General features: G+C 35.0%; 4 protein-coding genes across 10 annotated transcripts in view; all 4 read left to right on the forward strand.

Annotated features, from left to right (window-relative positions):
* Nucleotides 1-1,762: 1,762 nt before the first annotated feature.
* Nucleotides 1,763-31,215, forward strand: col6a2 (collagen, type VI, alpha 2). 4 transcript variants are annotated; one of them, XM_073825711.1, is made up of 28 exons: nt 1,763-1,941; nt 4,547-4,645; nt 6,620-7,251; nt 8,895-8,915; nt 9,936-10,001; nt 10,098-10,151; nt 10,283-10,327; nt 10,638-10,664; nt 10,760-10,786; nt 10,900-10,944; nt 11,032-11,085; nt 11,164-11,226; nt 11,307-11,369; nt 11,452-11,505; nt 11,595-11,630; nt 11,714-11,776; nt 11,960-12,022; nt 12,105-12,167; nt 20,208-20,270; nt 20,362-20,412; nt 20,513-20,611; nt 20,739-20,801; nt 20,948-20,983; nt 21,074-21,119; nt 21,202-21,354; nt 23,520-23,975; nt 24,065-24,103; nt 29,789-31,215. In XM_073825711.1, the coding sequence occupies exons 2-28, from the start codon at nt 4,555-4,557 to the stop codon at nt 30,388-30,390; spliced, it is 3,075 nt and encodes a 1,024-aa protein (XP_073681812.1). In that variant the 5' UTR covers nt 1,763-1,941; nt 4,547-4,554; the 3' UTR covers nt 30,391-31,215. The 4 variants fall into 4 exon arrangements, with proteins under 4 accessions (XP_073681812.1, XP_073681814.1, XP_073681813.1 ...); XM_073825713.1 differs by having other exon boundaries at nt 6,644-7,251; XM_073825712.1 differs by having other exon boundaries at nt 1,763-1,937.
* A 1,639-nt stretch (nt 31,216-32,854) lies between these two features.
* Nucleotides 32,855-58,331, forward strand: phka2 (phosphorylase kinase, alpha 2 (liver)). 4 transcript variants are annotated; one of them, XM_073825333.1, is made up of 31 exons: nt 32,855-33,480; nt 34,940-35,098; nt 36,371-36,418; nt 36,548-36,716; nt 36,934-37,016; nt 37,099-37,179; nt 37,257-37,355; nt 38,260-38,406; nt 38,525-38,578; nt 38,677-38,799; nt 38,918-39,013; nt 39,248-39,355; nt 39,943-40,021; nt 41,704-41,838; nt 41,952-42,061; nt 42,143-42,287; nt 42,379-42,457; nt 42,552-42,685; nt 43,877-44,047; nt 44,138-44,238; nt 44,336-44,469; nt 44,561-44,717; nt 45,961-46,040; nt 50,956-51,034; nt 51,131-51,260; nt 52,004-52,105; nt 53,131-53,249; nt 53,709-53,732; nt 54,510-54,737; nt 56,723-56,923; nt 57,128-58,331. In XM_073825333.1, exons 1-31 carry the CDS (start codon nt 33,403-33,405, stop codon nt 57,299-57,301), a joined length of 3,627 nt encoding a protein of 1,208 aa, XP_073681434.1. In that variant the 5' UTR covers nt 32,855-33,402; the 3' UTR covers nt 57,302-58,331. The 4 variants fall into 4 exon arrangements, 3 of the variants coding, with proteins under 3 accessions (XP_073681434.1, XP_073681432.1, XP_073681433.1); XM_073825331.1 differs by lacking the exon at nt 53,709-53,732 and adding an exon at nt 54,035-54,088; XM_073825332.1 differs by lacking the exon at nt 53,709-53,732 and adding an exon at nt 54,035-54,088 and having other exon boundaries at nt 43,880-44,047.
* Nucleotides 58,332-59,812: 1,481 nt separating this feature from the next.
* Nucleotides 59,813-63,523, forward strand: LOC141294170 (uncharacterized). Its single transcript, XM_073826260.1, has 5 exons — nt 59,813-59,977; nt 60,529-61,105; nt 61,187-61,265; nt 62,038-62,151; nt 62,629-63,523. The coding sequence occupies exons 2-5, from the start codon at nt 60,574-60,576 to the stop codon at nt 63,311-63,313; spliced, it is 1,410 nt and encodes a 469-aa protein (XP_073682361.1). The 5' UTR covers nt 59,813-59,977; nt 60,529-60,573; the 3' UTR covers nt 63,314-63,523.
* Nucleotides 63,524-66,371: 2,848 nt separating this feature from the next.
* Nucleotides 66,372-72,089, forward strand: part of nxph2b (neurexophilin 2b) — a 6,223-nt gene continuing 505 nt past the window's right edge. The window contains exons 1-3 of the mRNA XM_073826052.1: nt 66,372-66,741; nt 67,216-67,337; nt 71,234-72,089. The exon at nt 71,234-72,089 is cut by the window's right edge and continues 505 nt beyond it. Coding sequence (XP_073682153.1) covers nt 67,287-67,337; nt 71,234-71,980 — 798 coding nt within the window. The 5' untranslated portion in view covers nt 66,372-66,741; nt 67,216-67,286 and the 3' untranslated portion in view covers nt 71,981-72,089. The remainder of the gene's footprint in view (nt 66,742-67,215; nt 67,338-71,233) is intronic.

The raw sequence follows: 72,089 nt of genomic DNA on the forward strand, positions 1-72,089 counted from the left end.
CATTCTGACATTATTTTAATACTAATTAGGTACAATTTCCAACTCCTGTAGTGAAAAACTGTCTCAATTTCAACCTTCAAAAGACACTTAAGTGTTTCTTTTATAGCACTTTATCTATTTGTGTCAATAGATTTCAATTACAATACATATTTTTAAAGGCAGTTTTCTCAAAATGAGTTTGATTCATAAATCTCCACCAGAAATGTATGCAAATCAGTGCATATTTCATTAAATAATACCTCATTTGAATATTTAAACTTAACATTTTAGAAAACTTGTAATACAAAATAATGTTTGCAATTATTGTAATCAATCAACTGTGTAAGCAAGATGGGAACTATTATTTTTTTATTTTTTTACCCTATTCCCTAGCAAACACAGAACGTTCCCCTAACGTTCCCAGAACATTCCCTGTAGGTTCTCTTTTTAATAACCTATAAAGAACGTTCTCAGAACGTTCCATGCAGGTTATTTTTGGTTTAATTTTATAACCTAAAAAGAACCTTCCCAGAACGGGGTTAGCCAGGAAAGTTTTCTTTACGTAAATAAAGAGAACTAAAGAGAACGTTCCTGGAACGTTTCCGGTAGGTTCCCAGAAAGTTTCCCTAACCTAAAGGGAATGTTCTATTTACATACAGAAAACTTTCCTGGCTAACCAATAGGGAACATTGGGAACGTTCTGGGAACCAAAAACGTTCCCAGAATGTTCTGGAAACCAAAAATTGTTAGCTGGGTCACCCGCAGTGTCTCACTCACCCTAATGCCACTGAACTGAATGAAACTTGTATTTTTTGCTGATTATTGCTGCTAAAAATGGTCAATTATTGTCATGTTTCAGGCTGTACTAATATGGGAAAATATTTGGAGTACTACGAAAGGTTATAACAAATCAAGGAGAAGAGTGCAAAAAACTGTCTGAGGAACCAAAGGCGTTTGTGGTTGACCAAACTAAACCAGGATTTCCAGGGCAAGAATCTTGACAACATTCGTGTTTGTTCTTATCACTTCCAGTCAGGTAGGTGAAATATTAGGCTAACATGTTAATTAAACTGCTTGCATGTATTTTTTACCACCTATTAACTTTAATTTGTCACAATATCGCACCATTTCCTGCTTACTAAGTCCTTCTCTATATATATAATTTAGCAGCTTCCACGCATTTGGTTTAGACAACATAAATTAGCAGTGTAAATGTGCAATCCATGCTGTTGTTTACATCCGAGTATCGCCAAAATGGCTTGGCTGCGCATCCATGTAAGGTTAGTTGACCAAATCGTTTTTGTCAGTTTGATGAAGTTCAACTCTAAATGAGTACAGAGTATTTAACGTCTTTATTAACAACATCTGGCAGTGATTTTCTCATGAATTTTCAAGGAAACTAAAAACAGAACTCTAAAAAGATCCAACAGCTCTTGTTTTCTTTGAAAACGGACTGGTCATTTTGCTAACAGATGCTCCTGGGATATGCGTTTCATTAACGTACTTCCACAGACGAAAGGCCATGTGAGAATTCCCGCTATTAATTCAGCACACACGTTTTTTAAAAATAAATATAATTCAATAAAATGTCCTCTTTATTCTGGTCTATGTGAACGTGTGGGTGATCCAAATACCCCCTCCTCTTATCACCAGATATCCATCCAAAATCGGGAGGAGTGGGAGTGTAGTCCATCAGTGTGGATGCACAGCGCCGCCATGCGGGCGTAAGAAACAGTGCACGGATGCGCGGTTGGCTTAGCGCTGTTTAAGGAGGGAGGAGAGACTTCAGTTCAAGCTGGGAGAAGCGCAGAGCAAACTTCTTCTGCAGCTTGGCTTCTCACTTCATCCCTTATTTTGGACTTTATTCCGATTTCTGCTTCACCTAGGTCGGAATGTATGCTCGATAACCCGAAACATAAATCAGCGCTCGAAAACTTCTTCAAATTTTCTGATCTTGGGTGGGTAAGTGATCACTGACTTTTATATAACTTTGCAGTGCGTTTCTGTGTCTGAAAAGCGTAAGTTTGGAAATGCTTAGGCTTAGGCACTTAGTGTTTCGGTTATTCAATAATCTGTAAATTCTCACCTGCTCCTTAAATTTGTTAAAAAACAATTCGCTTTTGCATGCTTTATTATTTGCTTATTCACAACTCAGTGTGTGTTGCATGCACTTAATCATGGTATTCAATGTCGAAGTTAGTCCTTTATGTCACATATGCGTGCTGCTGTTCTTTTAGAGTGTTTGTAAAACGTATTTTGTATTTTGTATGAGTTTAGATTATTACTATATTTTCGTATACTGTATATTTTATATCATGCATATTGTCTAATGGGCCCTAATTACTTGGAGTTATGGTGCAATCAGTATGAGACCTTGAAACCTAATGTAATAAAATGTAATATAAGTTACATTTAACTATTAAGTAATGCATATATAGTATTAGCAATATATGTATTATACTTATTTACAGCACTTCATCATGGCATTGCAAGAATAACAAGATGTTTGTGGGAAAAGGCCATATTTCTGATTTATTTTATGGCATGCATATATCAGCTGATTTGAATAAACATGAAGGCCTAGCTGAGATAATGGTTTTAAATACAACCTTTTGAAGTATTGCTTCAGATGAAGCCTGGTTTGAATCAGCTAGTTTAATTGAAGATGTTTTGAGAGTTGAGTAGTGTTGGTGAGTATGAATTGGCATCAGACAAACTAAAATGAGCTCTAGACAGAATATGACCTCAATTCGTTGAACAGATAATCTGTTCAGAACACTAACCAACAAATAACCGTTTCCTCTGAGACAACATTTTTCTTACTTTAGGGGGAGAATGAGGGCTTAGAAGTCACTTTTGTCTTATTGGACACATTTGATATACTAAGCTAGTTGTTTAAATCTATTCCAGTGATTGATATTTGACATGTTGATGAAAACCAACCCCAGCAATCTATATAAAATGTATATTATTTTTAGGTAATCTTTATACAGTAGTTGCAAACATGCTGTGATTGGTCCATTTTGACCAGTGTTGCATCTGTATAGTGATTCAGCAGCAGTCTGTACAATAATTCAAACATGAATAATGGCATTAATAATTCCATTAAAACTGCAAAATGAAAACTGAATTATTATGGAGACTTGGTGTATCCAAACAATTACAAACAACTTCCGGGCAGCTAAGCCACACCCTTGTTTCAAGCTAATAGAATGCATGCCTGTTTTGTTTTTTTTGTCCAGTTGCTTTGGTCCCGGAAATATGAGTACTTGTTCACAACAAGTAGTACCCATTTACTTTTCTCATAGTGATTTAAAAAAAAAAAAGTTAAGAAAGGACTTTACTTTTTAACCAAAGGGTTATAAGACGTGAGCCAATCTAACCAGCTACGAGGTAAATAACAACATTTCAAACTTTGATTTAAAGAATGGTTGTCTGATTCGTCAAGTATGTAAACAGCAGATTTGTAGTCAGTATTTAGCAAGTAGTAGCAGTAATCAACTTGCATTAAAAAAAAAAAACCTTAAAATTTAAGTTTGAGGTAGAGCTTTGTGCAATTTACGCTGTAGAATAAATCATAAGTGTCTTTTCAGGTAATGTTAAGCATAGCCCTTATTTATTCTCACACTCAAAAGCAATGTAAAAAAAAAAAACATTAGAAATTTCATGAAACAAAATGCTATTTTTTCCGTGTTTTAAAATTACAAAATAAACAGATCGATAATATTTAGGCAACGTTCTTATTCTACGAACAGTTGATGAATCTTTGGCTTCCTTGGTTTTTATACGTATTGTAAGCAAATGTCCAGATTGAAAATTATTATTATGAAAAAATTAAAAGAATGTATTGTAGATAGGCCTAAAATCATGGAATTAGTTTTGTGTGATTTATAAGGTTTGGTGAAATTCATAATTGAATTGAGAATATTTTTTAAAATTTAAATTCCTGAATTTGAATTTAAGAAGTGTAAAATAATGATGAATTCATATAACCTCGATACATGTCATTTTTAACAAAATAGAATTGAATGTTGTTTGACAGCATTGTTAAAAAAAGGAAAATGTTTTATAGGCCTTACATTTAGATTTATTTACCATTTATGAACTTCATTTCCCAGAATTCCATGTTCAATTCAGCTGCTTATGGGTGTGGCTAATTCAATTCAGATTCCAACTACTGTTTCCATTTGACATTAAACTCTCTTTGAACATGGCATTTCTATAATATATCTAAGACATTTCTATCTTTTTTACCAGTTTAGCAGTTTGTATGGCCCATGTTAGATGGCTAATGCAACTGAACTGATGCAAAAGATTTTGCGAAACTTTAAAGAGTATTTCAAACTATTAGTATTTCAAACTCAGAGTACTTTAATTTAAAGTGGTAAATAGTCACATTCCCCAAATTCTGGTGCTTTAGAGACATTGCTTTCTTCCTGTTTGCATCTTTACATCCTTTACATCTTTATGTTTTATAAATCCTGTTAGAATATAACAGATGTCCACAAATGAAAAGCATGTTGTGTTGTGATCATGGTCAACACATCCTGTTTTCTTGTCTGTTTAGGAAGGAGAATGAGGATGATGAGACGGTCGATCCTCCTCCTGTTGTGTGTGGTCGTTCTCATACAGGGCCAGATTCCGGCCAGCCAGACTCCTTGCGCAAGTGAGTAAGCGCTTCAGAAATTGATTAATATGCATTTTTTGTATATATGCATATTTGTTCATTACATTTATTTTATTTTTTATTTCAAAAATATTAAGCAGCACAACACTGATAACAATAAGAGATGTTTCTTAAACACCAAATCAGCATATTAGAATGATTTCTGATGGATCATGTGACACCGAAGACTGGAGTATTGACTGCTGCAATATCAGCTTTGCCATCACAGGAATAAATGAAAACCAGAAAAAAAATCTTTCCACATTTTTTTTACCACATTAAAAATGTCTTTATTGTCACTTGCAACCAATTTAATGCTTCCTTGCTAAATAAAAAAATAATTTAAAGACACAAATAAGCGTTATTGACATTTATAGGATTCTGTGATGAATAGAAAGTAAGATTTATTTAAAAACATTTTTGTACCATTAATGTCTTTATTGTATGGAAGCCTGTTTCCACCACTGAATGAAAAATAGGTATTGCAACTTTTAATCTCACAATTCTGACTTTTTGTGCAATTGGGAGGTTACATTTTTCCTTTTTTTCAGAATTGCATTATATAAACGCACAATTCTGAGAAATTAAGTCAGTATTGCAATATACAAAGAAATAGCTAGTCAGTATTTAGCAAGTAGTAGCAGTAATCAACTTGCAGTTTGAGGTAGTTTGAGGTAGAGCTTTGTGCAATTTACGCTGTAGAATAAATATACAAAGAAATAGCTAAAAAATAATACAAATTACACTACTTAAACTCGTATTTGTGAGTTATAAAGTCAAAGTTGCGAGATATAAACTCAAAATTGCAAGTAATAAAGTCAGAATTGCGAGATTAAATTTACAATTGTGAGAAAAAAAAACAGTTGAGAGAAAAAAGCAATCAATTCTTTAGAAGTAAAGTCAGAATTGCCAGATGCAAACTCGCAATTGCTATAAAAAAGTCAATATTACGTGATTTAAACTCGTATTTGGGAGTTATAAAGTCAATAGCGATATAAATTCGTAATTGCAAGTTATAAAGTCAGAATTGTGAGATAAAAACTCACAATTGCAAGAAAAAAAATTCAGAATTGCAAACATATAAAGCTATAATTCCAGATCATAAAGTCAGAATTGCTGAGATATAAACTCAAAATTGCTAGTTATAAAGTCAGAGCTGCGAGATATAAACTTGCAATTGCTAGTTATAGTCAGAATTGTGAGATATAAACTCAAAATTGCTAGTTATAAAGCCAGAGCTGCGAGATATAAACTTGCAATTACAAGAAAAATTCTGAATTGCGGAATATAAACTCAAAATTGCTAGTTATAGTCAGAATTGCGAGATATAAACTCAAAATTGCTAGTTATAAAGCCAGAGCTGCGAGATATAAACTTGCAATTGCTAGTTATAGTCAGAATTGCGAGATATAAACTCAAAATTGCTAGTTATAAAGCCAGAGCTGCGAGATATAAACTTGCAATTGCTAGTTATAGTCAGAATTGCAAGATATAAACTCACAATTGCGAGAAAAAAACTTGGGAGATTTAAACTTGTAATTGCGAGTTATGAAGTCAGAATTGCGAGATACAAACTAGCAATTCAGATTTGTTTTTCATCAAGTTGTGCGATATAAACTAGCAATTGTGAGATCAATATTTAAAATTAAAGAATAGATATTTTCTCACAACTACTAATTTATATGTTACAATTCAGACCTAATAACTCAAAATTCAGAATTGTGTAAAATTGCAAGAATTGTCGGAATTGCAAGATAAAAAGTTGAATTTTTTTAAATTATTTATTCAGTGGCGGAAATATGTTTCCTTATTATTGTCATAACTTGTGATCATTTTAATGCCTCTTTGCTGAAAAAAAAATGTTTAAAAAAAAAGTCTTGCTAACCCCATTCTTTTGAATCAAGGTGTATCATTTTAATAAATATAAAAATCTTTAATATTATAATTAGGTTGTTTTCATGACTTGTTGTGTAGTGATGTTGTGTTCTACCTCTCCAGAACCAGCCGAATGCCCAATCGACTTGTACTTTGTCATTGACACATCTGAGACCATAGCTCTGCAGGAGAACCCACCTGGCAGCTTGGTAGAAAGCATCAAAGAGTTCACTGCCTCTTTTGCTAGGAAACTAGAAGAAGTTAACTACAAAGGTTTAGTTCAGATCACCTGGTCTGTGGGAGGCCTTCACTTCTCCCAGCGGCAGGAGATCATTAGCGGCATCACCAGTAAAGATGAGTTCATCAGGAAGCTCCAACCAATCAAGTACCTGGGGAAGGGCACATACATTGACTGCGCCATCACCAACATGACCCAGCAACTGGTCCGTTTTCCATCCAAACCCAATGCAAAACGGTTCGCTGTGATCATCACCGATGGTCATGTGACAGGAAACCCATGTGGTGGGATCAAAGTGGCGGCGGAACGAGCACGTGATGAATTCATTAAGATCTTCTCCGTTGCATCATCCAGGAACCTAGAGGAAGCGGGACTCAGGGAGATCGCTAACTCACCCGCTGGAGTTTTTCGTAACAAATACATGGCGGTTGATCTCACGGGAGTGCGGCCACTCATAGTGAAATCAACAATCGATCGCATTTATGACACTATGGTAATGCAATGCCTTTCATAATTTTCTTTTGGGTATACAGTAGGATAATACTCTGAAATTAGGATTAGGGCTGTCACCTATGATTATATTAGTAATTGAGTAATCGGCCGATTAATCTGACGATTAATTGACTAATCAGATTATTATAATTAGTTTTTCTGACCTATGCAAACAATAGCCTTAATATACATATATAATAGCAATGAGGCAATAATAATGAGTTCAAATAAAGTGTCAAAAGCAAGTAATCATATGGTTTTATTAAATCATAGTGTTAAAAGACATATTGTATTAATAACATAATAAATAATGTACATTATGCGGTGGGATAATGCTCTGAAATTAAGACTAGGGCTGTCACCTACAATTATTTTAATAATTGAGTAATCAGTCGATTATTCTGCCAATTAATCGAGTAATCGGATAATTGTAATTTATTTTTTTGGCCTATGCAAACAATAGCCTTTAAAATTACTTAAAATACATATATAATAGCAATGAGGCAATAATAATTACTTCAAATAAAGTAACAAAAGCAATTAATCATATGGTTTTATTAAACCAAACTTTTTAAAAACATATTGTATAATAAACAGTATAAACAAGGTACATTATGCATTATAACAAACGACGACTGTTTTTAGGCTACAGCAAGTGTCATTTCTTATAATTTGTGGACATGAAAAAGTGAGGGTTTGAGCTTTAATTTTGAAATCGCGATGAACAGTTAGCATATTGAGAAAGATATTGATGTGTTTGGATAGGTTTATAGATGATTTACTGTCAAAATGTTGCACATTGATGGAGTTTGAGATGTTCAACACATATAAGTGATGTTTTATTAACAAATTTCGGGAGGAGCTCGCGCAGATAATTAACACGGCCAATTCACCATCAGCAATCACACTCCCTATCCAATCACTCTCCCTATCCAATCACTACTGTCCCTTTAAATAACCAAGCAGTCCTACCTTCACTTATCTCTGATTTCAGCATCCCTCCCACCCCCCCTTTTTATTTTTCTCCTCACCTCCAGCTAGGGGGAGCGATATTGGGTTCGGGCCAAATGCCAGGCTCGGACCCCTCTCCCTGGGCAGGGGGAGTGCCCCGGGCTCGGGAATGACTACCGAGCTCGGAGCCCTCTCCCGGACAGCACGCCAAACACGCTTAACTTTTACGCCGTTTATTATATGTAAGAGCGAACTCGTGAAATGCTAATTGTTTGTGCGGAGCAGCATTTACTGTGAACAGAGCTGCTCTGAGAAACATGCATGCGTGTAAATAACTAAAGTGCACATATTAAACCTGCATCACATATTTATTTAATTGAATCATAGCCTTTGTGAATTAAAAATAGCATTTTTCATTATTATTTTTAATTGGGTTTAATATATCATGCAGCCATGGAAACGGTCTCATAATGCGTTTCTTGGATTCTCTTCTGTGAAATGCACCACTTCCAGTATTTTGCCGGTTAAATCAAGTACACAAATTGAATCAAGGAATCGTGACAGCCCCAATTAAGATATTGGATGATTTTTAGACAGATTTGATGGTGAAGACATGATTTAATACTTCATGTTTGTTGTGAGCTAAGGACTATTATTATAATAATCTTCCTTTGGTCTTGTTCTCTCTTACAGCTTCATCTGGCTTATCAAGAGGTGAGATCCACATTAGTGTACTGACATCTGTTGATTTCAATGATTTTTTTTTCATTTGTTGCCAACTTGTTGCATCACTTTTCCTCAGAGCTGTCATTATATACTCTTAAAAATAAAAATAAAAGAGTTTTCTAAAGGAGGTTTACTAAGTAATGAAACAGAAGAAGCATTTTTAGGTTCCCCAAAGAACCTTTCAGTGAATAGTTCCTCAAAGAACTCTTTTTTTTCTTAGTATAAATAACTTTTTTTTTTCAACCTGAAGAACCCTTTTCCACCTTTTGTAGAATGAAAAGATAGATGTTATGTCCATCGATGTTATTAAGTCCAAGGAGCCATTCATTTCAATAAAAACCTTTCTTTTTTGAATAGGTAAGAGAGTATGATAGGTTCATAAATGTTCTACCAAGAATTTTGTTTAAAGCATTTTTAAAGGACTTTATTGTCCATATATGTGACCCTGGACCACAAAACCTTAAGTCTTAAGTCGCTGGGGTATATTTGTAGCAATAGCCAAAAATACATTGTATGGGTCAAAATTATTGATTTTTCTTTTATGCCAAAAATCATTAGGAAATTAAGGAAAGATCATGTTCCTTGAAGATTTTTTTTTAGAATTCCCACTGTAAACATATCAAAATGTAATTTTTGATTAGTAATATGCATTGTTAAAAACTTAATTTGGATAACTTTAAAGGTGATTTTCTCAGTGTTTTGATGTATTTGCACTCTCAGATTCCAGATTTTCAAATAGATGTATCTCGGCCAAATATTGTCCTATACTAACAAACCATACATCAATAGAAAGCTTATTTATTGAGCTTTCATATGATGTATATATCTCAGTTTTGTCAAATTTAACCTTATGACTGGTTTTGTGGTCCAGGGTCACATATGTGTTTTGATACTCCTCCTCATAGCTTTATCCAATTTTTAACAACACATCTTCTAAAAATGCATTTTTTTTAAAAACATTACAATGTATCGTCTGATTTCTAATTCAATTTCATCTTTATTTTCCAGTGCTACTCTGCGAAATGTCTGGAGACTCCCGGACCTCCAGGTCCACCAGGACACAGGGGACAGAAAGTGAGTATCTAAAAAAACAAAATTGGATTGAAAAAGCACTGACAAAAATCTTCACTCTGTTTTTCTTTTCACTTAACACTTCTTCGATTATTACAGGGCGCTAAAGGAGATAACGGCATCCCCGGCCCTAAAGGTGCAAGAGGACGTCCTGTAAGTAATGGCTCTCATGAATGCATTTCTGCAAAATACTGCATTTCAACCATCTTATTCTACATCTAAGTTGCATTCAGTGAGGCTCTCGTGCCAGTAATGTTTAAATTAACTAATGTCAAAACCTACAGGGAGATCCAGGTATTGAGGGACCCATTGGACATCCTGGACCTAAAGTAAGTTCTTCACGTTCCTCAGGTGCAATTAAATGTCTAGTCATAGACTAATTTGTATCGGTCAGGCCAATTAATCTGCATATATTTGGTTATTTTAAGATTGGCTTTAACTGATAAGTTGGGAAGAGAACATCAGATAGCTTTGACAATATATAATTGTATTTTTCTCTGTTTTTTGTAATTTCTAAATAAATATTGTGTTAAATGCTCAGTTTTCTTAAACAATTTCAGATTTGTGTACATCTAATTAACTTATGAAGTCAGTCCTGCACTTGATTTGTAACCACTGTGCTGTTTTTTTCTTGTTTAGGGAGAGCCTGGTCTCAAAGGCGAAAAGGTATGCTTTTCTCAAATTTATTGGTAAAATCTTATAAGTATGCTTGCATATTGATCATTTACCAAAAATCTGACATGCAAATTATCTGTTTTCAGGGAGAAATTGGAGCACAAGGGAAAAAGGTAAGTTCCTTAGACCATTTATTTTTATTTTAGATTTTGCTCTGTTTGTAGAATCTTCCATGCTGCATGTATTTTGAAATATTTCTAAAACATTTGTATTCTTTGTCTAACAGGGTGTTGCAGGAATGGCTGGCCGAAATGGAACAGATGGGCAGAAGGTTTGTTTTAGTAAATGTGAGATAGTGAAGTGTGGATAGAAAAAATTAAAAAGGTAAATTTAAAATAAAAATGACTATTTTTAACAGGGAAAACTTGGCAGGATTGGCGCTCCTGGCTGCAAAGGTGACCCTGGTGACAAGGTGTGTGAGACTTTTCTGTTTTTGTAACAGATACCTGTGCTATGCAAGTTTATTAACAGGTGAATGTGGTTTTTACAGGGTCCTGATGGCTATCCTGGGGATGTTGGAGAATCTGGTCTTCCAGGGGCTCTGGGAGACAAGGTACCTGATAAATTACAGAAAAATTGACATTAATTAGTCATATTGGTTTGAGGTGTCACAACTCCTCGTTTTCTTCTCAGGGAGATCCAGGTCGTCCAGGAAGACCAGGTCCACCCGGGCCAGGTGGAGATCCTGGACCCAAAGTAAGATTTCATAACCACAGAGAGATTAAATTAATATTAGTAATCAATCATATGGTAATGTGCTCTCTGACACCCCCTACAGGGAGAAAGAGGAAGTGCCGGATCACCTGGAATTCCTGGCCTGAAGGGATCTGCTGTATGTATTTGTTTTAATTATGGTCATTATTGTTATTTTAACATTGTAAATTATAGATAATGTTAAAAACAACTTTGTTTGTTTTACAGGGGACACCTGGAGGACCTGGACCTAAAGGCGATGCTGTGAGGAATTGTTTTTTTGTCATGTCCTCATTGTAAAATTACAGTAGGTTGACTTTTGGTGATATTTATCATTGTGTTTTTAGGGGAGACGAGGAGATTTTGGACCTAAGGGCAACACCGGGCCTAATGGTCCAAAAGGAGAAAAGGTCAGTGTTGAATTCACTGAAAATTATAACTTTACAAAGAATTGGGTCTCAGTTATCAATTATTAAGTGGCTCTTATTGTATTGTAAGCTCAGATTGCATGAGAGCAGACAATGTTGTTTCATTTAACAGTTCTTTTAACAATGTCATGAATGATCAATTGAAATATTTATAATGTTTGACAGGGTGAGCCAGGTCCTGAGGGAACCAGGGGTCTTGCAGGTGAAGTTGGCAACAAAGGATCCAAGGTAAGAGTCATTGGTTTGGCTTTTTAAAAGTGGCTTTTTATTGTTTTTATGGTGGAGATGATTGATTTTTTTTTTCTTCCAGGGTGATAACGGACTTCCAGGACCAAGAGGCCCACCAGGATCTCCTGGAGAAGCAGGCAGAAATGTAAAAAAAAAAGAAAAAAAAAGAAATATTCATTTTGCTAGCTATGAAAGCCCTTTTCTGCCACTGAATAAAAAATAAAAAAGGTAATTGTGATTTTATCTCACAATTCTGACTTTTTTTTTCCTCGCAATTGCGAGTTTACGTCTCGCAATTCTGACTCTTTTTCTCAGAATTGCATCATATAAACTCACAATTCAGATTTTTCCTCTGAACTGTGAGATATAAATGCACAATTAAGAGTTATAAAGTCAGAATTGCGGAATATAAACTCGCAATTGCGAGAAAAAAAGTCAGAATTGCAAGTTTATATCTCGCAGTTCTGACTTTTTCTTGCAATTGTGAGTTTCTATCTCAGAATTCAGACTTTTTGCTCGCAATTGCGAGTTTACATCTCGCAATTTATATCAGAATTGTGTCTTATAAACTCACAATTCTGACTTTTTTTCTCTGAACTGTGAGATATAAATGTACAATTAACAGTTATAAAGTCAGAATTGCTAGATATAAGGTCAAAATTGCAAGAAAAAAAAGTCAGAATTGCAAGTTTATATCTCACAATCCTGACTTTTCTTGCAATTGTGAGTTTCTATATCAAAATTCTGACTTTTTTTCTTGCAATTGTGAGTTTCTATATCAAAATTCTGACTTTTTTTTTCTTGCAATTGCGAGTTTATATCTCGCAATTCTGGCTTTTCTCAGAATTGTGTCATATAAACTCAATTGCTAGATATAAAGTCAGAATTGTGGGATATAAATTCGCAAAAGTCAAAATTTTGAGATAGAAACTTGCAATTGCAAGAAAAAAAGTCAGAATTGTGACTTTTTCTCGCAATTGGGAGTTTATACCCCGCAATTCTGACTTTATATCTACAGATCTGGCCATTTAAAATGCGCGCGGGAAGTAAAGTGGTCTCGCGTGACGCCGGTGTATTCCAAAGGAACACGGAAAATACAATGACATAGGAAAGACATGATCAGTAGGGGGCAGTCATGTAACGCACTGGACTGGAGCAGGCTGAAAACATTGCTGCAAACTAAAAGGTACGGTAACCTGGAGGGGACACCTTCGGTTCACTTATGTTTGTCGTGGCCACACAAATGAATTCGTAGGAACGTCATATTACTTTTTGTCATTGCCACGAGATATTAATTCCTGGGAATGTCATATTATGTCGTGGCCACAAGATTATTTTGTCGAGGTAACGACATCCTTATGTTTAATGCATAAACAAACCTGCGTAACCATAACCCAGGATTATCAGAGATAGGTTTATTAATATTTTTTTATTTTGAGTTAAGAAATGTTTTTATTAATTGTTATAGAAATTAATGCAATATTAAGTTATATATTAACAATAGGCAATGCTGTATATGCGAATGTCTGTGCGCGATGTAGACAGCATTCAAAAGTTTATCAAGAATTTATTACATATAAGTACTTCAAATTAAATAGCCCTGCAAGAAACATTTTATGCATCCTTAAGTCTTATCCATTAATTGATCCTTTTTTTCTGTAATAAATGTATTATTCGTTTATATTCAGTATGTCCCCCTTAATTTCGATCTCTTAACATTCCGAATCTAAATGATAAATGCTGACATGCCATGAAAGCTTTGATTATACTATATGGCATATATTCATTTTTAGTCTAATTATAACCTATATAGTGTTTCATTGTCGAGTGAATCATTCACGTTCCATTTGTAAATCGTATGGTCACACACGGGCATTAATACAATCATAAAGTCAAAACTTTATTGGCATAATTGTAGTTCACAATATTTGCTAAATATATGCCAAATAGCATATATAAAGTTATTTAGGTTAAGCGATTCACAATAAAGAAAAAAGTAGATAGGTCTAAATCACTTATTATTTATTCTTATTATAGGTTATTATTATTTCAATACCTGGTTAGGGCTATTTATTTTTAACGCCTGACAATTATGGCAATTACGTTTTGACTTTTTGATTGTATTTATCCCCGTGTGTGACGATACATGATGTTTTCATTTACAAATGAAACTACGTGAATGATTCATTTCTCAGTAAAACAGTTTAATATTTATATAGTCTAGTCTGTTAATTAGACTAAACAAAATAAAATATGTTCAATTCATATTTTATATGTTCAATTCTTTAGTTAAGAGAAGGAATGTAGGCCTATTTTACTGTGTGACGATAAATTATTTCCAAATGAAACTATGTGAATGATTCACTCTTCAGTTATTTGTCTATTAGTTAGACTAAATAAAATACAATATATGTTAAATTTAACCTTTAAACTGCATTCCAGTAAAAACCCCAGTCATAGCACCTTTACAGTATCATTTACATTCAGAATGTTATGTAACGAGATCAAAATGAAGGAAAAAATAACGAATACAAACGAATAATACAAATATAATGGGAAAAAAAGAAGGTCAGTCAATGGACAAGATTGTGGGATGCATGAAATGTTTCTTGCAGGGCTATTTAATTGCAGGGCCAACATGTAATACATGTAAACACTTGTGAAAGCTGTCTACATTGCGCACAGACAGCATTAGCATATACAGCATCGCCTGTATAATTATTTAATATTTTATTAATTTCTATAACAATTAATATAGGCAAACAATTTCTTAACTCAAAACGAAATATCTCAAATAATTTTGGGTTACTAATGTCACGCAGGTTGGTTTATTCATTAAACTCGTGGCCACGAGAAATGCATGTTGAGCAAAAATACATTTCACGAAAATAATATAAAGATTACAAAACAAAGAAAACAAATGGAATGAGGGATATGCTTTAAAGTTCACGTAAAAGCCAAATATTAAGCGGCATCCTTCATGTTTTCTTTAATCAGCAAATACTTAACATTTTTGAATTATATTCGCCTTCTGTTTTTATGACAATAAATTTAGAATTTTGAATTCTTATTTTTTTTTTTTTTTAGAAAAACGTCCGAACACCGGTCTCAAAAGTAGAAGCGAAAGTCTTGTTTCCACCAGCGCGGAATTTTTTTTATTCACCGTAATTGATGGATGTCTAAAACAAAAATAAGGAGAATCCTAAAACATATATATTTCTTAAAATAATAACATCTGAACTTCATACACAACAATACGGCAACGACTTTACAACAGGACACATTGTTTTATTTTAATTTTATTTTTTAGCTTGTACACCAATGGATTTCTGATGTCGGGATATTTCAGACTGCATCTCCACAGCTTAATCACTTTAGTATTAAACATACGGGTCAGGAGGCGGGTCGGGTACAATATTTATTTTTTTTTATTCTGCGGTCCGAGTTGCGGGTGGGTTATTTGAAAACGGTCGGGTTCGGGTTGTTTATCCACTGACCCGCGTGTCAGGTTGGACACTAATGTTTTGAAAAAAGTGGAGCGTGTGAGGAAAGCTTTCCCCTTCTCCCTGGCATGCATTTGAATGCTGAATTCGAAATGCAACTGAATGCAGTCGGAATCCGCCCCCAGCACCCCCAAGTCTCCAAATGTTGATTACAACAAGGCAACAGACAGCATTCAACACCCCACCCCACCCCCACTCTGCCATTCATAAACATTTCGCTCTTTATACTGCATGCCGCTTAACGCTGATGCCTCATTAACGGCTACTTTTCAGAAAACTGAAAAAAAAAAATACACTTCCCTTTGGTTTCCCAGAACAGACTTAAGCCTAGTTCCAGGCTAAAATGAATCGGAGCTGTTTAAAGATGAAAAAAAAAAAAAAAAAAAAAACTTACTGATCGTTGGTCGGAGATTCAACCCGCAGTTCGTGACTGGAAGCTGTTAAGAGACAGACTTAATGAACTTCTCCGAAATAGAAGAACTACTTTTCCACTTAAAAAAAAAAAGAAAAAGAAAAAAAGGTGGAAAAAAATTGCATAACTCACTGGAGCACTTTTGATACTTAACAATTGTTGTATTCGTTGTCAGTCATATAGGCTAAGCTTTATTGTTTTGAAAAGTGAGCCTTCTGTTTATTTGTCTAAATTATTTTCTATATTAGGATATAATACTAGGCTAGTATTTATGGACATTAGGCCAAATCTACATGGGTTTCTTCCCTTTCACTTCAATTAGTTTTTAAGAAAAAAGAAAAAAAAAACTGCATGGGCAGTGCGTCATACTAATGTACGGCATCAAAATGTAAGAACAAATCTAAAGACAATAATAATAATAATAATAATAATAATAATAATAATAATAATAATAATAATAATAATAATAACAATAATAATAATAAAATTAATTATTAACACTCCTAAAAGTACAGTATAGTGCTCAGATACACTTACGGTAGGTGACCTAACCCTAGTTGATACTTTATTTCAACTTTTCAATTATTTCATTAATTAACTAATAAACAAATGCCTTTCCGATATGATATAAGTGAAAAGGGAGACGATTTCGAAAATGATTTCACCAAAAGGCGGATGCGAACTCGGGTCTCCCGCGTCAAAAACGATATGTTACTCGTATTATCACTTACGCCACTGAAAATGTTGCAGTATAGCCGTCTTTTGTAATATTTGTAAATATGGAGTATTTGCATTGTGTAAAAACATTAAATAAAAGGCACCAGACTACAGAAAATGGCATATACGAAAGTATTTATTTTTCTGGGGGAGGACCCACCCACATTTATTTTGCTTCCGACGCCCATGCTTGATCATGAAGTATAGTCTACAGGATATAACAATAAAGTGCTTTTCCAGTCCCGATTCCACAAGGTTTTATTCCGCATCCACCCGCTCCCGCTATATTAACTATATTATTCGCCCGCTGCCCGCTTAGAATAAATTTCTAAGCACCAAAATCGCAAAAACAAATCAAAATAATAATAGTAATAATACTAATAAATAAATTAATTAATTTTTACCTCTATAAAAACTGTAGTTTATATTTATCCTCTCCATTCCTATTCCTCTCTACTCAAATTAATTGTCAGTGTATCTAAAATTGTGTATCTTAGAAAAAGAAAAAGAGGAACTACCTCTTAAACATGCATATCTTAATTTGATGTTGCTTTAAAACGCTGAAATATATAATATATTTTATTCTGAAGGTGAAAGTGGTCCAGTTATTTAACTGCCTGCGGCGCCGTCAGGATCACGTTTTTTTCCCCTTTTAATTAAGTGGATACAGCTTACAATACTCGTTCAAGAGTAAGGGATTGCTCAAAACTATGCTATTTTACATATTTCTGTTATTTGTGTACAATCACAACGAAAAAACAGATGTGTATGCTATTTGTAAAAAAAAAAAAAATGTAAACAAGATGCTGGTTCAAGGGCGCGTCACAGAAATTGCCTACAATTCTGCATATAGGCTTGCTACTTATTAATTTTATTTTATTTCGTTTTGTTAAATTATTATTCATTAAGAAATTTATATTTCGCATATGGGCATTTTTATTTATTTTACATGCAGCTTTTTTGGGTTTTCTCTGTGCATAAGATCTGCGCGTGATGTTCTGATGTTTATGCTGCTTTTTGCTTGTGTACAATTAACCCCTCAAAACGAATTTAACTGTTATTAATGTGTCACAGCCACGTTTCAATTTAAATGTAATTTAACACAATCTTGTCGTTAATAATAACTAAACGCGTTGGTTGTCGTTTGGAAAAAAAAAACAGAAATTAACATTTCTATTTTCAATGCAGTCTAATAAAAGTTCAACAGGAAACAAATAAAAGAAAATAATAATAAAACTGCTCCTGCTTATGAATAAATTTTTGCTTGATGATGAAGTATCTAAATAGTCTATAGGATATAACAAAGTGCTTTTCCAGTCCCGCTTCCACGAGGTTTTATTCCGCATCCACCCGCTCCGCGCTATATTAACTATATTATTCGCCCGCGGCCCGCTTAGAATACATTTCTAAGCACCAAAATCGCAAAAATACTGTAGTTTATATTTATCCTTCCCATTTCTATCTGTCTCTACTCAAATTAATTGTCAGTGTATCTAAAATTGTGTATCTTAGAAAAAGAAAAAGACGAACTACCTCTTAAACATGCATATCTTAATTTGATGTTGCTTTAAAACGCTGAAATATATAGCCTAATGTATTTTATTCTGAAGGTGAAAGTTGTCAAGTAATTTAACTGCCCGCGGCGCCGTCAGGATCACTCGATTTTTTTCCCCTTAATAAAGTGGATACAGCTTACAATACTCGTTCAAGAGTACGGCATTGCTTAAAACTATGATATTTTACATATTTCTGTTATTTGTGTACAATCACAATAAAAATAAAAAAAAACAAACAAAAAAAAACGTGTAGGCTATTTGTAAAAAAAAAAAAATGGAAACAAGATGCTGGTTTAAGGGCGCATCACAGAAATTGCCTAAAATTCTGCATATAGGCTTGCTACTTATTAATTTGTTAAATTATTATTCATTCAGAAAAGAAAAACATATATTTCTTATGTGGGCCTATTTTATTTATTATTATATATAGGTTTATTGGGTTTTTCTCTGTGCATAAGCTCTGCACGTGAGGTTCTGATGTTTATGCTGCTTCTTGCTTGTGTATAATTAATCCCTGAAAACGAATTTAGCGGTTTACGTCAGTTGTCGGTTGGAGAAATAAAATAACCGAAATTAACATTTCTGTTTCCGATGCAGTCTAATAAATGTTCGTCAGGAAAACAAAGAAAGAAAACAAAATAACAATACAACTGCACCTGCTTATGAATAGGCTATCTTTTTGCTATTGGTTTGAACCATAATTTCAGGAAAGAGGAATCATTGAACTATTGTACTGGTATTTGTGACCAACGCCCACTAGAGCTGGCCATGGTGTTTGGCTACAGAATGTTGTTCCTTGCGCCACCTGGTGGATATTATATGAAGTGCAACAATGTTGTAAAAAAATCTAAAAAAGCCGCTGCGGCAGGACGCGTGCTCACGCGTGCCGAATTGCAGGCTGCCGCGTGAAAATAGACGCATTTTTAATGGCCAGATCTGTAGCAATTGTGACTTTATAACTCTTAATTGTGCATTTATTTCTCACAGTTCAGAGAGAAAAAGTCAGAACTGTGAGTTTATATGATACAATTCTGAGAAAAAAAGTCAGAATTGCGAGATGTAAACTCGCAATTGTGAGAAAAAAGTCTGAATTTTGAGATAGAAATGTGAGTTATAAAGTCCAGTTCTGAGGAGAAAAAACGACTGATATGTTCACAGAATTGCGAGTTTATATCTCACAATTCTGACTTTTTCTTGCAATTGTGACTTTCTATATCAAAATTCTGACTTTTTTTTCTTGCAATTGCGAGTTTATATCTCACAATTCTGGCTTTTTTTCTCAGAATTGTGTCATATAAACTCACAATTGCTAGATACTGTATAAAGTCAGAACTGCGGGATATAAACTCGCAAAAGTCAAAACTTTGAGATAGAACTCGCAATTGCAAGAAAAAAGTCAGAATTGCGACTTTTTCTCGCAATTGCGAGTTTATATCCCGCAATTCTGACTTTATATCTAGCAGTTCTGACTTTATATCTAGCAATTCTGTCTTTATATCTAGCAATTCTGTCTTTATAACTCTTAATTGTGCATTTATATTTCACAGTTCAGATAAAAAAGTCAGAATTGTGAGTTTATATGATACAATACTGAAAAAAAAAGTCAGAATAGCGATAGAAATGTGAGTTATAAAGTCCAGTTCGGAGGAGAAATAAAAACTGATATGTTCACAGAATTGCGAGTTTATATCTCACAATTCTGACTTTATAACTTGCGAATGTGAGTTTATATCTCACAATTCTGAGAATAAGTCAAAATTGTGAGTTTGTATCATGAAATTCTGAGAAAAAAAAAGTCAAGAGTTATGAGATAAGTCGCAGTAACCTTTTATCTTATTTTTTATTCAGTGGCAGAAACGGGCTTCGATAGCTAGCCATTTAACAGTACACATTGAAGTTGTTCAACAGTTGTCTTTTTTTTTTTACAGCTTACATCAGATCATGAACTTATTTTGCTGGATGAACAAGCACTAAAAAACATGTTATCTCCATTATAGGGTACCCAAGGTGACCCAGGTGATGCTGGTCCTAGAGGTGATCCTGGCCCTCCAGGACCAAAGGTACTGTACATCACACACAAAGAATCTGTTGGTTTTAATATCCATGCAACATGTCTGTTGTAATTACAAGATGGTGATTCTTTTGCCGTAGGGTGATTCTGGCAGACCTGGATTCAGCTATCCTGGACCAAGGGGACCAACGGTACTGTAATGAGTTAAATTTGCACTTGTACTGAAAGAAATTTCAATTTACAGAGCTTTAGAGTACATTATCGTATCTTATGTAAGTATTTGTTCTATAGGGTGACAGAGGTGATAAAGGTGCACCTGGACCAAGGGGAAGTAGAGGAGACTGCGGACCGAAGGGCGACCCCGGTCCAAAAGGAACTCCTGGAGAGGCGGTCAGCAAATTGACCCATTTTTGTTGCACGTTTGCTTTTCAGAAAGTTTCTTAAAAACTTAATTAAATACTATTTGCAACCAGTTTTACTTTCATTAATTGATCATAGTTTTTTCATTGTGTTTCAGGGAGAGCCCGGGCCATCAGGAGAGCCTGGACGAAGGGGCCCTAGAGGAGAACCAGGAAGAGATGTAAGTTTAAGCATTATCAGTGTCTGTCGACTCAAAATATACAAAGATGAACACATGTACTTCATCTTCAGAACTCCCCCGAGAGTCAGTTCACCATAGGGGTGCTACGATAAATCAATTCGACTTTCAAATTGTGTCTTTAACAGGGTGACTCTGGACCGGAGGGAGACCCTGGCCTTACTGTAAGCATTGAAATTCAGTTTTTATAAAGAAATTGTTTAAAATGGCTTTATGGAACAATATTGAATATATAATATTATATATTTTCTCAGGAATGCGATGTCATGAACTACATCAGAGAGACCTGTGGATGCTGTGGTATGATTCTTATACTGTAAATATGCAGTAAAAATAAACAAACTGCTATAGTATATTCAGTAAATGTTCTTGTTTCTTTCAGATTGTGAAAAGAGATGCGGTGCCCTGGATATTGTGTTTGTGATTGACAGCTCTGAAAGTGTGGGGCTGACCAACTTCACCCTGGAGAAGAACTTCGTCATCAACACCATCAACAGACTGGGCTCAATAGCAAAAGATCCCACTTCTGAAACAGGTAAAAAGACCTATACTTTTTTTATTTATAGCTAAGATTTGCATAGTCAAGTACCATTAATATCAATGTCAAATTCTAGTCAAAATGTTTGTTTGTTTGTTGTTCTGCATTTTAATATTCTCTAATTGAAAAATACATCAAAAGATTAGTTCACTTCCAGAATACAAATTTCCTGATAATTTACTCAACCCCATGTCATCCAAGATGTTCATGTCTGTCTTTCTTCAGTCTAAAGGAAATTAAGGTATTTTAGGAAAACATTCCAGGATTTTTCGTCATATAGTGGACTTCACTGGTGGCCAATGGGTTGAAGGTCCAAACTGCAGCTTTAATGCAGCTTCAAAAGGCTCCACCAGCTGAGGAATAAGGGTGCTTTCACACCTGCCTTATTTAGTTCGGTTGAATCGCACTAGAGTTCGTTTTCCTCTTGGTGCGGTTCGTTTGGGCAGGTGTGAATGTAGCAATCGCACTCGAGTGCGCACCAAAAGTGGACCAAAAAAGCGTACCGAGACCTCCTTGAAGAGGTGGTCTCGGTACGCTTTCAAACGAACACTGGAGCGGTTTGTTTGTGGTGAGAACATGAACCGAACTAGAACAGACCCAACCGCAAGAAGTACTGCGCCTTTTTGGACTAATCCAGCTGCCGTAATCCGCTGCGCTGTTCATTATGGGATGAGGACAAGTATTTGTTGACAGTTAGCGCTTTAGCAACATAGCCCCATGACAGCTCGCGGACAAAGTTGTGAGGAGGTGCGGAGCCTCATAAATTTGGTCTGATGATCATATAGGTCCCAACTTTCGAAAACTCACAAGAACATCACAATCTTTCTCATTGTTTAAGAGGCCGTTCACATGTCACGTCTAAAAACGCGTGGAAAATGCTAGGCGCCGCTTTCTCTTTCTTTCTAAACTGCTCTGTAGCTTGAGCTCCCGTGGCGTCTGCCGTTGCTAAGCAACCATGACCTGCGCTCTCCATAAATACGCAAAAGTTTCATCAAATGATAAATGGATTTTCAGCATTAAAAATCGCTTGCAGTAGCTCTGCTATTATATTTATTCAAAAATGTTTATCCCTGTACAGCTATGATAAGCTGTTTCTCCAACTTGCCAGTGCTCTCAATGTTATTAAGGGAAAGGATGAAGCTGATTGTTTGGATCATGTCACATGACCTGCGGTGTGCTTGCAGAATTCTGAAAAGTTGAGATGTTTTTATCTCGATGCGGCGCGTTCTCGAATGGAAAAAACGTGCGTGTCGCTTCCATTCTGAGCGTCTACATTTGAAATAACGAGACTGAGCGCGCAAAAGACGCAACATGTGAACAGCCCCTAACAGTTTAGAAAATACGTTCAATACACTGATCTATATAATTCTCTATTATAGATCAGTGGTTCAATGACACCATCTGGCCAACGAGTGATTTGGATGTTGTCACATGACTGCATTTTGGTTTGTTTCAACTGGTTCGGACCAGAGCAATCAGCGTGGTGTGAAAAGGACCCAAAACGGCAGAAAAATGCTACAATGTATCATTTGTTGCCCTTGGTCCGGACCAAATGAACCGAACCACAGATGTGAAAGCACCCTAAGTGTCTTATCTAGTGAAACAATCAGTCAGTTTCGTAAAAAAAAAAACATTTTTGTCTTGCTCTATTTCTGCAATGCTCATCAGCGACTTCATGCAATGCGTAATCATGTTTGAAAAATTTCAGTGCAGTTAGTCCTTCATCTGTGTACTTCAGTTCAAAAAGTTAGGGTAAGGCATAATCTCATTTTCCTACAAAATCATCCGACATCGTTTTAGGTTTTTCTTTTGTAAAAGGCTTTTGACTTTCTTTGCGCGCTCGTTTTGTAAACCGGTACTTCCATCTACTTCACACATGCATGATTACATAATGCGTGAGCTAGCTGCATTGAAACTGCAACCATTGGCCACCACTGAAGTCCAATATATGGAGAAAAATCCTGAAATGTTTTCCTCAAAAATCTTAATTTCTTAAGATATGAACATCTTGAATGACATGGGGGTGAATAAATCATCAGGAGATTTTTATTTTTATTTATTTATTATTCTTTTTATTCCATTAAGTGAATTAATCCTATAAGTAGCAAAGCAGAAGTGGTTAAATATAATCTAACAAAATCTGTGTTTGCTAATTTTCTCAGGAACTCGAGTCGGTGTTGTCCAGTACAGTCACAACGGAACATTCCAGGCTATTCGTCTCAATGACTCCAAGATCGACTCTATGTCCGCCTTCAAAGACGCCGTGAAGAAGCTTGAGTGGATTGCTGGAGGAACATGGACGCCTTCTGCCCTGAAATTCGCCTACGATAACCTAATTCGCGATAGCCGTCGTGCAAAGGCTAACGTGACAGTGGTTGTGATCACTGACGGTCGTTACGACCCCCGTGATGACGACAAACTGCTCAATTACCTCTGTACGGACACCAGCATTGACGTGAATGCCATCGGTATTGGTGACATGTTCGACCAGCCGGAGGAGAATGAAAGTCTGAAGTCCATCGCTTGCAGAAAGGATGGAAGAGTCATGGGAATGAGGCGTTTCGCTGATCTGGTTGCAGAAGATTTCATCGATAGGATTGAGACTGTACTCTGCCCAGGTGAGTCCCGCCCAAGTTTTTTTTCGCTTGCTGTCTTGATATGAAGAAATAGAGTTTTCTTTTCATTGCTTTTCTTTTCTCTGTTTTAGATCCAGTGATTGTTTGCCCTGATCTTCCATGTAAAAGTGGTAAGTGTTGTTGTTCATACCCAAAAAGATGTGTATGATTGACTCTTCAAATGGCTGTAAAAACATTCTGAATGTTTTTCTTTCAGTCAAGTCAATGTATACCATAAACTACACTACCAGTAAAAGGTTTCTTTAAAGAAGTCCCTTCAGCTCACCAAGCCTACACTTGTTTGATTTAAAGCACTGCAAAAACAATTGAAATATTATTACTATTTAAAACAACTGTTTTCTATTTGAATATGTTTTAAAATGTAATTTATTCCTATGATTTCAAAACAGAATTTTTAGCATCATAATCTTTCTGATGGTCTGATTTGATTCTTTAAAAACATTTATTATTATTATAACAATAGAATATTATGTTATTTCAATTAAATAGAAATCTTATATAAATGTCTAAGACAATAAATATCTGTATCATCACTTTTGATCAATTTAAAGCATCCTTGCTTAATAAAAGTATTAATTTCCAAAAAAGATATATGTATACCAACTCATATGAGTGCTTATAGATGAAGATGAAGCTTTTTTATTTCAGATTTAATGCTGATGTTTGGAAATAATAATAATAAAAAATGTTTTTTGAACAGCAAATCAGAATATTACAATTAGATTTCTAAATGATCATGTGACAATGAATGACATGAGTAATGATGCTGCAAATATAGCTTTGTTCACAGGAATACATTATATTTTAAAATACATTTAAATAGAATACAGTTATTTTAAATAGTAAAAAATATTTCAAAATTGTACTCTTTTTGCTGTACTTTGGATCAAATAAATGCAGGCTTGGTGAGCAGAAGAGACTTACATTAAAAATCTTGACTGGTAGTGAAGAGTTTATCATTTTCATTTATTATTTTCTGTACAAAACTAGTCTTTTTATTATTTTATTTTATAATTGTTAAACTGTCCTATTTAAACCCATTCAAGCTCTGTAAAATAGGCAAAGTACTAATATTTTGAATTAAGTTTTGAGCTTTAATTTTTTTTGTGATAATGTTTTTCTTTTGTCATTTATGTTTTTGTTTTATTTTTTATGTTATTATTTCTATTTTGCTTTAAATTATTTTATGTAAGTATTTGTTTTAGTAATTTTAATACTTCAACAAACATTTATTTTTGTAAGTTGCCAAGTTTTTCCATCTTTTTTTTATATTTAATTTAATTTTAGCTTTATTTCAATTACCAGAAATTATTTTAAATTTTTAGTTACCAATAACAACAATGCATACAATATTATTCATGGGCACTTATTAAGTGATCTAAAAATTTCTGTGTCAGCCATAATAGCTATCATGCTGATAAAAAAAAAAAACAAATCAGGTTGTATTTGGCCTATTAAAGTCATAATAATAATGTTGTCTATGTAAAATATAAAATCCACAGAACTGTCTGAATTTGTAAAGTAAACTAACAAAACTCTGTCAAGTCCGAAATTATTCATACCCCTGGCAAATTCTTTTGAAGTTACTTTTATTCAACCAGCAAGTTTTTTTTTTACAAGAAATGACACAGGCTTCTCCCATAAGATAATAAGACGATGTACAAGAGGCATCATTGTGGAAAAAAATATTTCAGCTTTTATTGACATTTGAACAAAAAGCGGCATGTCCAAAATTATTCATACCCTTTGCAAACTATCACAGTCTATGGGAAAATCCAAAGTTCTATACCATTCCAAATAGTCCAAGCTGTTCTAAAGGATCCTAAAAAGCATCCTGCACACCGCTGGGTTCCACGGACGCAGACCAAGGAGGACGCCGCTTCTCCAGATAAGGCACACAAAAGCCCACTTGGCCTCCTCTGGACAAAGACGACTTCTGGTCTTCTGTTTTATGGTCAGATGAAACAAAAATTGAATTGTTTGGCCACAATGATGAAAAAACTTGCTGGCTGAATAAAAATAACTTTAGGCCCGAATTTGCCAGGGGTATGAATAATTTCGGCCTTGACTGTATGTATAAAAAGTAATTTTTTATACATTAATGGTTCAGTACACGTAGCAAATGTTATACATTTGTTTGGTTGAACACCTCAAATGTAAATGTTAGGACTTTTAATCATACACTTGTTATGTATGATAACCAGCCCAGTCTCAAGGCCAAGGAAATGTCACAAGGTGCGTAAACAGTTGTTTAGTGACATTTCCTTGTGAGTTTTTAGGCTAAACGCACAATGTTCAACACAAAAGGTAACAAATCACAATCTAAAATCAATCAAAACAGCAACTAGGCAGAGCCAGTTGCTAGGAGGCCCCCTAAAACTATTGTTTTAACACTCACTTGCAGATGACGCCCTTGCAGAGGAGTGGAAGGACAGTCCCATCCCAACCACTGTACTAAGCGTCCCAAACTTAATCAACAATCTACAAGAGGCCAAACACCCTGATACCTACACCAAGGCTGTAGCTACATTGGCTTACGCAGCCCAGATGGCTAAACTGTCCTCTGAACCTGACAAACAGAGATGGACCAATCTGTTCATTGACTCGTTTAGAGTGATCTATTCTGATATGACGGGAGACCCAAACAAAGTTCTTGGCTTGTGTTAGGATTGGCCATTTCCAAAAATTCAAACCTATAGCTTGAGTGAAATAATACACATGGCCTTGTGGTAGAGTTATGTTCTCTATAGAGTAAAAAGCTAGCTGGTCTATGCATGAATGTAGTATTTGCGTTAACAATAATCGAATGCAGTTGCTAATACCTCTCTTAAAGATGTAACATTTAATTTCCAAGAAATAGCATGTAAAATAGTTAACATCGTGGCCAGTTAACAACCACTTTTGTTTGCTAACCTTTGCTAAAAGCAATTCGCTGCTATGAAAATGTGAAATGGCAACCTTTGCCTCTTGACCTCGATGCCTGCTGCTCTGCAATCTTTTTTTGCATTTAAATATGCAAAATGAACATTTCGAATAGAAAGCACTTTCATAGCATGCTCTCATTAGCTTATCTTGTTTTGCTTGAATCCTCAGGGCCTCTAGGATTTTTGAAGGCATTTTGATCTTTTATAAATATGGAGGAGATGCTTTGGTCTTGAAAAATGAATACGAAAGATGGTAATTGATACTTGAAGGGTTAGTTTACATTAAAAAAAATGAACATTCTGTTATCATTTACTCACCCACATTGTTGCAAACCTGTATGACTCTCTTTTCTTTGAAAAACAAAAGGAAATGTTGTAACTTTTCATACAATAAAAACATACAGTGACCAGGGGCTTTCAAATTCTAGAAACTAAAATAAAAACACATGGTAGTGTTGTAAAAGTAGTACACCGCGAATTGGAAATTCATACAGGTTTTAAATGACAAAACCAGGTAATGATGATAGAATTTCCATTTTTGCTTGATCTATCCTTTAAAGCATCAGTACATTTAAAGAACCGTTCATTTTGATACTTTAATCATATCAGTTTTGCACTTTGCACATTAAGGCTGAATTCACAAGCCTGTAGCTTCTCATAAGTTAGTGAAATGTCTGTGGAGATTTTAATGCTGCTTTACCATTTTCGACTTTCAAAGACCCACTATATTGTGCACAAATAATTTGTATGATGATTAATTAAAGGGATAGTTCACCCAAAATGAAAATTTACTCACCCTCAAATCATCCTCGGTGTATGTTGAGGTCAAAAGTTTACATACAAAAATCTGCTAAATGTTTTATTTTACCAAAATAAGAGGGATCACAGCTGTGGATCATTCAGATCGTGGACTATACGTAAACATCTTTTATGTCAAATATCTTTTTCAGGTCAGTACTAAATAAAAAATAACATGCATTTTGTATGATCCTTCTTATTTTGGTAAAATAATTAACAATTTGCAGATTCTGAAAGGGGGATGTAAACTTTTGACCTCAACTGTATGTGACTTAGTTCTTTCCGATAAATACAAAAAGAGTTATATTAAACAATTTCTTGGCTTTTTTAAGCTTTATAATGGCAGTGAATGGCTGTAGAGATTTTGAAGTCCAATAAAGTGCATAAATCCATCATAAAAAGAACTCCACACGGCTCTGGGGGGTTGATAAAGGCCTTCTGAAGTGAATCGATGTGTTTGTGTAAGAAAAATATTCATGTCTAAAACCTTTGTGTTGAATTATGTCACAAAATAGAAGTACAAAAGTACAAAATGAGGATTCGTAAAGAAAAATGTCAGAGAATTTCGAAATAAGCCAAGAGGAGACTGGTTTTCCTTTGCTGCAAACAAATCTAGAAGATTACAGCTTATAGTGTTAAATATGGATATTTAGAAGGCTTTTATTAACCCTCTGGAGCCATGTGGAGTACTTTTTATGATGGATATATTTATTTTGCTTTAAAATCTCAACACCCATTCACTGCTATTAGAAAGCTTGGAAGAGCCCTGACATATTAATATAACTCTGAAAGGAAGAAAGTCATATCTCCCTATGATGGCTTGAGAGTGGGTAAATCATGGGGTAATATCATAGACTGTAAAAAATATGGACGTAGGATCCGTGACGTCACCCGTAGGATTCTGAAGCGCTATTTTGAAGCCTAAAGTGGGCGGGAGTCGGACGTCGCCATCTTGGAACGCGTCACCGCGCGTCACTCCCGGATAATCAAAAATTGGCAAAAAGGCGGGACGTGGGTGGAGCTTGTTGTTGAAACCACGCCCGCCTAGCGCGACAGTGGTAACAGCAGCGGCAATCCCCCTCACTCAAGTGACCACACCCTTAATATAACTTAAATGGATGAGTTATAAAAAAATTCACCCCCCTCACAGTTGACATGAAGGGCAAAACTAGCTATATAGACCAAAACCATTTTTTGAACCAGGCTGTAAACATACTTTTTTCTGCTGTAAAGTTGGGCATTTTAACATGGGGAGTCAATGGGACTGACTCCCTTCTGCAGCCAGTCTCTAGCGGCCAGTCGATGAATTGCAGTTTAAGTCACTTCCGTGTTGGTTTCAATAGAGAGAGCGGGAGGTTGCCTCTTGGGTAATATTCATTTTTGGGTGAACTATCCCTTTAAAGATTTGTTATAAGCTGCTTTTCCAGTGCTACAGCATACATTTTTATTCTAAAAATATATAATTATATTTTCTAAATCACCCCCAGGAGTTAATCTGCTATTTAGGCAACAGAAAGCTTTAGAGAGTCCCTGACATTCATGTACTACAATGGCAATTCAGTAATACTTTTCGTAGCCTCCTTATATAACTGTTAATGGCCATTTATGTGGCATATATTGCATGTTTGATTATCTCACTGAATCTTCTTGAATGGAAATACATATCAGTGTGAATTACCTATGTATGTCCTTATATGGACCATCCACGAGTTAAAGGAAAATGGACTTTGTACAATTCAGAATATTTTTTTCAGTCTGCCATTATGCTCAATAATGAGATTTCTCTTGGTAATACAAGATAATGTATATTTGTAGCAAGTATTATGTATATATATATATATGACAGTGTATATCAGAAATGTGCAATGAAAAAAACGCAAGCTCTTGGACTGCAAGAAATGCAACTTGAATTATTTGTAACAAATAAATATCTTTAGCATTGAAATGCGTATTTTTGTTACATTTACTTACTCTTATAATGTACTTTATCCTGTATTATTTTTCACAATTCATTATTTTAATAATGCAAAGCATGTCAACTAAGCCAAATATTGCTGTTTTTGTATTTTATAGAACCAGCCGTAGCCAACTGCATCCAGCGGCCTGTTGATGTGATCTTCATGCTGGATGGCTCAGAGCGCATGGGTCAGGAGAATTTCCGCTACGCACGCGAGTTCGTGGAGAACGTCGCTAACCGCCTGACCCTCGCCCGGGGGGACAACGACGAGCGTAATGCCAGGGTGGCTCTTCTGCAGTACGGCGATGAAAACCAACATCAGTTGGGCTTCAAACTTACCAACAACTTCACCACCGTCGCTGATGGCCTGGCCAAAATGATTTACCTGGATTCTACTTCCAATGTGGGAAGTGGTATTATCTACGCCGTCAACAACATCGTCACGAGCAGAGGCACCCGACTGGCTAGACGAAATGCCGAGCTCGCGTTCGTCTTCATCACCGACGGCGTCACCAGCAACAAGAACCTGGAGGAAGGCATCAGCGCCATGCGCAGAGCAGAAGGCGTTCCCACTGTGATTGCCATGGGCAGCGACGTCGACAAGGAGATCCTAGCGAAGCTTTCGCTGGGAGACCAGACGTCCATTTTTAGGGGTCAGGATTTTGCAAGTCTAAACAAAGCCAGCTTTTTTGAGCGATTCCTTCGGTGGATCTGCTGAGGGGTGGGGTTTCTTTTTTAGTAAAGGGGGGGGATTGGTGTGTCATAGGGTTCAGCACAATGGTTAGAGTAGAACAGATACATTTTATTTACACTATGCAATTTAAGAACTTATATTAAGGAAATAGAGGTAAAAATTGTTTGTTATACCAGCTTAGGATAACCTGCAACTCTTTCATTGGCTTCAGCTCAATGATGCACCAATGGAGATGGGCTTTGGGTACAAGAAGACACTGCAGTAAACCAAGAGGTCAAGTTACTAGTAACACTCCAAAGAATATGTACTGAATGTGTATTTTGACAAAGTTGCAATTGTAGTTTTTTTTTATTTCTGTATTTTTATGCTGAAAGGCCTCTAGCTGATTTTTTGTTTTATATATTCCTCTACACAAGGTGCTAAACCAGAGTAAGACTGGAGTTTTTCCTCTATCATTATCAGAATCACATTGGTAAAAAGTCCACTAATTCAGGGGTACAAGAATTAAAAAGAAAAAAATAACACTTGCCAGATTAGTCATTTAAGATAAAATGATGTCTTGAAAAATGGCCTGCAGTTGCTAAAATAAATCAATGCCACCTTCCACAGCACGTTTACTCTTGAGCCAACACATGCTTAGAAATCCAGTGTTCCAGATTAAAAACATTTACTTATTCACCTACATTTTAATGTTAAGGATAAATATTAGCACCACAATCAGTCACTTAATTCTAAGAACCAAATAAGAACATGAAATATTTGACATGCTGTTGGACACTTGAATGATCATTTCCATAGTTGCTGTCAAACTGAAATTTGAATCAAATAAACCAAGCTGTGGTAACACAACTGATATGTCTGTGGTTTTTCTTTCAGAAACAACATTGTCACTACATTTGTTTCAACCTAAATTCTATTCTGCCCTACAGTTGAAGTCAAAAGTTTACATATGCTTGAAGAATCTGCAAAATGTATATTATTTCATCAAATTAAGAGGGATCATGCAAAATGTATGTTATTTTTTTATTTAGTGCTGACCTGAATAAGATATTTCACATTAAAATATGTTTACATATAGGGAATTTATAAAAATGACTCAAGTTCAAAAGTTTACATACGCTTGATTCTTAATACTGTGTTGTTACCTAAATGGTATGAACTCATATGCAACTATTACAGAAGGTTCAAACTCTCAATGACACTTCAGCAGGAAAAACAATGCATTAAGAGCTGGGGGTGAAAACTTTTGAACAGAATGAAGATGTGTGCATTTTTTTAGATTTTGCATAAATATATATATTTTTCCATTTAGCACTGCCCTTCAGAAGCTACAGAAGATACTTACATGTTTCCCAGACGACAAAATAAGTACAATTTACTATTGATCTTCAAATTTCAAAAGTATTCTTAATGTATCGTTTTTTCTTCTGAAGCATCAGTGAGTGTTTGAATCTTCTGTAATAGTTGCATACGAGTCCCTCTTCTCACAGTCATTGTTAAAACGGGTTCAAATACACAGAAATGCTAAAAAAAAAAAAAAAAAAAAAAGGAAATGAAGGATATTTCTAAAGAACAGCAGGCAGTTTACCTTTTCAGGACAAACAAGGGACTCATGAACAACTATCATTAAACAAACAGCTGTTGATCATTCAGGTAACAACACAGTATTAAGAATATTAAGAGTCATTTTTATAAATTCCCTATGTGTAAACATATTTTAATGTGAAATATCTTATTCGGGTCAGCACTAGATATAAAATAACATGCATTTTGTACGATCCCTCTTATTTTGGTGAAATAATATACATTTTGCAGATTCTTCAAACTTTTGACTTCAACTTTAGTCAACTGGAAAGGGTTCAAATACACATAAATGCTGAAAAACCAAAGAATTGGTGGGACTTAAAGGGATTTTTCAGAAGAACAGTGAGTAGTTTAACTGTTCAGGACAAAAAAGGGACTCAACAAAAACAGCTGTGGATCATTCAGGTAACAACAAAGAATTAAGAATTTGTTTCTGTTCTATATTATGTATTTTACAATCAGCCACCTGTGGTGTTGGTTTTTAATGAAAGACATACGGAGGAATTGGAAGCTGAGGAGATATCGTCCACATAGGTACAATCCAAATGGATTTTTTTGGACTTTGGATTCAAAGTAAAAGTTCAAGGTCACTCTGGTCATTAGTTAAAGTCTCTGAACGGTGAAGAAAATATACAGACCAGAACTGTGTGGCACTTTTGTTGTTAAGTTATAAGTATATAGTTGAACAGTGTTGATTAAACAGTTTATTCAAACGCACACGGCCTAGAGTAGACTAACATCACACTGGCCTTGTAAAACTCGAGAGAAACTTTACGCTTGGCTTTTAGTGTCAATGCCCTCACTACTTAATGTACACTCATCGTGAGCCAATCAAAAGACGAGCTTCTCTATGAAAACAAATCGCGTTTGGTCCACAGCGCATACTGTAGGCAGACCCCAATGACAAACGGATAACCTAATCGGACTTTCCTCTTTCAAACCTCAAAACAAGACATTTTAATTACGGTTTTGCCGCGTGGACTAGGTTTTAAGGATAAAAAAATACATTCACAACCTAAATCAGCGTTTATAAAAAGCAATGCTTGTTTAAAACAGCTATAAATCTTCTGTCCCTGAATGCTGGCGAACGGATTTCTGAACTTCCGGGGTTTCCTGTCATTCAAAGAGCAGTGCATCATGTGGGCGGGCTCTTGTTTGCTGTCAACATCGGAATTCATGCGGGATGTGCAATACCTAAATAACATGCAGAGCTATAATACAGATCCTTAAAATAGAAGGACGCTGTTTGTGTGGTGGGCCTGTTTATTTTAATCGTTTTTATAATGGACTAAATGAATGGACAACATTGCGGACAGTCATCTTGAATCACTAATAGGTTACAGTAAAGATCTGGTTGCATGTTCTTCTCCTCCTGTTATCGACCAAGAAGCTGAAGGTTTTCTCTTTCCTATCTTATCAATTTCCATGTCAAGATCATAAATAGATGACAGCATGAGGAGCCGCAGTAATTCAGGAGTGAGGCTGGATGGATTTGCGAGACTTGTCCAAGAAACAATATTATGCCACCAGGTTTGTTCAAAATATGACTATTCTATTCTATTCTATTCTATTCTATTCTATTCTATTCTATTCTATTCTATTCTATTCTATTCTGTGTGTTATGCTATTTTGCTATATTATTCTATTCTATTTTTCTTACTACATTGTTCTAATCTATATTATACAGATCAGAAGATATTATGTTTTGATATGTTCTAACAATTCTATAGTCTATATGCTGATCTGTTCTAATTCTAATGGGTTCTGCCATACTCAGTTCTAAACAATTATTATTCTGGTAAATACTGGTAAACCACTTTTAATGAAAAAAAATCCATATTATAAAAGCATAGGCCTGTCTAGTTTCTTGTGGTTGAGATTCTTCTGGACCATTGGGGCCATTCTGAGAGGAGGAATCTAAAAATAAATGAGACTTGAACAAAGTTCACCTTTAAATAACCCGTGAGTGAGGGAGATATTTGTATTATCTGCAGCATGTGAATTCCTTTAAAGCAGAGCTGATGCTTTATGTACATAACAAGAAACTGGTTAAGTACAAATTGTTTTTTTAATGTTTTTTTTTTTTAAAGAAGTCTCTTCTGCTCACCAAGCCTGCATTTAGTTCGTCATAAGTACAGCAAAAATTCTGAAATATTTTTACTATTTAAAATAACTGTTTTCTATTTGAATATATTTTAAAATGTAATTTATTCCTGTGATTTCAAAGCTGAATTTTTAGCATTATTACTCCAGTCACATGATCCTTCAGAAATTATTCTAATATGCTGATCTGCTGTTCAAGAAACATCTTTTATGATTATTATTATCAATATTTAAAACAGTTCATTTTTTTTCAGGATTATTTGATGAATAGAAAGATCCAAAGATCAGCATGCGTCTTAAATAAAAAGCATTTGTAATATTATACACTATATACTATATATATTTCAGATAAATGCAAGAAACCTGAAAAAATTATACTTTGCTGTTTTTTCAACATTATAATAATAATAAATGTTTTTTTTTTTTGTGGGGAAAATCAGAATATTTCAATGATTTCTGAAGGATCAAGTGACTGGAGTAATGATGCTAAAAATCTGCTTTGAAATCACAGGAATAAATTACATTTTAAAATCTATTCAAATAGAAAACAGTTAATTTAAATAGTAAAATATTTCAAAATATTGAATATTGATATATTGTTTTTGGCGTACTTTGGATCACATAAATGCAGGCTTGGTGAGAGACTTCTTTCAAAGAATTAAAAATCTTAAAACTGACTCACAGTGTAGCTATGATTGATTTTAATTGTATTTTTATTATTAAAATGATTTCAATTTTTCCAGCTGATGACTAGTTTTTAAAATCTCTAAACCATATAAAATATCCAGAAGCACTGAGAATCAACTTAACAAATCACATCAAGCTTGTGTTTAATTATGTGGTGTATATTTGAACTAATAAATATGGATTTGACCTCTCCATATAGAATCCAGTGACTGGTTTACTGCCAGCTAGCCAGCAGCAGAAGGATGCCTGGGTCAGAGATAATGTTTACAGCATCTTGGCAGTGTGGGGGCTCGGCATGGCTTACCGCAAGAATGCAGACCGTGATGAAGACAAAGCCAAAGCCTACGAGCTTGAACAGGTGATTGGAACTTCAAAACTTTACCACCTGTTGCGGCATTGTTCTGTAGTACATTGTCATTGAGTACTGTAACAGGTTATTGGATGAGTGCTTCCACTACACATACCAAAAAACAGCTGCCATGAAAGCAGATATAAATACTGTATATATACAGTATGTATGTGTGTGTGTATATATATATATATATATATATATATATATATATATAAACAATGTGTTTGAAAGAAGTCTTTTATGTTTGGTAATAATGTGAAATGTTATTACAGTTTAAAATAACTGTTTACTACCTTTTTTGATGAATAGAAAGTTCAAAAGAAGTAAAAAGCCTTCAAACTAACCTGCAAAATACAAAAATCATTAAAAAAGGCTTACTGTACATTTTGATCAGTTTGATGCATCCTTGCTGAATAAAAGTGTTACTTTCCTTTAAAAATCACTTTGCACACAGTATAGTCAAACGTTTTTTATGTCTTTTAAAGATGTCTCCTCTGCTCACCAAGCCTGCATTTATTTGATCAAAAGTACAGTAACATTTTGAAATGTTTTTACTATTTACAAAACGTTTTCTTTTTGAATATATTTTAAAATGTAATTTATTCCTCTGATTTAAAATCAGATTTTTATCATCATTACTCCAGACACATGATCCTGTAGAAATCATTGTAATATTCTGATTTGCTGCTCAAAAAACATTTTTTATTATGATTAATATGCTGAAAACATATGAATAGAATTTTCTTCAGGTTGCTTTCATGAATAGAAAGTTCATAAGAACAGCATTTAGCTGAAATAGAAATCTTTTCTAACATTATAAATTACTTCATCATCACTTTTTATTAATTAAAAGGACTTTTTAAAAAAAAAATAATAATAAAAAAAAAATCCTGACCCCATTCTTTTGAATGGTATAGTGTATAATGGTGCAAAAGCTTTTTATTTCAGGATCATGTGACGCTGAAGACTGGAGTAATGATGCTGAAAATTCAGCTTTGATCACAGGAATAAATTACATTTTAAAATATATTCAAATAGAAAACGTTTTGTAAATAGTAAAAACATTACACACATAAAAATTTTACTGTTTTTGCTGTACTTCAGACCAAATCAATTAAAAACATTAAAAATCCTGCTGTTCAAAAACCTTTGACTCGTAGTGTAGTTGATTTTTGCAGTTGTGCGTGTGAATATAAATTCATCCTGTATATTAGGTTGCTTGTTTCCTCACGGAAGAAATCAATACGTGTATTAATAACAGCATTTTCTTTCTTTCAGAGTGTGGTCAAGCTAATGCAGGGGCTGCTGCAGTGTATGATGAGACAGGTATGGCATTTACCTCTTTATTTGTACCTCTTTCTTTGATTCATCGGTTCATTCATTCTTGAGCTGATGGCTGCAGACATCTAAACACACACCTCTTTAGCCTGGCTAAGCATGTGCAAATTACTACAGGTGGCAAAGGTAGAGAAGTTCAAACACACACAGAGCACAAAGGACTGCCTGCACGCCAAATATCACACACCTACCTGCGCCACAGTGGTTGGAGATGATCAGTGGGGGCACCTGCAGGTCGATGCCACCTCGCTGTACCTGCTTACACTGGCTCAGATGACTGCCTCAGGTGAGTGGATTGAAAGAGATATTTCTGAAGATTTCCCTCAAAAGCTACAGAATATGTGAAAATAGTCAGATTCTGTAAGGCTTGCTTGTAACATATAGATTTGCTTCAAAGCAAACCAACATGCTCACAAAATTCCATAGGGTCTTAAATTAAGCTTGTGCTGGTGGGTTTCTTATTTTTAGCAAACATTTTCGTTATCATTGAAAATCTATTGTAGGTCTTCATATCATATCTAACTTGGATGAGGTGGCGTTTATCCAGAACCTTGTGTTCTACATCGAGGCAGCATACAAAGTGGCTGTAAGTTCTCATTGGTTTATCAAGTCCTCAGATAACAGAGTTACCGAACTGGCATCACAGTCCTGTTCACACTTCCTTGCAGGATTATGGGATGTGGGAGAGAGGAGACAAAACCAATCAAGGAATTCCTGAACTGAACGGCAGCTCTGTTGGAATGGCTAAGGTTGGGGAGTCCTCTGGTCTTGTTTAATCTGTCTTCTCATTCAAAATTTAATTTTTGTTTGCTGGTTACGTTTTTAGGCAGCTTTGGAGGCCATTGATGAACTCGACTTGTTTGGAGCTCATGGAGGCCCAAAATCAGTGATTCATGTTCTCCCAGATGAAGTAGAACATTGTCAGGTAAATGAATCATTTGAATCTTCTTAGTTGGATATTATTTTACAGACCAGGGCTACATTATTCAAAAGCATCATTGGCACCAATGGTCTATTTCAAGGGTCTCCATACTTGGTCCTGGAGGGCCACTGTCCTGCTAGTTCCGCCCACGGAACGTTGGCTAAATGTCTGATGCATATGGTACACTTAACTGGAAACACTTCAGGAATGTCAAAGTCATGATCTGATTAGTTGAATTTGATCGGATATCCGGAACACGCGAGTGTCGCGTTTATTTTCGGTCCGCCGGGAAGCAAAGCGCAGACTGATTTACTCGCATTTTGCTAAAAGGTGCTTATGCAGACGTCGTTGTTCTTATACACATTTGCGACGTTCGCGAACAAATTACTGACTTAATGCTTGTTCTCCCTCTTCTTCGTTAACTTTCAATGCTGGTTATTTCAATGACTGACTTGTTGCATGCCAGTCTGTTGTTGTGGGGGCATTTCTACGCCCCGAAACGTGACGCTGAATGAAACGAACTGTGATTGGTTGTTTGACATGTCGGTCAAACGGCCTTATGGGCGGGCCTTGGCCAATTAAAGCTGCCATGAATTCCAGACCTTCAGCCATCAGTCTGAAGGTCTGGCTACGCGAGACTGCTGTCCTGCAGACTTGGGTCCAACTTGCCTGGACATTTCCAACATGCGTAGTAAGACCTTGATTAGCTGGTTCAAGTGTGTTTAATTAAGGTTGGAGCTCAATTCTGCAGGACACCAGCCCACCAGGACCAAGTTAGGAGACTCCTGGTCGATGATCTACTTAGGCATACAATGGTTTTGGGTGATGCAGTATACAGTATTGATCCACATTAAAATGATTTTTCAAACCAATAAGTCAGACATCTTGTTTCTCGTTGTGTTTCTAGTCTATCTTGTGCTCCATGCTTCCTCGAGCTTCTACCTCTAAAGAGATAGATGCCGGTCTGCTCTCTGTCATCTCCTTTCCTGCGTTTGCAGTGGAGGATGCTGATCTGGTCAACATTACCAAGAGTGAAATCATCTCCAAGCTGCAGGTGAGGAAAAGGCTATGCTATCCATCTCAAGTGGTCCAGTGGAGGTTACTTTGCCATTTTTATCCAAGGTTGCTCAAGGTTCCATTTTACAGTCTTATGTAAATTTCAATCATTTTAGGGACGTTATGGCTGTTGTCGATTTATCCGCGATGGATACAGGACCCCAAAAGAGGTAAATAACATTTGATCTTACACAAAACAAGTATTTTGTGCCAAGTTCTCTAATAGTGTGAGTATATTGTGCATTGTGCGTTTTTATGGTTGTGATAGGATCCTACTCGCCTTCACTATGACCCAGCTGAACTGAAGCTCTTTGAGAACATTGAATGTGAGTGGCCGGTGTTTTGGACTTACCTCATACTCGATGGCATCTTCAATGAAGAGCATGAGCAGGTACGAACAATGCCATCTTATAAATACTACTAAAAGAAGCTAGGTAAATCTTAGGAATGAGAATTAACTCCACTTGTGGCCACATGTAGTACTGATTGATGGCTATGTCATTCCTCAGGTGCAGGAATACAGAGAGGCTCTTGATGGGGTTTTAATCAGGGGCAAACACGGGATTCGTCTGGTGCCTGAACTCTACGCTGTACCTGCTGACAAAGTGAATACCATTTTGTTACTGAGATCAAAGCCATGCACTTTTCATCACTGTTTAATTTTCATCTACAACAAATTGTTATTTATCAGTCTGAATTAGCATTCAGATATTCCATATAAAATGCATACTAAATTATGCCTGTACTGAAAAATTAATTCATGAATGGGTGTTTGCACTGTGGTCAGTCTGGGTAAAATGTTATTATCTGTTGCTCATGTGTGTTTATTTCTTGTTCAGGTTGAAGAGGAGTACAGGAACCCTCACTCTGTGGAGCGTGCAGCCGCTGGCCAGCTCCCACACATGTGGGGCCAGTCTTTGTACATAGTGGGCTGTCTTCTGGCAGAGGTAGTAAAGCCTGGATCCACTTTCATATTAAACGGTATATGTAATCAGCAAATTAATGAGATATGATGGTGTTGAAGCACTACCTTTGGTATCTTTATTGATTACGTGCACATGTGAAAAGAGAGTAGTCCCAGTGTTTCTTGTGCAATCCCTCTTTTTACTGATATTTGTAACCCTGGACCACAAAACCAGTCTTAAATAGCACAGGTATATTGGTAGCAATAGCCAAAAATACATTGTTTGGGTAAAAAAAAATCGTTATATTTATTATTTTCATATTTTGTAAATTTCCTTCCATAAATATATCAAAACTAAATGTTTTATTAGTAATATGCATTGCTAAGAACTTCATTTGGACAACTTTAAATGACGATTTTCTCAATATTTTGATTGTTTTGCACCCTCAGGTTCCATATTTTTAAAATAGTTCTCAGCCAAATATTGTCCTAACAAACCAGACCTTAATGGAAGGCTTATTTATTCAGCTTTCAGATGATGTATAAATCTCAGTTTAAAAGAATTGACTCTTATGAGTCATGACTGGTTTTGTGGTCCAGGGACACATTTGACAAATTTATTTTTATTAGGGATTTCTGGCCCCTGGAGAGATCGATCCTCTGAATAGGCGATTTTCTAAAGAATTCAAGCCAGATGTTGTTGTACAAGGTTTGTGAGTATTATTGCTTCAAATTTTGCTATTTTATGAGGAATATAGACAGTCAAACAGTACCTATTTAGACACAAACCTATTTGTACCTTATCTTAAAGGGATCATCGGATGCCCATTTTCTACAAGTTGATATGATTCTTTAGGGTCTTATTGAGAAGTCTATAACATACTTTGGTTAAAATTTCTCAATGGTAGTGTAAAAAACTCAGAAAAATCAGCCACACAAGCTATTCTGTTGTAGCCTGGGTTTTCCCATGCTGCCTTGCGCGCAGCACGATTTTATTCACGCTGCTAGGCAGCCTGGAGTCCATGGACCAAATTTTCACCTTAGATAGGGAACCAATCACAGAACGGGGAGGGAGCAGCAAGACGATGACGCCTTTTATGCGACTCACTGAAGCAGTTTGTTTATAACTATGGATCCAGCATGGCAGCAGGCGCAAAGTTATCTTTCGATGCAGCCTTAGATAGTGTTCTAAGTAGTTTAGAACGCCATTGTGTACACACAACTCTCTGACTCTTCGTCTTCTTCCTTGTCGAATTTCTGTCGCTCTACATACGTCATCCGGTATAATTGCAACGATTGTCTATGAGCTACGCACAGGCGCATTTGATAGACATTCGTAGCGCCCAATAAATGGCTCTGGGCATTTGTAAACCACGCCTCAAATACGAGAAAATGAACATGTGGTTCCCAGACCACGAATCATGACGTTGTCATGACGTGGTTTGGCGTTAGCCAGGCTAATTCTGTTCCTTTAAATGCTAATGAGCTCTGCTCGCCCCACCCCTCTCTGCAGTGGGATGACGAGCCGTAGTGTTTACTTTAGCTGAATTTAGCCGTGTTTAGCTGCGAAACTTGCTAACTAGCACATTATTAAGAAAGGCCATTTGTAAAGATGCATAAAAAAACCCTTAAAGAAATACTCACTTCTGCTGTGGGTGAAGCTGCATCACAAATGATTCGCTCAAACATAGACGCATATGTAGATCGGGATCGGCGCTTTCAATTCAAAAACGTAAGTAACGTTAGTCCTCTGCGTTTTCAGCAGCTCAGATGTCGAGAGTAAATGACGACTATTATGTTCATTATTACATCCACCAACAGAACACCTCAATTGCTCAATCGGAGACATTCTTGTCTTCCTCTATTATAGAAAGCTGTATAATAATATCTAACAATGTGAACAATGATCAATGAGACAAAAATAAGTACATACATTTTACCAAAATCATTGCTGATACTTATTTTAAGCCTGTTTCTTTTTCAGAAAAAAATGCTTTTCTTGAAAATTATGTTTATAATTAAAAAAAGCTGTAGGTACACAATAGTGCCAAAAAAAGAATTGTTTAAAAGAACCAGTTACAGAACCAATAAACTGAATGTATAGCATAAACTATATGATATATGATTATGATGATACAATAGAAAAAAATATTGTATGGTTTCCATCTATAAAATGTGAGTTCAATATTGTATTAGTGTTTAATATTTTATATCAGGGGATATGAAAATCTTCCACATAGTGGGAATGACTCAGCTGATTGCTTTGAGCTTGAGTCCATTTAAGAAGCCAATTCAAGTCATTACTTGAAGCTCAATTTTTAATTTTGACACTGTAATTCGCTGAACAGAGAAGACTGACCTTTTACCAGTAGCTCTATTTGTTCTGTTTAGTGAGCGTAGTAGCTGCATCAGTGCAGATCCAGCAGCTGCTGAGGGATCAAGGGATTGATGTTCAGACCGTCTCTGATGTTTCGCCAATTCGGGTCATGCCAGCTCGCATCCTGAGCCACATTTACGTGAAACTAGGTAAGTGGTCCAGATCCACCATGACTAACAGGACAGAAGTCAGCCAGTGTAAACAAAGGTCTTTAAGGTGTTTGGATACAGAATTCAAACCAATTTGTTTTTCCATTGCACAGGTAATTGTAAAAAACTGAATCTGAGCGGGCGACCATACAGGCACATCGGTGTCTTGGGAACTTCAAAGTTTTATGAGATCAGAAATGGTACTTACACATTCACTCCACAGGTAAATATAAACAGACTACAAAAAATATGTATCTAGTCTGAAGTCGAATAAAAGCAATATAACAATATAATTTTCCCATAGTTCATTGACCAGCATCACTTCTACTTGGCTCTGGATAACCAGATGATTGTGGAGATGTTGCGTACAGAGCTTGCTTATTTGTCATCGTGCTGGCGAATGACTGGAAGGCCTACCCTCACATTTCCTATCACACAAAGCATGCTGGGTAAAACTTTTAGTTTGATTGTACCCTCTGAACATATTGTGAAATGCACAAGCTAACATTAACAGTTTCTTTATTTCTGTTGTTGGGCCAGTTGACGATGGTGAGAGTATTGACCCCTGTATCCTCTCTACCCTCCGGAAGCTTCAAGATGGCTACTTTGCTGGTGCAAGGTCAAATTGTGACATTGATAATTAAGAGTTATAGTATGATGTTTAAGGCACAAATATGGTTTATTTAACACCAGAAATCTCTTTGCTTTTTTAGGGTGCAGATGGCAAACCTATCCTCATTCCTCACTACCTCCTTCCACACTAGGCTTAGCTTCATGGATGCCGACTCTGAAGAGAATCTGCTAGAGGAAGATGAGGAGGAAGAGGAAGAGAGTTTTGGGCCTTCAGGTATGCCTATATGCATCTCTCACCCGAAAAATAAATATATACACTACCAGTCAAAAAGTCAAAAATTTTAGCAGTAATATTGTGAAATATTTTTACTATTTTAAATAATTGCTTTCTTTTAATATATTTTAAAATGTAATTTGTTCCTGTGATCAAAGCTAAATTTTCAGCATCGTTACTTTAGTCTTCAGTGTCACATGATCCTTCAGAAATCATTCTAATATGCTGATTTGCTGTTCAAGAAACATTTATTATTATTGTCATTATTATTATCATTATTTAAAACATTTTTTTCAAGATTCTTTGATGAATAGAAAGATCCAAAGCATGTATCTGAAATAAAAAGCTTACACTATAATACACTTCTTGGGAATAAATTATAGAGATTCATCTTTTTATTTAGTAAGGATGCTTTAAATTGATCAAAAGTGATGATAAAGACATTTATAACGTTACAAAAGATTTTTATTTCAGATAAATGCTGTTCTTCTGAACTTTCTATTCATCAAAGAAACCTAAAAAAAAATCTACTCAGCTGTTTTTAAGATAATAATATTAATAAATGTCTTTTGACCATCAAATCAGAATATTAGAATGATTTCTGAAGGATCAGGGGACTGGTGTAATGATGATAAAAATTCAGCTTTGAAATCACAGGAATAAATGACATTCTAAAATATATTCAAATAGAAAACAGTTTTTTAAAATAGTAAAAATATTTCAAAATTGTGCTGTTTTTGCTGCACTTTGGATCAAAGAAATTAATACTTGAAGTAATGAAAATGCTAAAACTAATAAATATGAGAATTACATGACTAATTATCAAATTAAAAATTAAAAATATAAATATAAAACTTAATTCTAAATATAAATAAATACAATCATAGTTTATAAATGATATTAAAATAACATTGTATATCAGTTATCCACTGATTTTAGAGATTTGTTTTTTACATTTAAATCACCAACTAAAGTTAGTGTTCAAAAGCATAATTTGACAACACTATGAATATCCACTTCTCATACTGTGCATTATTGCGATGCCTGAATTAACTTGTAACATTTAATTGATTTATTCAGAATAGTGTAGTGTATTTTAATAATCATTATTGTCCTGTATTTAAATGTTGGTTATCCTGTTGGTTAAGCTAGTTAATAAGACATGATAAGTGGTTGTTTGTTTTCCCACAGGAGGTTCAGGAGACATGTTTGACCAGTATCTCACAGATCTGTTGCACAGCACTGCTACAAAATGCCATCTACCTCCCATCCAGAGAGGGCAGCACCATGTTTTCAGTGCTGAACACACCACCAGGGACATCCTTTCATTCATGGCCCAGGTTCAGGGCCACAACATGCCCAGTAAGCCCTCAGGGTTAATCTTCAATAAGTGGATCTTTAATGCTTTCTTTGAGAGAAGGGCGAGCCATCTCATTCTATTATGTTTTTCAGAGCCCTCCATGTATTTGCCTGTTGCCCCCATTATGAGCAAACACAGGAAGTCTCTAAACCTGCTTGATGTACCTCAGCACAGTGTTTCTCAACACACCAAAGCAAGTTCACACACTACAGGATAAAGTGAAAACGTCAAAAAATAAATTGCCCATAGTATTTTATTTATGTGTGTTTTCGTCTGCAATCGCACACTAGGTCGATAGCGTTGACCTGCACTTGCCACGTGATTCTCACGGGAACACAGACTTCGCCTCTCTGGTTAATCAGCTAAAGCATTGTCCAACACTTCAGGACCAGGCAGATATCCTCTATGTCCTCTATGCTATGAAGTGAGATATCTATTTTAATTTATTTTATAAACCGTTTTTAATCAAAATCAATCATTAAGTCACTCTCCTCCTGATGTTTGTGTGTGTTTAGGGGTCCAGATTGGATAGTAAATCTGTCAGGACAAGGAGAGGCGTCTGTTCGCTCTCTGCTGGAGGAACTGTATGTTCGGGCAGGAGCGTATAAGGAATGGGGTCTCATCCGCTACATCTCAGGCATCCTTAAGAAGAGGGTGGAAGTCCTTGCTGAGGTGAGACCCCATATTTATCAATGATTGTTTCATTGTTTAATTTTTAATTTAATTAAAAAATATTTATAATTAAAATGTAACGTGAACATTTTTTGTTACACTATGATTCAGAAGTGTGGAGTCTGTAATAATTGAATGTTTTAAAATGTCTCATATACTTACCAACGTTGCATTTGTTTGATCAAATTACACAAAAAATATTTTGAAATATTAGTGAAAATTCTAATTTTAAAATGAATTAAAATATTTAAAAATGTATTTTATTCTTGTGATATTACATTATCCTTTAGAAATCATTATAAATATGTCATATTAAAGCTGAATCTTCAGCATCATTACTCCAGTCTTCAGTGTCACATTATCCTTTAGAAATCATTATAATATTCTAATTTGCTGCTAAAGAAATCTGATTATTATCAGTGGTGAAAACAGTTGGGCTGCTTAATATTTTTGTGGAAAGCATTATTATTATTATATATACATTTATTTGATTTATAAAATATCTATCAATGATGCACATTGTTTATTTTTAATTAACAATTAAAATTTACATGTTTCAAATTTTGACATTTTAAGACTTAACAATTTTTGGTTACACTGTGATTCAGAAATGTGGAGTCTGTAAAAATTGCAGATGTTTCATACTCTTCAAGGTTGCATTTATTTGATCAAAATGCACTAAAATATTGTGAAATATTAGTGCAAATTAAAATAACTCTTTTCAATTTTAAAATACTTAAAAACGTATTTTTTCCCTGTGATATTAAAGCTGAATTTTCAGCATAATTAATCCAGTCTTCAGTGTCACATGATGCATCATAAATCATTCTAATATGCTGAAATATATAACAAATATTTCTTATTATTATCAATGTTGAAAACATTTGGGCTGCTTAATATTTTTGTGGAAACCATTATGATTTTTTACAGGATTTTGTTTATGAATTAAAAGAGCATTTATTTAATAGTAGAACGTTTATTTAAAAATCAAAATATTTTGTAAAATTATGTTTACAGTCATTTTTGAAAGTCTCATCAAAACTTTCTTGGAAACTTTTTTCATCATTTTCCAGACTTTTTCAACTTGAATTGTAAATTAAGAAAATTGTCATAAAATATACATTTTTAGATTTATAAAACTAAAATAATCTAAACAAAAAGTAAAAATGTTTTTATTTATCAGTGGCAAGTTTTACCTCTAATATTAATTAAAAAAAATATATATTTGTCTGTATGCACTTAGGCCTGCACAGATCTGATCTCCCATCATAAACAGCTGACAGTGGGTCTTCCTCCTGAACCCAGAGAGAAGGTCATCACAGTGTGAGTGTCTTTAGTTTCTGATAATCATTTTAAATGATGTATTTCACTAATTAATTTTTATAAAGCAATCATTGTAATATTCTACTTAGGGGTGGGCGATATGGTAAAAATATCATATCACGATTTTTTCAAGAAATATCACGATTCACGATTTTATCCCGATTCTTTGTCATGTTGGTTTTACTTTTTTACAAGTTGTCTGAGTAGTACAGCCAAATTATTTTTTCTATTTTAAAACCAAAACCTTACAAGGTAACAAAATATAAAATAAAAAGAATGGCAAATATTTAAGCCAAAGTGGGCGAAGACAAAAAAATCTTTGTCATTATTTTCTTTGTATTTAAAAAATAAGAACAAAGATAAGCTACATGTTACAAATACACATACTATACAAATAAAACAAACAGTGCTTTAATTTTCAGGTACAGTCGGTGTATTTATCAGTAGCATTCAAGAAATTTAATTAACAAATATAAAAATAAAACACTATATACATTGTATACATAAATTATACATAGAAGCAACATTTAAAGCAACTGTATTGAAGTTCTTCAGTCAAGAGCAGTGAGTGATTTTCCTTTGTTTTGTTTTATTAGCGTATCATCACCCAAAAATGACAATTCTGTCATCATTTACTCACTCTCGCATTTTTTTAAGCATAAAACATGCTGAACATAAAACTTATTTTGAATAATGTGGGTAACCAAACAGTTGCTGGGTCCCCAGTTACTTCCATATATTTTATTTATTTATTTTAAGTCAGCGGGGACCAGCTACTGTTACCCACATTCTTCAAAATATCTTCTTTTGTGTTAAGCACAAGAAAAAAATTAATATAGATTTAGGACATGTGAGTGACAACATTTTTGGGTGTACTGTCCCTTTAATGACAATCGGCAGCATGTTTAGTTCTGTCACAGAGCTGCACGCATCTATACAGGCGCAGAGCCATATAAAAAGAGAGTTGCGACACGCTTTGATCTCGCCGCCGCACGGTCACGTGGTTCATGGAGCTCTCAATAGTTCCAAACAGCTCCGCGCTGTCAATGTGTTTGAATGGAGTTAAATAGGATAGACAGCAGTTTTACTATATTTGCAGCAATTTCGAGTAATTATTAACACATAATGTGCATTGATTGTGTATTGATAACTTCTCTGAATACGCTTTACAATCGCATTTTATTCTGGGGAGTGATAAAGAGACATAATTAATATGTTCTCATACTCTTTGGCAGTCAAATGTGACCAAACACCTTAAGTGTAACTTTTATTCAATTAAATAACTGTAATATATATAGTTAAGTTCTATTTAGTAAATATTTTGAGGAGGTTTTTTGTACTTAATATGTGCAATAATGATCCTGACCATTTAAAAGATAACATTTTCTAATATAGTATTTAGATTACAGTTAGTGTAATATTTAAGGTTAAATACATCTGCATGTGTATTTGGACATGATCAAACACTCTTTTTTTATACAGTATGTTTCAATTTAATGATTTAATGTTAAATTAAAAAAAAGTAATTTACTCTTGTTTTATGATATTCAAATATACAACATAAGTGAATATTATAAAAGGCAAGCAAAAATGGCATTTAACATAATAGAAAATATGAAAATAATGTTTAAAAAAACACAAGGCAACGAATTGCATTCAGCATACATTTTTATCGTGTTTCTTGAATGCAGTCTTTACTGAAACTCATTCAACCTCCTACAGTGAGAGAAAGATTGCAGAAAGACTAAAAACATAAAAATATGACAACTAGTATCTGGTTATGGTCGCTATTACGGTGTTTCTCACGTTATCCAGCTGCATTTACAGTTTAACAGTTTATTTTTTAACGATAAACATTAACTATAACATGCTTCATAAAACACCACTATTGGCCAGTTTTTCGAGAGGTCAACTGATGCGTTAAAATGTAAAGAAATGCAGTAATTTCTTCAATATACTTGCGACTGTTCTTGAGAAGCGCTGAAATGAATGGGCTTCAATGGAGGAGCTATAGACCATTTCAAGCGCTATTCGGCGGCTTAAGGAAGTGACGTCGTTGGTCCCAGGACGTTTCCGGTTAGTGATCCAGCGCATTCAAAACAATGGCGAGAAGCGCTTTATGAACAGTGGGATTGCGGTCATATATATACAAACATCCTGCTTAAATGTCTAAATTAAAATTAGATCCTTGTCGTTCGGTGGTTGTGTGCTCCCTCTGGGGCGGTACTAACATTCTGAGACATGTTTGACGGTAGATTTCCGCGAAACGTACCCGAGTTGCGGCAGTGAAGGAGAAGGCTGGATAACAACAAGCAACTCTAGGATATACAGCGCACATTTAGATTCAGGCAAGTAAATATCGTTTTTAATTAATCGGTTTATTTGTATATCTTTACGTTAACTCTTCAAGTATGATGCTGCATATTTTAAAGTAGCATTTTGTCATTGTTTACATATGCATCTAGCTTTCGTGTGTAACGTTAATGAAAAAAGGCAAGTTTTTTATTTCTGTTTTATTTCTGTTTTATTGCTAAGTGTTATGTGGGTTAAATTCATATTAGTCGTCTAGTTATTTTGTCAGTTGACAAATGCAGTGAGTAACATGAAAGTACGTGAATGTCGTATTGTGTAACAGTTAACGGCAGTAGTTTACAAAACGTAATGTTTATGGTAAATATTATTTTCCATCACATAAGCTTTGGTAATGTTAATTCCAAGATGTACTGACGTATTAAGCAATAATAGCATTATTATTTTTTTATATTGTGCATTATATTAAATAATTGTTTTTCTACTTTTATCCTTATATAATGTAAACAATTTATACAGGTGATTTCTAATATCATTTGTTTCTTAGTCTAGGAAGCATTTTGATGTAAGCAGTTGTAAATATGCAGCAGGGTCACTAAATCTGACAATACAGTGTAATACTGAAATTTGTTAGCTCCCTGTAATTCCCATAGAATTGGTTAAATGTTATATACATTTTCATAATGATGGCTAATATCCTTTGTTTTGTTTTCTAGAAAGTATTCTAAACTGATGTAAACAGTTGCAGAAATACAGAACGGTCACCAAATCTGAGAAGGCAGTGTAAGGAGAGCCATCATCTGTAGACACCCAAGGACAGCTGATCATCCTGCAGTGACAAACCACATCTGACCATATCAACACCCAGATGTGATTGAGAACTTGAGTGTAGTATTCCGTAATTTAGTGTAGTACTTAAAGCGACTGATGACCAGGCCGGATACAGACTGCTGCTTTTGATATTTGTTCCCCCTTTGTACTCCATTTCAGTTCAAATGTTGTTTCAGTTGTTGTTTCATTTGTTGAAGCATTTTATGTTCATACAAATATTTACATATCAATACATGTGCTGGAAATAAAAACAGTTGAAAGTGAGAGAATGCTTTTTGTTTATATACAGTACTGGTCAAAAGTTTGGACAAAGTAGTTTTTTTATGTTTTTGAAATAAGTATTTTATGTTTATTAACATGATTAATTATTTAAATGATTTCTATTATAAAAAATATGTTGTGCAAAGCTGAATTAGCCATCAGCCTTTACATTACACCAGTATTCATTTTCACATGAATATATATATATATATATGTGTGTGGGTGTGAACAGTAAATACGTGCAAAAAAACATATATGAATGCTTTATGTGTGTTTGTGTGCGTTTATTAATCTGCAGATATACAGGTTTATGTAAAACACGTTAGCCAGCATTGAATTGCGTTCGTCTTGTTTATTTGTGATCAAATGATGACTCGGAGCATTCATACCCTCCACTTGCACTGTTCCACAGCAACAAACTTGACCAAACTAACGTTGAACACATGTTGAAATGAATTCAACACGTAATAATAGCATCGAGCGCTTAGTTTAATAGCATACATTTAGCGTTGTTTGGAACGATATGTATTGTGAAAAGTAATGTAGGCTACTAATGAAAACAAATATTTAAACAGAAATACAGACTGACCACGCAATGCAAGTAAATTAATCACGAACAACCTCCGGATATCTTGGGAACAAAACATGAAGTAAGTTGCACTGCTTGCTTCAGACTGATGACATCCATTGTACGAATAAATGTTCACAATATTTCCGTTCATGTGATATGCTTTTAGCAATCTCCCGTGTACACGCACGCAGCATCGATTAGTTAATGAGCAGCTTTTTTTTACCTTAACTAGCTTTTTCGCTAGATTTTAAAAGAATGTGTTCGTATTGACAGATCGGAGAAATAGCGCTACCGGAAATGTTTCAGGACCGGACATGCGCAGTAACGTTCCAACGCGCTTGTTATTGTTTACATCCTTGAAATGGTCTATTGGTTGTTTGGAACTATTGACCGCTCCATGACACGCTTTACTTCCGCATTCCTCAGTTCCTATGGAAGCCTATGGGAGTGTCGCAACTCTCTTTTTATATGGCTCTGTACAGGCGCGCATCCGTTTTTCTCTTAACTGTGTACTTTCACTTTAGACAACCGACTGTGTTTAAATGTAATCCTTGCGTGTTTTTGACAGTATAAGCAAATTAAGCGCCAAAGATAGCTCAGTTTAGTAATCAGGTGCTGTTTGACAGGCTTTTAGCGCACGTGCTTCAGGTTTACGCGCTCATGAAGCGCATGCCAGAACAGCGCGCGGACCAAATGGCGTTATTTTACCGGCAAGATTTTGAAGCACATTCAAATAATGTACTTTTGTGATCGCGAATATGAATAAGTGCAGTGTCCCGTGAGTGAATGTACAGTATATTAAGACGGAGGCACACTGTAGCACGATACTACGATATTTATTCAAAAGCAGATCGTGGAGACATTTTAATCGTCCACGATCAAAAATCGTCATATCGCACACCCCTAATTCTACTATTGCTTAACTATTTCTCTTATTTTTAGTCCTCTACCTCCTGAGGAACTGATTAGCTTGATTTATGAGGCCAGTGGACAAGACATCAGCATTGCTGTCCTCACACAGGTACTGCTAATTTTAAGCCTTCAGGTTATCTTGCTATTTTTCCACTTCGCATATGGTAAACGTATCCTATTAAATTTACTAACCTTCTGCAATCAGGAGATCATGGTGTATCTGGCCATGTATGTCCGCTCTCAGCCGTCTCTGTTTGGAGACATGTTGCGCTTGCGCATCGGCCTCATCATGCAAGTAATGGCTACAGAACTCGCTCGCAGTCTACACTGCTCAGGTACAGCCAATCAGAGTTTTAATTGTAGAATGACGAATTTTCATTTACTTATAATTGTGGCCAAAATGATTAGAACAGTAGTATTTTCACCAGCTAAAAGGTCAGTTATTTCTGTCTTTTGCTGTAGTTTGTCAGTAGAAAATAACATTTTAAACGTTCATTTTGCACTTAATTGTAATAATCCAGTGAGAATTTTGTTTGCACAAGGAGTCTGACAAAAGCCAGTGCTCCACACAGAGATCTGACCTCACCATCATCCAGTCTGTCTGAATGACTTGATGAAACAAACAAATGAACACAGACTAAATCCAGAAGAACTGTGGCAACATCTCCAAGATGCTTCCAGAAACCTACCTGCAAAGCTACCTGAAAAACTATGCGCAAATGCACCTAGGGCAAAATCTAAAAAGGGTGGTTGCACCAAATGCTAATTTAATTCAGTTAATAGAAGTTAATTGATTAAGAAAATCTATTTATGACAGATGAACTGTTGCCACAGTTCATCTGGATTTCATCTGTCTCAGTTTGTTCTGTTTCTTCATGTAATTCCAGACAGACTGGATGATGGTGAGATCAGCTGTCTGTGTGGAGCACACAATCAATGGCAAAATGAATGTTTGGAAATGTAAACTGATATTTCCTACTGACACACTACAGCAAAAACACCTAAATACTGGTGTTCTAATCATTTTGGCCACCAATGTACATTCAATGAAATAAATACGGCCACATGACGTTTACAGGTGAGGAGGCGTCCGAGAGCCTGATGAGCCTCAGTCCCTTCGACATGAAGAATCTCTTACATCACATCCTAAGCGGGAAAGAGTTTGGTGTAGAGAGGAGCAGTGAGTATCAATCAAACATAGTTTTCATGCATTTTTCCAGTGAATATTTCTTAGTTTTATTTTTGAGAGTAAATTTCTGTACACAGCTGTTTAAAACTTTTAAAGGGGGCATCAGAGCACATTTTTCACAAATTGGTATATGATTCTTTAGGGTCTTCATGAAATGTCTGAAACATACTTTGGTTAAAATTCCTCAATGGTTGTGTAAAGCAACACCATTTATACCTTGTCAAAAACAGCTCTGTTCACAGCAACCCATTTTAGTGCATATGTCTTTAAATGATAATGAGCTACTGCTCACCCCGCCTCTCTCTTCTATTTTTTGTGTATTCGATGGTGCATTACCATCAAAAAACAAAACTAATCCAGTGGCTTGATAATTAAGACTGTTTAGGTTTTTTGAGGATTAAAATAAAGAGTGAATAGATTTTTTATCATTGTAGGGTGGTTGTGTTCACACACTGCTAAGACACATTTATATGCAAACACCATGTAAAAGTAAAGTAAGTAAATTTTGCATCTAATGTCCCCTTTTAGTGTTTTAGAAAGAAGTCTCTTGCTCACCAAGGCTACATTTATTTGATCAAAAATACGGTAAAATAAGAACAGTAATATTGTGAAAAAATGTATAGAATTCAAAGTCAGTTTTCTGTTTGAATATATTTTGAAATGTAATGTATTCCTGCGATAGCACTCATTAATTATTGTATTATCCTTCAAGAAATTATTCTCTTTTAAGAAACATTTTTTATTTTTATCTTAGTTTTAAAATGTAATTTATTCCTGTAATGAAAAATGTGAATTTTCAGCATTTTTGTCAATATGTATTTATTTCAGGAAGCTCTGATGAATAGAAAGTAAAAAAAAATAAAAATAATAATATATATATATATATATATATAAAATATATGTGTGTATATATATATATATATATATATATATATATATATATATATATATATATATATATATAATATTTATATTTATTGTAAGTTCTTTAATAATTGCTCTGTATTGTGTGAAAGTGCGTCCAATTCAGTCTACAGCCACAAGTCCCGCTATCTCCATCCATGAGCTTGGACACACAGGGGCCACCAAGACAGAGCGTACAGGCATCAGAAAACTCAAGACTGAAATCAAACAGGTGGAGTGAAAGAGGAGAAATGTCTGCAAATTATTTGTGTTTTTTTATTTCGTAAAGTGTGATATATTTAGTTTGCAATTTAAAGGGATAGTTCACCCAAAAAAGAAAAGTCTGTCATTAATTACTCACCCTCATGTTGTTCCAAACCCCTAAGACCTTTGTTCATCTTTGGAACACAAATTAAGATATTTTTGATGAAATCCGGCAGCTTTCTGACTCTGCATAGACAGCAACGCAACTGACAAGTTCAAAGCCCAGAAAGTTAGTAAGGACATCATTAAAATCAGTGGTTCAACCGTAAGTTTACAAAGCTATGAGAATACTTTTTGTGTGCAAAGAAAACTAAAATAAGTCTTTATTCAACAATTTTTCCTTTTGGGTGAACTATATACCTATAAACAGATAAACAGATTTCTTATTACTGTACCTCAAATGACATTTATATTATTTTGTTTTCAGCTCGATGACTCCAGACCCATAAGTGTGGGTTGAGTTTGTAATATCGGCATGCTGTGCTAACAGCTTTCCGTTCAGATCCCATTCTGTCTACAGATCACAGCACATTTGTTGAGACCATGAAACCAGTATTAGCATGAAAATATTGAGTAATATTGAGTTTTCACATATCATACGCATCTTTTTTTAGTCATGTGAAGCATCTTTTTGATTGTGAAGGTGATAGTTTGTCATGTTAATGTGTATCAACTGTTCGTTCATCTGAAATACTTTCCTTTTTTTGTTTATGTTCATTTAAATGTTTGTATGTTCTGCTTTTATTCTCATAGATATACACCAGCAGTCATTCCATCAGCAGTAATTACACATCCCCTCGTTCCACGGTAACTTGCAGAAAAACCCTCTCCACTAATATCTGTTTTCCATTAAAAGTCAGTTTAGAAGATTAAAAATCTATTTAACTTGGAGGGGTGAATTCAGTTAATTGGTTCTCAATCATTAGAAATTGATTTAATGAAACTCTTTCAGTGCTTCAGATTAGTTGACTGATTTAAAATGGCACAAATGTCCAGCCATACAGCCAATTAACAGTTTTAATGTGTCACAAGTCAGTCTTGTCTCGTTGTGGCCATTTCACCCTCTTATCATGGGCTGACATTGTAACATCTGAGCTATGTTTGTCTGCTTACTAAACCTGAAGCATGCTTGTAAGTGTGTTGTATGTGCTGATTAGTGTTGTAACTGTAAACCTGACATCCCACTAGTCTAAATTTTCAGCCCATATCTCTGATACACTGTCTGTAGCGATGCAGCAGCCCCTCCACTCCCAGCGGGATCCTGTCTCCAACTGGAACTGGTGACTCACACCTGCAGTGGGAAGAGCGCCAGGGCCAGTGGCTGAGGAGACGCAGACTGGACGGGGCCATAAACAGGGTGCCCATGGGCTTCTACCAGAAAGTCTGGAAGATTCTTCAGAAATGTCATGGCCTCTCTATTGCCGGATATGTTTTGCCGTCCTCCACCACCCGTGAGGTGCGTCCTCCTGCACACACACACACACACACACACACACACACACACACACACACACACATACGATTTCATACTTTTAGCAGCAAGTATGCATTAAAGGGGTCATGAACAGTTTTTATTTTTATTATTTTGTATTGTTCTCTGAGATCCACTTATAATATAATCAGGTTTTTACATCAAAAACATCAGAATTTTTTCTATTATTTTGCTATTTTCTGTTCTGTTTTGACCCTCCTCATTGGCGTGACGTATTGTAGACTCGGAAGTAAACGCCAACTGCTATGATCGGCTAACAGTTGTGTATGTTTAAAAGCCTGCATCCTTTTTTTTACAGTTGAGGTCAAAAGTTTACATACACCTTGCAGAATCTGCAAAATGTTCATTACTTTACCAAAATCATATAAAGAAAAATAAAATTGTTTTGTAGCTTCTGAGGGGCAGTACTTAATAAAAAATGATATTTAGGCAAAATAAGATAAATGTATGCATCTTCATTCTGTTCAAAAGTTTACACCCCTGGCTCGTAATGCATAGTTGTTTCTTCTGAAGCATCAGTGAGTGTTTGAACCTTCTGTAATAGTTGCATATGGAAATGTAAAGCTGCGATTTTCTAGGCCGATAAGATTAGGAACTACACTCCCATCACTCCCATTCCGGTGTAATAGTCAAGATGCAGTAATATCACGCAGCGCCTGAAATTAGTTCCCAGCTAGGTAACGTTCAATGTATCCAGCGTGATATTACTGCGCCTGCTTCGGCCATGTTACGGCAGCAAACTTCCTTGACTATTACGCCGGAATGGGATAGTTCCTAATATTATCAGCCTAGAAAATCGCAGCTTTACATTTTCCGCTGGTCTTAGTACACAATATAACTACAGTAGAGTCAAGTTTTAAATAGGACAAATATCGAAACTCATTGGTCATGTTTGAACGCGATGCTATACTGGTCTCATAGGATTCAATGATCTATGCTAAGCTATGCTAAAAGTGATATCGCCAGAACAGGAGAACGGCTGAATGGATTTCAAAACGGTAAAACACAACTTATTAACTCGGGCGGGAGTTGGAGAATGAGCCTATTTCCAAAAAAAAAAAAGGCGTGTTCCTTTAAGAATCAAGTATATGTTTTTTTTTTTTTTTTTTTTTTTTATATGTATATGTCTATATGTGAAATATCTCATTCAGGTCAGTACTAAATAAAAAATAACATGCATTTTGTATGATCCCTCTTATTTTGGTAAAATAATTAGCATTTTGCACATTCTTCGAAATGTATGTAAACTTTTGACCTCAACTGTGTATCGGTGGGCGGGGCTAAACAGGCAGTCAGGAAGTCTGTGTTTAGGCACACTATTACATCATAAAGTGGCACATTCCACATTCTGTCGTTTTGGAAAGATCAGCTTTAATAGAAGCTGTTTTTAGACTAACAAGAAAATTAAGTTTTGGTAGTACAATTACATCTTATATGTGACCCTGGACCATAAAACCAGTCATAAGGTTAAATTTTACAAAACTGAGATGTATGCATCATATGAAAGCTCAATAAATAAGCTTTCTATTGATGTATGGTTTGTTAGGATAGGACAATATTTGGCCGAGATACAACTATTTGAAAATCTGGAATCCGACGGTGCAAAAAAATCTAAATACTGAGAAAATCACCTTTAAAGTTGTCCAAATTAAGTTCTTAACAATGCATATTACTAATCAAAAATTACATTTTGATATATTTACAGTAGGAATTTTCCAAAACATCTTCATGGAACATGATGTTTACTGAATTTCCTAATGATTTTTGGCATAAAAGTAAAATCAATAATTTTGACCCATACAATGTATTTTTGGCTATTGCTACAAATATACCCCAGCAACTTAAGACTGGTTTTGTGGCCCAGGGTCACATATGTCAAACGACCGAAGGAAATTTAGATTTCCCAGTTAACCATAACCATGAGCTGATGTCTCTGTGTATTACTGTAGATGACAGAAGGAGAGATCAAGTTCGCAGTGCACGTTGAGTCTGTACTGAATCATGTCCCACAGCCTGAGTACAGACAGCTGCTGGTGGAGACCATTATGGTGTTGACTCTTGTAGCCGACATGGAGATTCCCAGTATTGGGGGAATTATTCACATCGACCGCATTGTCCATATGGCCAACGATCTCTTTCAACATGATCAGGTATCAACATCGTTCTTTATATGCTGTTATATAATCATATGATGCTCATAATGTATGTACGAATATGCTTGTTTTTTATTATTATGATTTTCCACATTTCGGCATAATGGTAACTTGGTAATCTTAACGTGTTCAGTGTGCCTGTTTTGTCTAGATTCCAGTTTTGCACATCTGGACATTGTGTCTTACGTGTTTTTATTTCAGAGATCCAGCGGGGCCAATGAGTATTTCTTGGAGAAAGATCCTGCCACAGGAATCTGTAACTTCTTTTATGACAGTGCTCCTAGCGGCAGCTATGGTACTATGACTTATCTTTCCAAAGCTGTGGTCACATATGTTCAAGACTTCCTGCCAAGCAGCAGCTGTCTAATGCAGTAACGACTGCAGTTCCCAGAAAACCTATGACCTTCAGGATGGATCTATGACCGGTTTTATTAAATCTAACAGTGAAAAAAAAAATCAGTTGACCTCAGTTCAGTAGCAAAGGACAAGCATCAACAGGGAAGCCACTAAAACACACTAGAGGATATGTTGTGAAGCTAACAGACTGCAGGAAATGGACCACTGTGATGTTCCGTGTTTGAAGTATGCTATTCTAATTTAAGAAATGTAAAATGCAAATAACTAATAATTAGTTATAAATCATCTAATATATTTAATTTCAACAGAAACTCTTCACGTGATTTTAATTACTTAGTTAACTAATTTAAATAATTTATCATTTATGATCATATAAATATTTTATTTTATTTAAATTGGTGCTTAAATTGTATGTCTATAGAGCATTTATAGGCTGATCTGTGTTGTGTCTCTAGTTAAACATAACACTGTTATATTATTGTAAGCTTTGAGGCTTAAATTTATCCTGTACCTTATTACATTATAAAATTACTCAAAAATATGTTATTTAACAGGTGCTCCTTATTCAAAGAAACACAATACAAAATGTAATACCTCTGAAAACCATGTAAAAATGAACTCAGAGTCTGTTCTTAGCATGCAAACAAAGCTGAGTATGTGCAGCTATATAGATGGTGATGTTTTGCACAGGTAACCTGGCAAATCATGCATTTTAATCATTTTTAGGTTAAAATCTGAATTGGATTTTATTCATTTCATAGGGATCAGTTAATTAGAAAAAGAGAACTTAGCTTGACTAAATAAATTTGTTTTAGTCTAGAACATTTATAAATTTTGTTGTAGGTGTAAAAAGCAAAATTTGAAGGTTTTTTCTTTATGGACATTGACAGTAGAGATGTCAAGTGTGTGTGAGTTCTGGCTGTCTTTATCATGTCATTTTGTCCTGTTGTTTCTCATTATGTTTATGAAGAATTACTACTTTTAAAGGGAAGTACTGTATTTTAGTCTACATTACGCATTTGTATGACCACAGACAAATAAAATCTAATTATTACATCAAACTCATCGTACTTTTTTTCCACGTTATAATATATAATTAATTTCAATAGAAACTAACCAAAGTACAATTTTTTTTTTTAAAAGTCCCCAGAGAACTAACTCGTGATTTCATTTTTGAACTAGGTAAAAAAGTTAATCAATAGAAACTTAAAGGATTAGTTCACTTCTAGAATGAACATTTCCTGATCATTTACTCACCCCCATGTCATCCAAGATGTTCATGTCTTTCTTTCTTCAGTTGCAAAGTAATTAAGGTTTTTGAGGAAAACATTCCAGGATTTTTCTCCATATAATGGGCTTAAATGGTGGCAAATGAGTTGAAGGTCCAAATTGCAGTTTCAACGCAGCTTTAACTAGCACTACACGATTCCAGCTGAGGAATAAGGGTCGTATTAAGCTAAACAGTAGGTAATTTATTTTTAAAAATAAAGATGTATATATTTTTTGACCAAAAATGGCCGTCTTGCACTAGCTCAGTGATCACGTTGAAAAGGTCATGTGCATTTAGTACTTCATCTGTGTACTTGGGTACAGTAAGGTAGGGCGAAAAACTACATATAATGTTCTCCAACTTCAAAATCGTCCGACGTTGTTTTACCCTTTTTGTAAAGGGTGTTTTAGCATTTTAGCTTTGTAAAAACTGGGTTGGTACTGCCGCCTATGTCACACATGAAGTCGAGCTAATGCAAGTAAATATTTGTGGTTAAAAAGTAGAAAATTACTTATTTCACTAGACAAAACATTGGGATCGTGTAGAGCCCTTTGAGGCTGCATTGAAACTGCAGTTTCGACCATCAACCCGTTGGCCACCACTGTCTCTGCTTCATGATTTTCCTCAAAAACCTGAATTTCTACACTGAAGAAGCAAGACATGAACATCTTGGATGACATGGGGGAGTGAGTAAATTATCAGGAAATTTTCATTCTGGAAGTGAACTTCTCCTTTAAGAGAAACTTAAAACCTAGAATTTCGAGCTTTTAAGGCTCTACACACACACACACACACACACACACACACACACACACACACACACACACACACACACACACACACACACACACACAAAAGTGCTTTACGATGCCATAGAGGAAACTTTTTTTTGTCTGAATTGTTTTATAAAGAACTTTTAACAAATTCTTCAACTTCAACTTTGTGTCGAAAGAAGGTTCTTCAGATTATAAAAAGTTAAGAAACAGGTGGTACTTTCATGAACTTTTGACTTAATGGTTCTTTGTGGAACCAAAAATGGTTCTTCTGGCATCACTGTGAAGAACCTTTTAAGCACATTTATTTTTAAGAGTGTAGGAAGAGTTAGAGTAAGGAATTTCTGTAAGAATTCACAATTTAAATCGAATGTCATATCGGTATGTTGGCTTTTTCAAGCCCAACATAATTTAAAAGTAGCCTGCAGCACCCCCTATGGCTGCTCTCGTTGAACAACAGTTTCCGGTTGACAGGAGGAGGCTCAGGCTGGCTGGCTTAAACGTGATCGCGCGCGAATAGATTTAGCAATCCTCAGGTAAACAGAAAACTGCGTTTGGTTTCGGATTGATCCGCTTCAAACTCCGTTTTGAAGCGATGGACATGCGAGACATATTCTTGGAACAAACAGACTGTCGACATTTCGAGACAGAGTAAGACAAATATGTTACTTCACAAGACAGTCAAACAAAACAAAACGAGCAAAGTACCGTTACAAATAAACTATTTCGAGTTAAACAACGAGTATATGCTGTTTGTGAGGTGATTAAGTGGTTTATTAAGCGATTACACGTACATTTATTACTTAAATGAAGTATTTGAATGAATAACGTTAGTTCTTTAAGAGAGAGCTGAAGACCTCCAAGTTTACTGTATTTACCACAGTAAAGCAGTGGTAAGCTGCTTCCCAAGAAGTAATTATTGTGCATTAGTGAATCAGATGGTGCTATGTTAGTTGTGTCCATAACTTTGGTGACTAGTTAGTCAAACTGCGAGTTAGTCATTGATGGCTATTGTTTTCAGGGAGTATTACCACTACCTCACTAACTTTCCTCCGAGGCAAGAGTCAGGATGCTACAGTGAGGTAGAAATCACTCTAATAAGTCAAAAAACATTACCTGGAAGAGGTCTTTTGCTTAGTAACTCAACGTTATATATGATACTGTTTGATAAATTGTTTAATTTGTCTAATTCTTCATCACAGGTGAATGTCTTGGTTTTCAGTGAGGTTACTACCAAATCTGTCTCCATGAAACTCCGGCGCAACACAGTCCTGCGAAGCCGACGGCTTCAACAGCAAAAACATGATGTGAAAGACTCCCAGAACATCTCTGTGGTGTTAAGTGACACCGACTCAAGCCAGTCAGACAGTGTGCAAGAAATAAAAGAACATGTGTCTGTTATTCAAGAAATGAAGCGGCTAGTAAGGAAGAGTAGAGCTGGTGCATCACGTCGAGTGAGAACACAAGATGAGAGGCCGATTTCTGTTGTGGAACCACAACAAGAAGCGGTTCAGAAGATATCCTTGGCTCCAGGTGCGAAGGCTGAGGACACTCTAGAGAAACTCAGGTTGAGGGCTAATACCCCTGAGATTGAGACCGAGATTGAGTCTCGAGGAGAACTGGAGTGTGTTGTGGACGAATCCAGTATCGATCTCACAGTGGAATCGGGTCCCAGCTCGCCCTGTCGTCCTGTTGATACTGTAAGATGCAGAGAATGCGAAAGACTTTTCAACAAGATGATAAAACAGCCATCCCAGATAAAGACAAGCAGAGATACAAGTAAATATTTCAGATGTGCTCTTTATAGAAATGAGATTCTAAGAGATTGTGTTACCGAAATGTTTTTTCTTCGCATATTAGATCCAGCATCTTTATCTTGTGATGTGTGGGTTCTGCTTAAGAAGTGGCACCCTCAGAGACGCCGTCATCGAGAGAAGGGGTATGTTATGTTCTACATTAACATAGCATTGACTTACACTAACAGTAGAGCTATATTTATTATCCACCACTTGTACATTTAATGTGTCTGGCTTCCAGTCTCATCCGTGTCCGGCTATTATTAGCTGTTGATATTGCACATTGGTGTGTCTTACCATGTTATTTTAATGTATTATCTTAATTATTAACACAATGGTTTGTAGTGCAAACTGTTTTGCCATTTACTGCATGTTGTTATTCTTCTCGTTATTTCCCTATAGCGGATAATGAACTGGAAGTATCACACATTATCAGAAAATAGCTTACTTCCGCACTGAAAAATAAGGTTCTTTTTGGAATTGATTAGGCCTCATTATGCACCTCTTTAAAAAAAAACATTTGTGGATCATTTTGGCTGTGTTCACTAAAAACTGAGGCTTAAAAAAGAAATAAATAACTATGATAATTAAAAGAAAACAAGATTGAATCCACTACTTGTTAATAATATAGCATAACGAAAAAATGTATGACTAATTTGTGTTTATTTTTGACAATGAATATCACAAGTATAACAAAAATGATCAGTTATCAGCAAAGTCAGTAGGTTTTTGTTCAGTGCAATAACAGTGGTGTTTTCAGGCTCAAAATGACTGCATAACAACATGAGGTTTAAAAAAGTCTTTTTACTGCAGCCGAGTTTTATTTTAAAATCCATCTTGCCAGCAGTGAATTACTGCTTTACTATTAATATGTTAATTGAGTTGAATGTGAATTGTGTGAATGTTGATCTTCAGGTTATTGTGGACAAGTCTGAGTCGGATCAGGAAGCTCTTAGCAGGAGACTCAGATTGTGCAGTCGTCAACAGAACTCAAGCAAACTGTTCCAGACCTCATGTTTTTCAGCAGAGGTGAGTCAATATTATATTCATTATCAGAATTAACTCAATAATGATTTGGGGTTGAAAACCGATCTCATTTTTGTTTTTCAAAGAATCCTGAAAAAAGTATTCTCAACTCTTTTAAATATTAATAATAATATGAATCAGCATATTTGGATGATTTCTGAAGGAACATGTGACAATGAAGACTGGAGTAATGATGCTGAAAATTTAACTTTGATCACAGGAACAAATTACATTTTAAAATATCTTCAGATAGAAAGCAGTTATTTTAAATAGTTCACAAAAGTATTTCACAACATTACTGCTTTTGCTGTATTTTGGATCAAATTACTGTTCAAAAACTTTTGACTGGTAGTGTAACATGGCAAATAACTTTTTGTAGTAGCATCTTACAATTTTAAAATTTAAAGTAAGATGATAAATACTCCAGTATTATGTGTGTATATATATTTAGTAAGATAATTGTTGTATGCATATATTTAGGAATTTACGTCGCTGCAAGTATCTGCTCTCCATTCAGACCAACCTGTCCATTACCAAAGCAAAGTCACGGCATCGCAAGAGGCCACGATCTATGGTCTGGCCGCCCCTTGCTGGCTGGAAATCTTCGGTGAAAAGGAAGCCTTCATTTAACAACGCATTATCTCAGCAGCTTTCTCCACTCGACCTTAGCGTCAGTGTGATGCAGGAGGTCAAACCGCTTGTAGATGAGAAGATTTCAAGATCAAATGCAGATTTGAAACAGAACTCAGATGCCTCCAGCAAACAGAAGCCGACTAATGTCCGGGGCAAATTGAACAAGCAGGAAGTGTCTGATGGCGTAGACGGAACGCGGCGGGTGTTGAAGTTTGATGACACGCCTGAAACTGTTGCTGTGGAAACTGCGGAGCAGAGGAAAAGCCCTCGGCAGAAGCACAAGCACAGAGAGATTCGCAAAGCCCAGAATGGTTTCCAGAAAGAGCAGCAGGAAGAGATTTCTGAGGATTCGGATGGGTTCAGGACGCCCACAGATCTGTTCAGCGTGAAGCCCAAGATTAAACGAGGGAACCAGAAGAAAGTCTCTGCCTCTGGTGTTACAAAACCTGCCGTGCAGAAGCCCAACTTCATGTCTATGTTAGCCACGCTGGTGAAGAATCAGAACCAGATTATTAAGGAGTCCTGCAAATGAGTCTCTATGGAAGTTTTGTAATTTGTTCTGTTAGTCATTTTGTATTATTGAAGAGCCATGCATCGCTGCTGTCAAGTTTTGCAGCTTCTGTTAATTAAATTAATAGATTAGAACTCTAAAAAAAAAGTCTGCCCTTATTTATTGCATTGTTCATTTGTTTGTGCTCTAACATTTGCATTTGCATGAGTAAATAAATCTTGCATTAACACATCTGTTTGTCTCTGCTTTTGATTCCACAATGGCTTCAAATACAGTTACTGTAATAGCCACAGAGCGGAGCTGTTTCCAAACAAACTTGAACATCTTCACTCCATATATTTAGTTATTTAGTTATTTTTAGTTATTACAACATATGACTTCTTAAAAAAATAGAATATCTCTCACTTTTATCACATTTACTAAACATGATGCTTTGACATCTAACACGAGTCTGTGCATAATGCAGGACTTCCTATTTTTCAGTAGATGTGCAAAAATGTTTTTGTTTTTTAAAATGGATACACATCATTCAGAGTCAGCAATATGTAATCTATAAAAAAATAATAAAGCTTCTTAGTTGAAACTGAACCTTTAACATTTATGAAAATGTTTATTAAAAAATGTTCTTCAGATTATTAAAATATTCACACACACACAAAAATGAATCTTTGGGGAACCCAAAATGGTGTGACGAATGTATGCAAATTGTTTAGATACAGATTTTCATTTATGTTCAAGTACTGAACAGTTTTTTTTTTTTTTTTTTGTTAATGATTATTAGGCAACTATTGGCATTGTTTTAGATCTTCTTGTCACACTTGGGCTAAGTTAAAATTACAATTAAAAACAACAACACTTATAAAGGACAGAACAAAAACACAATTTTTACATTTCCATAGTATATCTTTTTCTGGCATTTCTCTGATATGTAATTATCGATAATGTATTAATATAAGATAATGTAATATGTAGAAGGTAGAAGGTTTTTGTCAAAAGATCAATTATGTACATTTTTTTTTTATTATTATTTTGCGTGAAATTTTCTGTCCAAACCAATTTCTAATATAATATTTTGTAATAACTGTTGACAATAAAACTACATTGGTATACATGAAAGTAAAGGTCAACTATGTTATAAAAGCTAGATTTAATTTGTGGTTTTTCATAAAGGTTAAGGCAAGTTGTTACTTGCGTTAAATGTTATGATTAATTTTTTAACTTGTTTGGCAAAACAATGTTTTTTTTTTTTCTCCGTCTTTCTTTTCTTATATTGTTTTTAACTTGCTGTAATTTTAACTTGGCCCAAGAGTGACAAGAAGCCCCAGCAGCACACTATGTAGGCTAAGACAAATGTATGTTTATTTGATCTTATTTTCAGTTCATTTGGGTTACATTTTCAGTAGCTTTTTATTAAAAAGCCACCCTGAGAAACATTCTCTGAGATATGCACTACCAAACTATCCCATTGTTAAAATATATATATATAATACTATGGAAATGTAAAAATTTGATGTTATGTTTACATAAAATGTGATAAAATAATGATTTGATTTTTAAATGTTATGTTTTTAAACACTATGTTTTACATTTCTTGTTTTTGTTCTGTCCTTCTTAAGTTTTCTTGTTTTTAACTTATTGTAATTTTAACTTAGCCCAAGTGTGACAAGAAGATATTATTATTTTGTTTTGTTTTATTGGTAAAAATTTCAATTTTGTTTTTATTAAAAAGCCACCCTGAGAAACATTCCTTGAGACTTACACCACCAATTAATTATCCAAATATTTAAAAAAAGAATACACATAAAAATGATGTGTTATATTTAAAAAAAAAAAACGTGGCAAAACTGGTTAGATTTTTTTTATGTTATGTTTTACATTTTTGGTGTTTTGTATTTTTTAGTTTTTTTTTTTTAACTTACTGTAATTTTAACTTAGCCCAAGTGTGACAAGAAGCCCCAGCAGCATACTATGTAGGGTAAGACAAATGTGTTTTTATTTTATTTTATTTTACAGCAGCACAGTATGTAGGTATAAGACAATCACTATTTATTTTATTTTATTTTAATTTATAAATGTTGAAAAACAATAGTTTTATTTTTAAATGTTATGTTTTACATGTTTGGTGTTTTGTCTTTCATATTTTTTCTTGTTTTAAAGTTATTGCAATTTTAATTTAGCCTAAATGTGACAAGAAGCCCCAGCAGCCCACTATTTTATTTTATTTTATTTTATAAATGTGGAAAAACAATAGTTTTATTTTTAAATGTTATGTTTTATATGTTTGGTGTTTTGACAGGAAGCCCCAGCAGCCCTTTATTTTATTTTATTTTATTTTATTTTATTTTTCCAATAGCTTTTTTTTAAATAGCCACCCTGAGAAACATTCACTGAAACACTACCAAATTAACTCTCCCAATATAAAAAAAACTTAATATAACTAATATAATACTGTGTAAAAAAAATTGTAAGTGTAAAAATGTAAAAAAAAAAATTGTGCATGTACATAGATTTGATTTTTGAATGTTATGTTTTACATTTTTGGTGTTTTGTCTTTCATAATTGTTCTTGTTTTTACTCAGTTTTCGCCCCAGCAGCACACTATGTAGGGTAAGACAATTTTTTTTTTTCTTTTTTACTTAGTGGGTTACATTTTCAATAGCTTTTTATTAAAAAGCCACCCTGAGAAACACTCACTGACACTTACATTACCAAATAAAAAAAACCTTAATATAATAGTATGAAAATGTGATGTTATAGTTACATAAAATCTGTTTTATTTTTTGTTTTAGAGTCTCACGATAATAAAAGTTCCAAAATGCTTCTGAATAGCACTTTTGTCACAAAAATACAAACTCTGCCCACAAGGCAAGTCTTCTGCTGTTTTATGAACCATCAAAGTGCTTCTTAGCACTGCCTTAACACATAGTGGTTTTAAATGGCTTTACATACATAAAAAAAGCTTTAAAGTGTGATGTGTGCTGTTATTGGTGCTGATGTTGAGGGGTTGGGCTCAGTGACTCCACTGTCACAACCCAAAAGAGCACTGATCCATCACACAACATCAGTTTAGGAAGAGCAAGCGGGCAAGGATGCAGCAAAACCGGACTTTTACCCAGGGGACTGCTTAGAGAGCAGTTTTATGATCATTTTTTTTTTCTTTTGGATGGACAATCACATCCACGCATAATCGTGTTAGGATATGTGAGTGTTGCAGAGGAAAGGCACGCAGCCAGATGAGCAGAGCTAAGAGGATTTAATGCAGCTGGACAGAAGCCACACTGAGTTAAGAAGAAGATTATATTGTTTTAATCAAATGCAGAGAAGTTTTTATCGCTGGTCACTTTGAGTTCGGACTGTCGAGGAGCGATGTTTGTCTTCAGCATCCAATAACTACTCTATGAGGATGCTCACCGCACAGAGATGTATGCGTCCAACTCTACATTAAAAGGGTGAGTTATACTAAAACAGATTACTGGTAATCATATTAATCATAATTTGCTATTTTGGTTATAATAAGTTTCCTGCATCTATTTCATTTAGCTATTTCACCTTTTCTTAAAATAGTCATTGTATACTCCATTGAAACAGCATTATTGTAATTTTATTAAACATGGTTTTATGACTTCTTCATTTTATTTGAGAGACTACATGGTGTTTGTAATATTTAACATTTATCTTTCACACCACAGGATCTGTAAAAAAGGTTAAACAAATGGTAAAAGCCTAATTAAAACGGTAAACTTGACCAGTTTGGTTACCTATTTTCATTTTAAAATGTTATTTGTTAATGACAAACTAACATAATTTTACCTTTACATGGGGAACATCAAGTTTGGCTCTTTCTTGTTATTTGTTGTTTGTTTTTAACACTAATTTTGTATATTTCCTCATATTTTGAAGCATGACAGGTTTTGTGTTTTTAGGAATACTGACTCGAGACCTCGCCACGAGTGGACCTGATCTTTACTAAGCCAGATCTGGACTCAAAAAACGCATGAAGATGTGCCAGTGTTACTCTGCCCTGCTTATGCTCTGCTTACACATGGTATGAGTTGTATTTCAATTAATTTAATTAAAGCAAACTTTAATATGTGACTGCAGTATTTCGTTTGTTAATGAACCATTTCTTCTCCCAGGTTGTATTACTTGTGAAATTATTATTATTATTACCATTATTATTATTGCAATTTTTGATCATCTCTGTAATTACCATTTTTTAAGTAGTGTATAAATTTCAAAAACAAATTATTTTAATAAAATTGGATTTTTATTTTTTTATTTTTTGAAAAGAGACAAAATAGTTTGTGTAATCCAAATATGCCTTTATGTCTTATTTCCTCTGTAAATCTTTGAATAATCCAGTTTCCGCAGGGCCCTTAATCCATCAGTTTTGCTTATGTCTCGGAGGAGAACAAAAATTTATGATTGTGTTTTTATTTCCGAAGATTAATTTTAATGCATTTGAACTGACTTCACAAACCCAATGCAGATTTTAATTTAAAACTTTATCCTAGAAACCAGTTTAAGCCAGTTTAAGATGAAATGACAACCTTTGTGTTGGTTGAACCTTAAGTCCTGTCTCAAGAGACCTTTTTTTCTTGCACCGCAATCACAAAGTCAGATTTTTATCATTGGTTATTTTTTCCCCTTAATTTATTTCTATCCTTGGACTGCTATAAAGTAAAAATGTGTTTAGTTAAGATTAAGTACATATATATATATATATATATATATATATATATATATATATATATATATATATATGCAATTTATTGATTTATTATTTTAAATAAAATAAAAGCAACAAAAAATTAAGCTGAATTATTTTGGGAAAAAACTATGTTTTTTTTTATAAATACAAATATATAAATATAAATAATATTTCTTTTTCACGTACAATTTTTCCCAAAATTAATTATGTTCACCAGTTTGTTATGATTGACCAAAATTAACTACTTTTTGCTCTGCTTCATTTTATTTATTTATTTATTATTTAAATTAATTTAATTAAACAAAAATAACAAAAAATAAAGCAGACTTATTTTTGGAAAAAATTTTATGTGAATTTCCTTTTTTTATAGAAATACAAATATATACATTTAAATAAAATTCAATAAATAATATCAAATAACTACATTTTCCCCCCAAATTAACTCTTTTAGCCAGTTTATTATGACTGACCAAAGTTAACTACTTTTTGCTCTGCTTTATTTTATTTGTTTATTTATTATTTAAATTAATTTAATTAAACAAAAATAAAAAAATGAAACAATTATTTTTGGAAAAAACTAATGTGAAAAGAAATTATTTATTTATTTTTATTTATAAATAAAAAATATAAATATAAATTAAATTAAATAAATATTTTTCCCCAAGATTAACTCTTTTCACCGTTTGTTATGATTGACCAAAATTAACTACTTTTTGCTCTGCTTCATTTTATTTATTTATTTATTTATTTATTTATTTATTTATTTATTATTTAAATTAATTTAATTAAAAAAAATAACAAAAAATGAAGCAATTATTTTTGGAAAAACTTAATGTGAAAGAAATGATTTATTTAATGTTATTTATAAATAAAAAATATATAAATATTAATAAATAAAAAATTCACATTAATTCTTTTCACCATTTGTTATGATTGACTAAAATTAACTACTTTTTGCTCTGCTTCATTTTTTTTTTTTTTTTTTTGATATCTGCTAAAATTTTCTCCTTATTTTTTCACATTTCGCATCTCTCATGTCTCCTTACCTGCAGAGAATGTCGGTATTTCTTTCGTTCTGTGGATCGTAAATGTGCACGATACTGAAATTAACAAACTGTATAATTGGATTTTAGTTCTCATTCACCATCACGGGTTTGAATTGTGAAGCGTACAACAAAAACGATCTGTCTCATAAATATCTACCCCCTGTTTTTTTTTTATCTCTGAAAAATAGACTTGGGGAGATGGGGACTAAACAGCCATTTGGGACATATACACTTTCACTCTATCAAATGATGCCTATGTGAGAGGCTTTTGAGCTTCCTTGAAAGATGGAGAGAATGAGAGTAGGGCAGCTCCTCCCTGATCTTCCTCCTTTGGTCTTTCCTGTGCTGTTTTCCATTCATTCATATTTCACCATGCCTGCAGTGCAAAACAAAGTAATAACTCATTGATTGGCTGTAGTACTAATATACATCTCTAGACTCAAATGGGTGCGTTTTAGGAACCCGTTTTGCTGGGTGTGAGGTAGGCTTAGGCTTGAGGTAGATGAGTGTTTATTGAGTCAGTAGTAAACTTGCATTACCGTGCTCTGGAGATGTTACATCCTGTTTGCGTCATTTAAAACAGAGCTGTCTCATGCAGCTTTCAGTTTCCCATCCCCTCTTTATGTTTTGATTATTTATGTAGTGATGCATCTTCTTTGATTTATTCTACATGCTAGCTGTAATTTTATTCTTGTTATGCTGTAGTAGATTCATTTATAATTGTGCATCTGATGTGTGAATGTGCACATACACATCAGTTTATGGCATTTTGGGAGCTCTTAAAAAATATAAATGCGCATTAAATCTAAATATGTTTTGTATGCCTAAAGGAATTTTCTTTCCTGCATCTATTGATGCAGCCTGAAAAGTGTTCCTACAATTTCCTAAAGCGTTTTTCTGCTTTGACAGGATGGTGCCTCAAGCATCTATTCATTTTAATAGTGTGATATAGATTGACCGCTTTTCATTTAAAGATGCTTGAGGCGTTATTTAGGGTTTCTTAGATTGCTACACTGGCATAAACCTCTGGAGAACCTCTAGGCACCCTTTCTCAAAGGGAAGTTCTCTGAAGAACGTTTAAAATGGAAATCAGTTCCTGTAAGAACTCATCTGCACTCTTAAAAATAAGCTTGCAAAAGGGGGTTTTCATAGCAATGCCAGAGAAGAACCATTTTTTGGTTCTTCAAAGAACCTTTCAGCAGTTCCTAAAAGAACCATTTTTTCTTAGTGTGAGGAACCTTTTAAAAATCTAAAGATTCTTTTTTGTGTGTGTGTGTGAAATGGATATATTCCATGGATGGTAAAGTTCTTCATGGATTCATGCTTTCGCACCGCGTAGTTCTCAGAACTCTTCTAGGAACTAGCTAGCATGGTGGTTCATAGAGAACCAATTTCCCCCTTGGGCCGCTTTCCTGGTTGCATTCGCACCGGCAACAGGAACTCTGAAGCGTCCGACAGCGACGTCTTTATTCATGGCATTTACAAAGTCAACAACCAGTGAACGGAGGACGATGTGATCGGTGCTATTTTTTTTTTGTGTCTTGTGATGTTTTCTATGCATTTAGACAATCAGTGTACACTTACACTGGGGCAGCCGTGGCCTAATGGTTAGAGAGTCGGACTTGTAACCCAAAGGTTGCGGGTTCGAGTCTCAGGTCCGGCAGGGATTGTAGGTGGGGGGAGTGAATGTACAGCACTCTCTCCACCCTCAATACCATTACTGAGGTGAGTCCCTTGAGCAATTTAGTTCCTCCAAACGTTTCTAGTTCCTGTGGTGCAAACATGCCAAAAAGCGGGAACTTCCGCCAATAGTTTTAGGAACTGAATGAAAAGGTTCCACCAGTGCGAAAGCTCCTATAGGTGCCAATAAAGAATTTTATTTTTAAGAATATGGTACCTACAGCAACCTCACCATAAGAGAAAGTTCCTTGAGTACACACTAGGATATCTGAAACCCCTACAAAAGGTTTCCAAGGAGTTCTCAGAAAAATTCCACTAGTGTAGTAGCAGTCTCAATAGCTAATATGGAAGTAAAGTGGTTTTTGAATGTCACATAATGTTGACTTTATATAATGTTTATTTATTTTTGTCCACTGGACTGGATTGGATGTTTATTTTTCTAAAGATGCATTAGCTTCTACAACCACTTTGGTTAACATTTGTCTTCCTGGTTTTTCTTTGAAGGTGACATGTGGAGCGGAGCTCAGAGCAGCCGTGTCTCCTCTGGGTTGGGGAGAGAGCGATAAGGAGGAAAGTGTCTCTCCTTACAGCTCTCGTTCAGGGATTCTCAAATCCCTGCGGCTTTTCTCCCACCCGTCCCAATCAAACAGCCAAAGCCGTGAAACTGCTCAGGACCCTGGGGCACTGGATCTCTGGGCTTGGTTATCCAACCACACTGATATCGAAGGGACCCTCTCGAGGGCCAAACGCCGTCCCTATGTGAAAACGGGCAAGTTTAAGAAAATGTTCGGCTGGGGCGACTTCCATTCGAACATCAAAACGATCAAGCTAAACCTTCTCATTACCGGAAAAATTGTGGACCACGGCAACGGCACCTTCAGCGTCTATTTCCGACACAATTCCACCGGCATGGGCAACGTGTCCGTCAGCCTGGTCCCGCCCTCCAAGGCTGTCGATTTTGAGATCACTCAACAGGAAACCATAGAGGTGCCCAAAGACAATAAGGCCTTCAATTGTCGAGTGGAATACGAGAAGACGGACCGCAGCAAGAGGACGTCCGTTTGCAGCGACTTCCCCAACAGGGTATGTTTCCAGGAACAGACCCAAAGCCATGTGTCTTGGCTTTGCTCCAAGCCCTTCAAGGTCATCTGCATCTACATTGACTTCTTCAGTGCAGACTACAAGCTGGTGCAGAAGGTCTGCCCAGACTACAACTACCACAGTGACACTCCCTATACCTCTGTGGGATAGCACAGCCTAGATTGGATGTGTTGAGGTAACTGACGTGTCATCTTGTTGTTACAACCTCTCTAGCCTGTAGTTCCCTTGTTCTGTTCCACAAAGAACTGGATAAATGGAA

Source organism: Garra rufa, chromosome 20 (assembly GCF_049309525.1).
Source record: "Garra rufa chromosome 20, GarRuf1.0, whole genome shotgun sequence".
In the NCBI taxonomy this organism is placed as follows: domain Eukaryota; kingdom Metazoa; phylum Chordata; class Actinopteri; order Cypriniformes; family Cyprinidae; genus Garra; species Garra rufa.

What these genes read in the sequence shown, in the direction of transcription:
- col6a2 (XM_073825711.1), top strand. Translation starts at nt 4,555, where the DNA reads ATGAGGATGATGAGACGGTCGATCCTCCTCCTGTTGTGTGTGGTCGTT. An exon ending in CTGGACCAAGGGGACCAACG is followed by an intron (nt 20,413 to 20,512) that starts GTACTGTAATGA and finishes TTTGTTCTATAG; the next exon opens with GGTGACAGAGGTGATAAAGG. An exon ending in TGAGACTGTACTCTGCCCAG is followed by an intron (nt 23,976 to 24,064) that starts GTGAGTCCCGCC and finishes TCTCTGTTTTAG; the next exon opens with ATCCAGTGATTGTTTGCCCT.
- phka2 (XM_073825331.1), top strand. Translation starts at nt 33,403, where the DNA reads ATGAGGAGCCGCAGTAATTCAGGAGTGAGGCTGGATGGATTTGCGAGA. An exon ending in GCTCTGTTGGAATGGCTAAG is followed by an intron (nt 37,180 to 37,256) that starts GTTGGGGAGTCC and finishes TTACGTTTTTAG; the next exon opens with GCAGCTTTGGAGGCCATTGA. An exon ending in AGAGAGAAGGTCATCACAGT is followed by an intron (nt 46,041 to 50,955) that starts GTGAGTGTCTTT and finishes TCTTATTTTTAG; the next exon opens with TCCTCTACCTCCTGAGGAAC.
- LOC141294170 (XM_073826260.1), top strand. Translation starts at nt 60,574, where the DNA reads ATGAAACTCCGGCGCAACACAGTCCTGCGAAGCCGACGGCTTCAACAG. An exon ending in AAAGACAAGCAGAGATACAA is followed by an intron (nt 61,106 to 61,186) that starts GTAAATATTTCA and finishes TTCGCATATTAG; the next exon opens with ATCCAGCATCTTTATCTTGT. An exon ending in CCTCATGTTTTTCAGCAGAG is followed by an intron (nt 62,152 to 62,628) that starts GTGAGTCAATAT and finishes GCATATATTTAG; the next exon opens with GAATTTACGTCGCTGCAAGT.